Source organism: Pecten maximus, chromosome 8, assembly GCF_902652985.1.
Source record: "Pecten maximus chromosome 8, xPecMax1.1, whole genome shotgun sequence".
Classification (NCBI taxonomy): domain Eukaryota; kingdom Metazoa; phylum Mollusca; class Bivalvia; order Pectinida; family Pectinidae; genus Pecten; species Pecten maximus.
Genome location: NC_047022.1, coordinates 15,348,818 through 15,406,311, shown reverse-complemented (window position 1 = coordinate 15,406,311; position 57,494 = coordinate 15,348,818). Strand labels below are relative to the sequence as shown.

Genomic DNA, 57,494 nt, shown 5'->3' with positions numbered 1-57,494 from the left:
TTATTGTAGTCCCTGTCTATTTTTGTGTATAGTTTATTGTAGGTCCCTGTCTAACGTTGTGTAGTTTATTGTAGTCCCTGTCTAACGTTGTGTAGTTTATTGTAGTCCCTGTCTAACGTTGTGTAGTTTATTGTAGTCCCTGTCTAACGTTGTGTATTGTTTATTGTAGTCCCTGTCTAACGTTGTGTAGTTTATTGTAGTCCCTGTCTAACGTTGTGTGTAGTTTATTGTAGTCCCTGTCTAACGTTGTATAGTTTATTGTAGTCCCTGTCTAACGTTGTGTGTAGTTTATTGTAGTCCCTGTCTAACGTTGTGTGTAGTTTATTGTAGTCCCTGTCTAATGTTGTATAGTTTATTGTAGTCCCTGTCTAACGTTGTGTGTATTTTATTGTAGTCCCTGTCTAACGTTGTGTGTAGTTTATTGTAGTCCCTGTCTAACGTTGTGTAGTTTATTGTAGTCCCTGTCTAACGTTGTGTAGTTTATTGTAGTCCCTGTCTAACGTTGTGTGTAGTTTATTGTAGTCCCTGTCTAACGTTGTGTGTAGTTTATTGTAGTCCCTGTCTAACGTTGTGTAGTTTATTGTAGTCCCTGTCTAACGTTGTGTGTAGTTTATTGTAGCCCCTGTCTAAAGTTGTGTGTAGTTTATTGTAGTCCCTGTCTAACGTTGTGTGTAGTTTATTGTAGTCCCTGTCTAACGTTGTATAGTTTATTGTAGTCCCTGTCTAACGTTTTGTGTAGTTTATTGTAGTCCCTGTCTAACGTTGTGTGTAGTTTATTGTAGTCCCTGTCTAACGTTGTATAGTTTATTGTAGTCCCTGTCTAACGTTGTGTGTAGTTTATTGTAGTCCCTGTCTAACGTTGTATAGTTTATTGTAGTCCCTGTCTAACGTTGTATAGTTTATTGTAGTCCCTGTCTAACGTTGTGTAGTTTATTGTAGTCCCTGTCTAACGTTGTATAGTTTATTGTAGTCCCTGTCTAACGTTGTGTATAGTTTATTGTAGTCCCTGTCTAACGTTGTGTATAGTTTATTGTAGTCCCTGTCTAACGTTATGTAGTTTATTGTAGTCCCTGTCTAACGTTGTAGAGTTTAGTGTAGTCCCTGTCTAACGTTGTAGAGTTTATTGTAGTCCCTGTCTAACATTGTATAGTTTATTGTAGTCCCTGTCTAACGTTGTGTGTAGTTTATTGTAGTCCCTGTCTAACGTTGTATAGTTTATTGTAGTCACTGTCTAACGTTGTGTAGTTTATTTAAGTCCCTGTCTAACGTTGTATAGTTTATTGTAGTCCCTGTCTAACGTTGTGTATAGTTTATTGTAGTCCCTGTCTAACGTTGTGTAGTTTATTGTAGTCCCTGTCTAACGTTGTGTGTAGTTTATTGTAGTCCCTGTCTAACGTTGTGTAGTTTATTGTAGTCCCTGTCTAACGTTGTATAGTTTATTGTAGTCCCTGTCTAACGTTGTGTAGTTTATTGTAGTCCCTGTCTAACGTTGTGTGTAGTATTTTTGGAGTCCCTGTCTTATGTTGTGCAGCTCACTTCTGTGTATTTTACTTCAGCATGTCCCTATACTCCCAGCGGATTGACGTTGCTGTAATTGAGTTTAGCCACAGTAAGTACCGACACTCAAGTACTATCCCTTGTGTTTGCGGACCGGTTAGTAATCAACCTTTTCATCGTCAATTCTCAAAAGGTTTCTTGGTATCTGCCGTTATGTTATGGATGTGGTGTTGTTTAGACCAAAGCGCTACTAAATATGGAAAGTTGTGACTATACGCCTTGCCAGGGTTGAAGAGCATTGAAGAGTCTCGCGATCGGTATCCCCAGTATGAGAATGTAAAGTCTCGGTATCTCAGTATTACAATATAGTTCGGACATGGTTTGTAGAGTCTCGGTATCTCAGTATTACAATATAGTTCGGACATGGTTTGTAGAGTCTCGGTATCTAAGTATTACAATATAGTTCGGACATGGTTTGTAAAGTCTCGGTATCTCACGTATTACAATATAGTTCGGACATGGTTTGTAGAGTCTCGGTATCTCCAGTATTACAATATAGTTCGGATATGGTTTGTAGAGTCTCGCTATCTCAAGTATTACAATATAGTTCGGACTTGGTTTGTAAAGTCTCGGTATCTCAGTATTACAATATAGTTCGGACATGGTTTGTAAAGTCTCGGTATCTCAGTATTACAATATAGTTCAGACATGGTTTGTAGAGTCTCGGTATCTCAGTATTACAATATAGTTCGGACATGGTTTGTAGAGTCTCGGTATCTCAGTATTACAATATAGTTCGGACATGGTTTGTAGAGTCTCGGTATCTCAGTATTACAATATATTTCGGACATGGTTTGTAGAGTCTCGGTATCTCAGTATTACAATATAGTTCGGGCATGGTTTGTAGAGTCTCGGAAATGGTTTGTAGAGTCTCGGTATCTCAGTATTACAATATAGTTCGGACATGGTTTTTAGAGTCTCGATATCTCCAATATTACAATATAGTTCGGACATGGTTTGTTGAGTCTCGATAGAATATGAGGTCTGGTGTGGTGTACAGCTTTGAACAGCGTTTAATCAAACACAAGAGCGACCGAGATATCATGATAATAAATATCAATATGATTTCATTAAAAAGGGCACAGAAAACATCTAGAGACCAGGTTTAAGTAAATGACCACATAACTGATACTATAATGTTAGTATTTGTACTGATGGAAATTTGTAAAGTCACCCGTTTATCGATTAAATACATTTGCTTCAACATGAAGTTAGTTCAACCCCGATAAGGTGCTTGGTGGGTTACATGTGTATAGAGATAAGCGTACTGTTTCTATCATCTTGGCATAGAAGCTATGTCCCTAAAGTGTTATAACACCCCGGTATTGTAGTGGATACCATCGATATATTTCCCTCGAGTGTTATAACACCCTGGTATTGTACGGGATACCATCGATATATTTCCCTCGAGTGTTATAACACCCCGGTATTGTAGGGGATACCATCGATATATTTCCCTCGAGTGTTATAACACCCTGGTATTGTAGGAGATACCATCGATATCTTTCCCTCGAGTGTTATAACACCCCGATATTGTAGGGGACATCATCGATATATTTCCCTCGAGTGTTATAACACCCCGGTATTGTAGGGGATACCATCGATATATTTCCCTCGAGTGTTATAACACCCCGGTATTGTAGGGGATACCATCGATATATTTCCCTCGAGTGTTATAACACCCCGATATTGTAGGGGACATCATCGATATATTTCCCTCGAGTGTTACAACACCCCGGTTTTGTCTGGGATACCATCGATATATTTCCCTCGAGTGTTATAACACTCCGGTATTGTAGGGGACACCATCGATATATTTCCCTCGAGTGTTATAACACCCCGGTATTGTAGGGGACATCATCGATATATTTCCCTCGAGTGTTATAACACCCCGGTATTGTAGGGGACATCATCGATATATTTCCCTCCAGTGTTATAACCACCCGGTATTGTAGGGGACATCATCGATATATTTCCCTCGAGTGTTATAACACCCGGGTATTGAGGGGATACCATCGATATATTTCCTTCGAGTGTTATAACACCCCGGTATTGTAGGGAACACCATCGATATATTTCCCTCGAGTGTTATAACACCCCGGTATTGTAGGGGACAACATCGATATATTTCCCTCGAGTATTATAACACCCCGGTATTGTAGGGGATACCATCGATATATTTCCCTCGAGTGTTATAACACCCCGGTATTGTAGGGGATACCATCGATATATTTCCCTCGAGTGTTATAACACCCCGGTATTGTAGGCGACATCCTCGATATATTTCCCTCGAGTGTTATAACACCCCGGTATTGTAGGGGATACCATCGATATATTTCCCTCGAGTGTTATAACACCCCGGTTTTGTCTGGGATACCATCGATATATTTCCCTCGAGTGTTATAACACCCCGGTATTGTAGGGGATACCATCGATATATTTCCCTCGAGTGTTATAACACCCCGGTATTGTAGGGGACATCATCGATATATTTCCCTCGAGTGTTATAACACCCCGGTATTGTAGGGGACACCATCGATATATTTCCCTCGAGTGTTATAACACCCCGGTATTGTAGGGGATACCATCGATATATTTCCCTCGAGTGTTATAACACCCCGGGATTGTAGGGGATACGATCGATATATTTCCCTCGAGTGTTATAACACCCCGGTATTGTAGGGGACATCATCGATATATTTCCCTCGAGTGTTATAACACCCCGGTATTGTAGGGGATACCATCGATATATTTCCCTCGAGTGTTATAACACCCCGGTATTGTAGGGGATACCATCGATATATTTCCCTCGAGTGTTATAACACCCCGGTATTGTAGGGGACATCATCGATATATTTCCCTCGAGTGTTATAACACCCCGGTATTGTAGGGGATACCATCGATATATTTCCCTCGAGTGTTATAACACCCCGATATTGTAGGGGATACCATCGATATATTTCCCTCGAGTGTTATAACACCCCGGTATTGTAGGGGATACCATCGATATATTTCCCTCGAGTGTTATAACACCCCGGTATTGTAGGGGATACCATCGATATATTTCCCTCGAGTGTAATAACACCCCGGTATTGTAGGGGATACCATCGATATATTTCCCTCGAGTGTTATAACACCCCGGTATTGTAGGGGATACCATCGATATATTTCCCTCGAGTGTTATAACACCTCGGTATTGTAGGCGACACCATCGATATATTTCCCTCGAGTGTTATAACACCCCGGTATTGTAGGGGATACCATCTATATACATGTATATGTCCCGCGGGTGTTATAGGGTATATCCTTGTCTGCAGCGCCACCATGAAAATCGGTCAATGTGTGTTTATTAGAAGACCGTAAACTATTCCTTGATTGTAGTGACGTCATTACTATCGTGACATAATGATAATTTGCTATGTAGGACAGTGGATGAAGCCAATCTAATTAAAGTTTGACTTGTAATTTTCCTCTACGATACTCTACGATATGAGGGCTGATCAGTTGTGAGCCTCATATTGTAGGATTTGAATTTTGCCGGACATATTGTATGATTTTTCAACATAATCCCCTTCAGTATCTATACATTTTTGCCAACGGTGTTTAAGGGCCTCAACGCCACTTTTATAGAACTCCTTTTCTTGGCTGTTCAGAAAGTCACCCACTGCATGTTAGGGTTAGGGTTAGAGTTAGGGTGCTTGGAATAGCTGTTTTCAGTTTGGAAATAGATGAAAGTCTGATGGAGGGAGATCTTACTAGAGGGTTGCGGCACAACACCATTGGGATAGGTCCCAACCTCCTTGTCTACATTTCAGAGGCTAAGCCATTGATCTGTTGGATCTCAACACAGATACATGTACCAGACGGTCAATATAGCTGTACTCCAATTGTCATTCTCCTTGCCTTTATGTATCACGGTACAACAGGAAGTACCGAACGAGGAGCCGCATACGGCGCTAGAGCCACAAACGAGACAGCCTTGCTTTATTTGTGGCCCAAACGGTTTGGCGGTTCTATATATAGATCTATATATATATAACTTTTTTTTTTTTTCTTACATTTTTTTTTCACCAAGTTCTGAATTGATATATGAAGGTCCGCCAAGATATATGCATAATATATAACATTGAATACTTCATAACCGGTTTGTCCACATGATGGAACAGACTCGTGGATATTATTGTAAATCAAAATAGAGTTGCTGCGCTGTAAAACTGCTGTTTGTGTTGTTTATATGGGATGTTTATAATGATTATGGTACTATAGCTACCTTGTCATTGACGCTCTGAGCTGAAGTTGTAGTCGTTTCCTATGTCGCTCGATATAGGCTCTGTCCATCGACAATCAATTACACTGGACGCCGGACACTGGTCAATGTCACTAGAAACTGGCGTGGCGGGTCGGGAACCATAGATATGTAATTATATGGTAGGGGAGCACAGCAATGAGAACGGTGACTGATCACCCAAAGAAGATTGAGGGCTCCTAATGCGAGTTTCCTCGTGTCCAAGGAAGTGTAATATACACCCTCTGGGACAGTGTGGTTTAGGGACGTTTGCCTAGCTCTCAACTGGTGTCGCAAGTTTCAGGCTCTGTGTGTCCTCAGACCTACATACCTATACACCGCACAGTCCTGTAGCTATAGTGACATCCGTCCTATATATTTAATCTTGTAAACGTAACCAAATTTTTACCACGCGACATGCCTCCAAGGATCATGTTTGGTGAATATAGGTAAAAGAGTAAACTAGGGCACTGACTACCAGACAATCGGCAATCCACTCTTCAAAACACAGGGACTTATAAAAGATCTAAATATGTTTCCATGGTATCATATGGACAGTTCGTTGGGAAGTTTTGCCAAGTCCCTGTGAAATATATATGGACTCAGATTGGCAAGTCCCTGTGCTCCTAGATACATATTGTCTATATACCTATGGTAAGCGTTAGGAAAATAGCAAGGGAAATTATATTCCGGACAAAAATGTTGAGTTGACGCCCAGCCAGCCAGCTAGCCTGCCAGAACTCTCGCCATAACATAATCCCCCGTCGTAGGCTGAGGTATAGAATAGAAATGGCACGTTTCATACTTTACTGTCGGGAAAGAAAGCTCTCCAACAACGGATGTAGATATGACGTCATCGACATGTGCATGTACGATTACGGCAATTGAATTAGTCAACACTCTTTTAAAGGTGCACTTTTGCACTATCAGGCAATACGTTTGATACTTTGCGGACTTTTATCAATTTTAACCAGCGAAATGTTAAAAATAATAAATAATTCAAATATCTACATTTTGTATATGTGCTGACCTTCAAAACCGCGTATCTATTTTCTACTTAGAAGCAGTTGTCGCAATGGTAGAAAGTAAAATCACTATATACTTTTGGCACGTATTAACACGACTTTGCCATACAACACCAATGTGAGACATTAGCCTACTACCAGACAAAAACAAAATGTATGCAGAATATTGTGTGAATTAGCCAAAAAATAATAATGTATACTTCTTCTCGAACCTTCTGATTTGGGAGCGAGCCTCATTTTGAATCATTAATTAAGACTTCATTTTTCATCATTTTCAGATCAAATCGATCTACATAACGGCCATTCTAAAATGTGTAGCTTCTAGGTATTAGGTTTTAAAACGAGGCCTATAAATGTAGTTTTCTAGTAAGACTTGACAATTTGAACACGCGCAACTTAATCCATAGAAATCCCCAGCATAATGATATATGGTTCTGAAGGTTACGTCATTATAGAACATGCTACTTAATTATTCCCGGAATTTTTTTAATATAGTAATAATTTCCAAGTTCCATCAATGTAAAAAGTATAGATATGTTGTGATTTTAATACAATATATATTTTCATTCCTTATTCCATCATCTTAAAATTTCATATTATATTTTTTTACAGTAACAATTACTATTATAAAGATATTACTTTGGATATACACCCTTCCGTACAATAACAGATTACCAGCTAGCTATTCCGGAAAATGAATAAAATCACACACACTGTTAAAGAGATCAAAGAGGAATATGTTAGAGCGTGTACACGTGTATATTGGGGAGACATTTGAGAGAGTCTTCCTTCTGTTTATATATGTCCGGTCTGGAATTAATTAACTGACTTAAGGATACGCCCTAATATATCACAGAAATACAAAGGTTAAATAACTTATGATACACAACAGGGAACAGTTTATTACACTACAGACTGACGACAGTTTACTTACACTACACGCTGTACGACAGTTTACTTACACTACACGCTGTACGACAGTTTACTGACACTACACACTGTACGACAGTTTACTTACACTACACACTGTATGACAGTTTACTTACACTACACACTGTATGGCAGTTTACTTACACTACACACTGTACGACAGTTTACATACACTACACACTGTATGACAGTTTACTTACACTACACACTGTACGACAGTTTACATACACTACACACTGTACGACAGTTTACTTACACTAAACACTGTATGGCAGTTTACTTACACTACACACTGTATGGCAGTTTACTTACACTACACACTGTACGACAGTTTACTTACACTAAACACTGTATGACAGTTTACTTACACTACACACTGTACGACAGTTTACTCACACTACACACTGTACGGCAGTTTGCTTACACTACACAATGTATTACAGTTTACTTACACTACACACTGTATGACAGTTTACTCACACTACACACTGTGCGACAGTTTACTCACACTACACACTGTATTACAGTTTACTTACACTACACACTGTATTACAGTTTATTTACACTACACACTGTATGACAGTTTACTCACACTACACACTGTATGACAGTTTACTTACGCTACACACTGTACGGCAGTTTACTTACACTACACACTGTATGGCAGTTTACTTACACTACACACTGTATGACAGTTTACTTACACTACACACTGTATGACAGTTTAACCACACTATACACTGTATTACAGTTGACTTATGCTACTCTCTTGATAAGATCTTTCTGAAAGATTGTGTAGGATACTTCTGGAAGGTAGATGACTTTAGTTTTAAATCGATAATCAATGTCTCTGTGAACATAAGAAGCAAGAAGCCAAAGGATAGAAGTGCCAAGCCTGAGTAGAGCTTCTCATCCCCTCCGTGTCTATCTCTCGAGTACTGGTTTGGCATGAAACAACAAAATTTAAAATCAATGGTTCCGTATGCTTCCAAACAGTGCAGTGAGCCACGGGTAGCACAGGAAATCCCACCTTGTTTCTCCGAAGTCTTTATCTCGTCTTCAGAATTGATTTGCAAGGAACAATATCATATTTCATGAATGTATTTTTCATGATACTGCACATTGGGGAACAAGATATGGAATTCCAGGGATGGCGGGTCTTATCTGTTCCTCAAAGTATGTACGCCAGCGCTTGGTCGGGTTTTAAAAAAATATACAATCACTACAAAAGTGATGGGGTCCTTTGACTTAGAAACGTTTTGAAATCGATATTTTCGGATAGAGCGTCGCACTGTGGACAGAGAGGCACATCACGTTCCTGTCGAACGCTCGCCTCGCTCTACTACATGTAGGTGGCTCGATACTCGGTCTCCCTACTGTGTGGTGCTATAGATTTGGTGATCGTTCCCCTCTCTGGTGGCACCTCTGATCTCGCTCCCCTACATAGTGGCACTGATGATGATCTCATTTAGTCTTAGTAACACTGATGTTGATCTCTCTCACTACTTAGTTGCGCCGATGTTGATCTCTTTCAGTCTTAGTGACCCCGATGTTGATCTCTTTCAGTCTTAGTGACCCCGATGTTGATCTCTTTCAGTCTTAGTGACCCCGATGTTGATCTCTTTCACTACTTAGTGACACTGATGTTGATCTCTCTCACTACTTAGTGACCCCGATGTTGATCTCTCTCACTACTTAGTGACCCCGATGTTGATCTCTCTCAGTCTTAATGACCCCGATGTTGATCTCTCTCAGTCTTAGTGACCCCGATGTTGATCTCTTTCACTACTTAGTGGCACTGGGGATGATCTCTCTCACTACTTTGTGACCCCGATGTTGATCTCTCTCAGTCTTAGTGACCCCGATGTTGATCTCTCTCAGTTTTAGTGACCCCGATGATCATCTCTCTTCCTAGTTAAGTCCGCTAATGATCTCTTTCCCTACGTGTAATATCGCCGATGATAATTTCACCCATATTGAACAGTGGTAACAGTTTCCCGTAATAAGGGGCGCTGGTATGTCGAATGCTTTATTTGAAATGACCTAAGCAATACCAAGATTAAAAATCGTCAAGTCATAGATTCAGTTGCAACAACGGCTACGGTCCAGCGACAATTAATCAATCTGTTAATATTATCATTGGTCTTCACACATGTTTAAGTTACTAACATCGTTGAAAACTATCGAACTTGTTTAAACATTTTTATTTATCGAGTTAGATATACAAACACTTTTTGAGTGTGTACTGTAACGTCTTCATGTGTATGTACATGAGGGATCGATAGCAAGCATCAGGTTGCCATAGGACCTATATATATAAATGAAACGAGTCTCGCTGACAACGTATTCGTCCGTGTGGTTGATTTCTCCACAGCGTAAAAGGCATGCCGTCAAACGTTTCCCAGATTAGGATTTACTATCTGTTGAAGAAACGCTTTGGATCGAAATAAGGGAGAGAGTTACGTAGACTCATGAATACACCACGGCAGGAAATAGATATCACGGAAGGTCTGGACTCCAGCCCAGAGTATCATAGTGACAATTAATGTTCCCACTTGGAATCATTATCTGACATTTTAGAGTGGCTTTGCCATTAAGAAAATATGTCAAATAGCGTCATTATAGTAATACTGCAAATGCACGTAGAACTCGACTGAGAGTGTGCACCAGTTCACGTCCATGAATTACTTGCAGAGTTTTGGGGGTATGGTGTCGTGAACATAATTAGTAACAGGAGACCAAATAACATACGCCATTAGCCACTCAAAGATCTAGCTCAGTAGAAATATAACGAGATAACAGGCGGCTTGGGCTCCTAAATCATACGGTGAGGATTAGCTAACGTCAGCAACAGCTTCCGTCACTAGTTACTAAGTGACGTCACGTCACTAATCAGCAGATCACGGGCATCTGACTTACTCACGTCACTAGATTCGTGTACCCTCAGGTTACTATTGGATTATGCGAATGCAGTAACATAGTAGCGACAAAACGAAACACAAGTTCGGTTTTCTGATATAACTTTTAGATACGTGGTCTAAATTCAATTAAATTGCACACTGATTTATCTCCGTGCACTGTAAAAATGTTGTTTTTTTTTGCGGTTAAAATGCTGTCGACAGCCATGACCCCGCTCGATGCTGCATGCTAACAGCAGGTTTTTCAAGAAAGCATGCATCTAGGGTACTCTTGACCCTTTTGTGATGGTAAATCATTACAAATCGAAGATTGGAACATTACAGATCAGTTACATAACATATCATTCGATTGTACAGCGAAAGGCTGCGATTGAGTGAAGTCGAAAGGGGTAGGGCCATTGCTCTGTTAATGCAGTGACATTCACAACGGCATGTAGCCAAGCAATATGTTGTAAATGAGACAATATCCCGTTTAGTTGGGTCTAAGGGCCACAGGGAGATTGGGTGAAAATCCTAGGAGCGGACGCCGCGCATTATGTCCCGACGTCAAGTTAGAGGGGTATACGTGTCTCGCGCCTCCGTATTATAACCGATTACAGACGGTGACAGAGACGAAGTTGTCGGCTCTCGTGGTCGGACAGTGTCAAAGAAAGGTTAAGAATCGGTTGCGGAAGTTTCATTCAAGGCCACGACGTCCTTATGTTGATTCGCCACTTACGCAGAGGCGACGCTAACGTCGAATGCAGTGGCTGCTTGCACATGCATCTTGTCAGTTTCGTTTGGCTCATTGGAGACGCGTGTTGTTCAGTGACGAGTCTCGCTTTACACTTTACAGGCCAGATGGACGACAACGTGCATATCGACGTCATTCTGACGCTTGTATAACGGGATTCAGATGGGTCTGTTATGTATTGCTAGGTTTTGTCGTGACTTTCTGGTTCAAAACAACGTTCCAGTTCTTGATTGGCCACCATACAGTCCAGATATGTCCTCAATCGAGCATTTGTGGGACAAGCTAGACAGGAGGGTTAGGAAGCGCGTCAACGTTCCATATAACGTCGCCCAACTAACGTAGGCCCTTATTCGGGAGTGGAATAATATCCCTCAAAGGGCAATAAACACCTTGATAGGGTCAGTGTTAAGGAGAGTAAGAGCAGCGACTGATGTCCATGCGCTACTGATCAGATCAGAAAATGGCCTAGGGTACACATGTTATAACACCGCTTGTGATAGGACAACAAAAATCATTTAAATGTATTCAATAAGGATGAAATAATCGAGAAACCCACACTATGAACACTTCATCAAAGAATCATGTAAAATAATAACTTTTGAAAATTAATTTGCGTTTCTTTTTTCCACTGCAAGTAATGTTATGAAAATTTTCCATTACTCAGAGAATAATACAAGTAAGATCCGAGGTGTATGGTTCGACGCTCTGCTCTGTGCTGTCGTGGTTGTGTCCTTGAACAAGACTCTTTGCCCTTATTGCTCTGGATGGCAAGGGAGGTCCTTCCGTATGTTGTTCATTGTTGCAGCCACCAACTACTACAAGGAGACCAAACTTCAAAATGTCCGTAGCTATTCATGGGTCGATAAACCCAGCAAGCAAACAAACAATGCATTAATATATTTGACGATGTTATATCTACACATAAGCTGCTTAAAGTTGCTTTAAGCTGCAAATAAATGTCGGAAGTCCATAAAAGACTTTGCTGTCTTCATTACGAGACTCCAATAAAACACATGATAGCACATTACTGACATCATAACTCATTAATATATGCCATTACCCATTGCGGATGTCATATTTCACACACAAACGGCAATGCCTATAACAGACATTCCTCTCCCCAAACAAACGTGATGGCCTATAACTGACGTCAGCCTCACAAACAAACGTCACACTCCACGGACAAACGTGACGGTCTATAACAGAGGTTATCCTAACTAACAAACGTCACATAACACTTACAAACGTCACACTCCACATAAAAACGCTACACTCCACTTACAAACGTCACACTCCACAAACAAACGTCACACTCCACTTACAAATGTCACACTCCACTAACAAACGTCACACTCCACATAAAAACGCTACACTCCACTAACAAACGTCACACTCCACTTACTAACGTCACACTCCACTTACTAACGTCACACTCCACTAACAAACGTCACACCCCACATAAAAACGCTACACTCCACTAACAAACGTCACACTCCACAAACAAACGTCACACTCCACAAACAAACGTCACACTCCACATAAAAACGGTACACTCCACTTACAAACGTCACACTCCACATAAAAACGCTACACTCCACTAACAAACGTCACACTCCACATAAAAACGCTACACTCCACTAACAAACGTCTCAGTCCACGGACAAACGTCACACTCCACTTACAAACGTCACACTCCACTAACAAACGTCACACTCCACGGACAAACGTCATACTCCACGGACAAACGTCACACTCCACAAACAAACGTCACACTCCACAAACAGACATCACATTCTAAAAACAGACGCCATGCTCAGCAAATAAACATCACACTACACAAACAAACGTCACACTCCACAAACAAACGTCACACTCCACAAAAAACGTCACGCTAAGCATACAAACATCACATTCCACAAACAATCATCACATTCCACAAACAAACGTCACACTCCACAAACAAACGTCACACTCTACAAACAGACACCACACTCCACAAACAGACGTCACGCTCAGCAAACAAACATCACATTCCACAAACAAACATCACATTCCACAAACAAACATCACATTCCCACAAACAAACGCCACGCCATTAGAAAACGTCACACCCTACAAAGAGACATCACATTCCACAGACAAACGTCACAATCCACAAAGAAACAATCATACTCCACAAACAAACGTCACACTCCAGAAATAAACGTCACATTTCACAAACAAACGTCACACTTCACAAACAAACGTCACACTCCACAAACAGACGTCACACTCCACAAACAAACGTCACACTCCACAAACAGACGTCACACTCCACAAACAGACGGCACACTTCACAAGCAAACGTCACACTTCACACTTCACAAACAGACGTCACACTTCACAAACAAATGTCACACTTAAGGATTGAATCTTGATTTGGTCGATTTCATGGGGTCATGAATAGAGTTGCTCTTGAGACAAATTCAACATGAACTGCGAAAATCCTTATATTTTCATGTTTTTTTTTTTTTTCGAATAAAAAGTCTGTCTAGATATTAATGTCTCGAAGCTTCTGCAAGTCCAAATGAAGAAAAGCCCGAGGAGTTCCGGATTGTGCATGTCTAGTCGGTCGAGTAAAATAGTCCGCAATATTAGGATTAAAAACAGCATTATTTTGTCAAAATAGAAGTATTTAGCATATCTGATCTTTCATAAAATACAAGAATACATTATCAATTTGATAATTTTAATAATTATTCCATGTTTATAACAACAATGTAGAAAAGGTGAAATAGTTCCGCTGAAGGATTTTAACCTTGTATTCATACGCACTGATCAGTGTTAATCTGGTCAAATTCATGAGCAAATGAAACAGATTAAGTTTGGTAGTTTCATTGAGTCCAACTTGAGTAGAAATTGAAATATTCCACAAACAAACGTCACACTCCACAAACAGACGTCACGCTCCACAAACAGACGTCACGCTCCACAAACAAACATCACGTTCATCAAACAGACATCACACTCCACAAACAATCATCACACTTCACAAACAAGCATCAAACTTCACAAACAGACGTCACACTCCACAAACAGACGTCACACTTCACAAACAGACGTCACACTCACAAAGAAACGTCCCGGAATATTACAGACGTCACACTCACAAACAAATATCACAGCCTAAAATAGACGTCATATTCGAAAACAAACGTCACAATCACAAGCAAACACCACACTCCACAAAAAGACGTCATATTCCACAAACAAACGTCAAGGCATATAGCAGATGTCACACTCGTCACATTCCACAACCAAACGTCACACTCCGGAAACAAAATGCCATACTTCACAAACAAACGTCACGAACTAAAACAGACGTCACGCTCCACAAATAAACGCCAAGGCCAAAAACAAACGTCATACACCAGAAACGGGTTTTAACAAAATCACATTCCACAAACAAACGTCACACTCCACAAAAAGACGTCACATTGCACAAACAAAGTCATGCTCAACAAACGGATGTTACACTCTACAAAAAAATTATCATATCTTATTCCACAGATGTCATACTTCACAAACACACACTTTACGTTACTGTAACTATATAGACATCACATTCTGCAAAAAAATCTCCCCGGCCTATAACGGACGTCACATTCTAAAAACGTTTTCTTGAAAACTTCCTTAGAAACATAGAATTCAATTAAATTGTACACGCGTGACGTAGCCGGGTGCATTGTAAATCTCCTGGGGACCCTGTGTAATTACCTAGCTTGTTGAATAAAGCGTTCACGGATGTTATTTATACACCGATCGTGTCAAATTACTCTGTTCTCAGCCACTACAACAAATTGAAATACATAATTAACTGACCAATTTAAAACTATTTAAACATTTATAGGAGTGTGTCGTCCCAATACATCAGAGAAACCGCTCCGCGTTGTTTAATTTGGCGGCAATCTTCTGACTCCACAAATAGCTGATACTTCTCTGACGTATGTTGCTCCAGTAAACTCTCTGACCCGGTAACCGCTACGTCATCTGTACACATGCGTACTTCGGGCTTTAAAGTTCGTTCTACTGTTTAACTGATGGGTTCATTTACAAATAAAGATTACTACACTATTTTCCAAATCCGACCAAACTACTTGTTACGGCTATTTTAGAGTAAAACACCAGGGCTTTTAAACATGTACTGTGGTCTAGTTAAAACACAGTATTGCTTGAAATACAGGTGCAGAATGTCATCAAGTCTAAATACAGCCAATGGCAGAAGCCATTGCATTTATAGGACTATGAACCAACGTCATGCTGATACATCTCTTCAGTAACTCGCATACTATAAACTATCAGATGTAGCAAGCATACAATCAAGAAGAGGTTAAACTATTACAAGTGTTGAACACATTATACAGATATTCGGTTGTACACAGAGACTGGTCAAACATTTCAAGTAGACCAGGAAATTTCGGAATAAGTTTGGTTTTGAGCTTATTTTGTTTAACGTCATATTAACAGCCAGGGTCATTTAAGGACGTACCAGGTTTTGGAGGTGGAGGAAAGCCGGAGTACCCGGAGAAAAACCACCGACTTACGGTCAGTACCTGGCAACTACGTATCCCACGTAGGTTTCGAACTCGCAACACAGAGGTGGAGGGCTAGTGTTAACGTGTCGGGACACCTTAACCACTCGGCCACCGCGGCCCCTTCTGAATAAAAGAAATCCTCATGGTGGTCTTGGTCCAAAGCAAGAAACATCAAACCGAAACAAAACTTAAGAAGACAGAACAATGCATTATGTGATTTTTTTATATATTTTGGGAAAACTGCAAATATGGTATAACTTAGCCGAAGCGTCAAAAGTTTAACTATAAATACAATATCCGTGTGTTGAAGGAAACATTTCTTGACTCAATATTGGATGTTGCTGAAACTGATTTGCGTTGATATAAATAAAAATCCAATACCTTCGCGTATGTTCTCGTGTAACCTACAACAATATTTAAATGTACACGTATGCACGTTGCACATGAAAATCCCGCTATATCAAGCTGAAAGTAAAATGAATTCGAAATTGATAATCTAATTGTATATAATCGAATTATAGCAGAGTGTGGTAGGATAAAGCACATTTAAAATCAATTCCAATTTAGAACTTCGCTGCCAAAAAAGATGCATCTCCACAAACACATACTGAGGTAATCAAACCAGTGGCTAACGAGACATGCATTGAAGTAGCATGTGCTGCAAAGAATCAAAGTATTGAGAGTACTGAAAATTTGAACTGGAAGAAAGTAGGTCAGCAAACATCCGATAAAATATTACAGTTACTATTTTCTCATATTATATAAATATCAATACAAAAGTCTAATTGATTGTTCATCAGTAGCCATTTTTTCGATATTGTTAACGTTTACTCGAATATATGGTCAAGAGGAAGTTGATGAGACCAAAATAGATCTGCTGCCCCCATTGAAACATCTAAGATCTTTGTCCTGTTTTTCTTTCCGTTTTTTTTTTCTTTCTTTCATGTCTATTATGTCGCTCTGTGTGTTGTTATCTTCCATGAGAGTTCCCTTCACACCTGCCCTGCAGGTAGGGCGTAAGAATTGTACCTGCTGCCCCCATTGCATGATCGTAAGAGGCGACTGAATTTGGGATCTTATCTTTTCTTTTCTTTCTTACAAACTTTCTTCTTCCTAATGTCTCCCTTGACAATGCCTCACTTTTGGCCTTTAGTTGAGCGTTCGCCCCTGTGAGGAAGGCTTTGGGTTCTGTCACCCGGCCGAGACATACCAGAGTCTTTTAAAATGGTAGTTGCTACTCCTGCTTAGCGCTCAGCATATAAGGAGTGGGACGACGGGTTCACCCGTTGTCAGTATAATGTGACCGGGTAGGGTGTGCTGATGGGTGTCTTCGGCAGTATGCTTCAGTTAGGTAGCACTATAAATCGACAAAAGTTCTGGCCTATCACAAGGAGACTTAACACGAACATACCGCAGCCTCCCAAAACACACATACGCACTCACCACACACATGCATGTCGCACGCACGAGAGGCCGTCCTTAAATGACCTTAGCTGTTAACAGGACGTTAAACAAAATAAACCAAACCAAATCCCTTCACACCAGTCGTCATACTGTTTACTAAGAACCTGAATGTTTTAATACTTGTGGGAGGGGGGTACCGTACCGACCCTGACATTTGCGTTTGCGTTGACGTTAAACCGCTAAAACAACCAAACACGCAAACAAATGAAATCGATCATCGATATTTGCACTGAGCAGCACACACCTTCATTTGCTAATCTTTTAACTGGGGATCACGTGCAGATAATCGAATGTCTACGATCACACAGCATATAAAAGGTTGTAATGTACTTGAATTTGACCCCTTTAACCTCCCACTGCTACCCGATCCCAAAGTGAAGTCATAACAAAAACACATGTATGTGTTAACATTAGCCACCAAATTACCAGACAATTTCAAACGCACAGCACGTTCGCTTTGAACACATCCAGACACTTCTATTTGAAATCGTTTACAATAGTAAAAGAACAATGTTTATTTTCAGAACGTTTCATAGTGTACAAGCATCGATATTAAATTTGTATTGGCTGGTTCTTAAAACTGGGTTATTAAAACTTGTTTATTTCCCTGCATCCCATTAATTTGGTTTATCTATTTAAAATAAATTATTACTCAGAGAAGCCATGGGATTGCAAAATATCATTGTTACATGCCCCTGTACCCAAAAGGATGTCAACAAAAAAAAAACACACTTCGCGACCTGATGAAGGTACAGATTGTATACGCGCTCTGTGTAATGCCTTCGTCATACCACGGACGGCTTTGAAAAAAATCGATGGTGTGTATCCTACAACCGTATGGGAATATTAAAATCTACCTCAAATCCAATACGTCATCTAGGACTAAATGTTCGTTTAGTGTTACCATGTATGTGTGCTGAGAGTGTGACGTAACCCTATCCAGTATGACGTAACCATTCCTGTCTGACGTAACCCATTCCTGCAATCACTTGGCGCAGACTGAACGAATTGACGTTGATACGACAAGTCGACATTGATCGTGAAAGTGAAACCTCCGATACGGGTTCAGACTTGGGGAAGATACCATAAGATCCCAAAAGGACTTACACATGGACAAATGTCTCATCAGTCGATGCCATTTGAAGCCTAGTATTTTACATACAACACATCGAGTCATTCGTGTGATCTTAAACTTGAATTATCTCAATCTGATTAAAATTAGACTTGTAATTTCCACTACTCTACGATACTCTACGATACACTGCAATACTGTATTGAAGTGTATCGTAGAGTATCGTAGAGGAGCGGAAATTACAAGTCTAATTTTAGTTAGATTGGAATCATCCCGTCCATTCTTCCATCACCATCTACTATCTTAAATATTCATATTTGTATCATATTATCGAGCCTTGTTGAATTACAATGTCTTGTAATGCTAATACATTAAGTTAACGTTACTATTTTTAGAAATGTGCTGTTTGCATGTTATTGAAGCATTTATTATTTAAATTTGTTCCTTGAATCAAGATCTCAAGAATGGTCAGACTTCAAGGGAATTAAACGTACATTTTCAGAATTTGAAATAAAAAAATTTGCTACAGCTTGGCTATGGAATCAATTGCATTAGTATGTAGCGGCGCTTTTACCTAAGTGACTTTGATCGGTAATTTTATTTTTCTTGCCATGGGAAGATTATATTAGTTTCGGACTTTGTCCTAGGTCGATATTTCTTCTCGATATTGTTATTATGTATTTAATAATAATGATTTTAATGAAGTATCTAAGTGTAATAAACGGAACCATAATTCACGGAGAAATATTCATTTATTATATCTTAAAGCACACCACAATCAAATCATAACAATAAATTATAATTTAAATTATTCAGGTTATAAGTAATGCATCTAATTTCATATTAATCTTATCTATGATGTACATTGTGTAAATAGTTATCAGATTGTAAACAAGTGTTTACACGTCAAAGGAAATTATCTTTATAAACATAATTTTCCCAGCAGATGATTTTAAAAGGCTCACGGCACATTTTCCTGCCATAGAGTTTAAGAAATAAATAGTTTTGTTTTAAAGTATTTTAAATTATTTGCCTTTATTTGATAGTTACGACAGATTATCAAGGTCACGCACTCCAAAAATGTTTTATCTTCAATATATTAGAAAACCACATGAAAACAAGACCTACACTGTCACGACGTCTAATTTTTAACGCAATTTATTTCATGTCTGCGAATTCCCGAGGAAGACGCTTCACAGATTTCCATGAAACTTTACATTCTATTCTTTCTTGTGTTGATCTGATATACCTGTCATAACATAGAAATGACAAACTCATTTATGGAACTCTTAATTTCTTCTGAAGTCACATTTCTAAATAGAGCACTTTCAAACTGTAGTTATTTTAGTTGTCTTGACTCTTCAATGACGAAGGAATTGAAACAAGCATAACGATGCAGATGAAAGATCGAAAAGGAGTAGATTAAAAAAAAGATAGGTCGTAGTGATTATGCAAATACTGCGACCGGATGTAGCGAATCGTTTTCATTCAGGGGCTATTTCAATGATTAGCTATGGCATTCATTGCTTAAATCATTCCGACCAACGACCCCGATTTGAGATGACATGGCGTTACCACATAACAAAGTTTCCATATGAAGTGAATAGAATACAAAAAATGTAATATTAAGAGTAAGAAAATATCGCCGGACATGTGACGTACGGACAGTTTCAAAACTTCAGAACGTCACACTGAGGCAGATTTAATTTTTCAGCTTCGATCTGGGTCAGGCTGACGCTCAGAATAGGGTTAATTGGGAGTGCGCTCTGAATGTTATCTCGGAGCGTGTGCAGAATTTGTGAGAGCGCTGTCCAGATATTAAATGTGATCTTTGGAAGTGCGTTCCGATCTTTTGAAACTGTTAGCATCCCGTACTGGCGCAATCACTAGAATCTTAATACCGCGGACACAGCACTTGTATCCCTATACCACGGACACAGCACTTGTATCCCTATACCACGGACACAGCACTTGTATCCCTATACCACGGACACAGCACTTGTATCCCTATACCACGGACACAGCACTTGTATCCCTATACCACGGACACAGCACTTGTATCCCCATACCACGGACACAGCACTTGTATCCCTATACCACGGACACAGCACTTGTATCCCTATACCACGGACACAGCACTTGTATCCCTATACCACGGACACAGCACTTGTATCCCTATACCACGGACACAGCACTTGTATCCCCGAACTAGACAATTACTGTAGGGATTTGTGTCCTCATGTTATGAGACCAATAAACTTTGTTATGTTTGGAACATTTCCATTGTGATGCATTACTGCATTGTAGAATTAATAGCTATCCTATCTCCCTGACCTTGACTATAATCAGTTGTACGTGCAGTAATAATTGATGACAGATCAAACTGCCCAACTGTACCGGACTACCGCTCCGGCCAGGTCATCAGAGTATGTACCAAATCACTTGGGTCATATAAAGGAAATCGGTAAACATGAAAGCATGATTAAATGCGCAGGTCGGTGGTAAATGGCGCACGGCCTTTATCTAATATATGTGTAACTGACCACACCAGGACATATTATATATGTATATATCTTCACATGAATGTATATTTTTTTACTAATATAATCACATACGTCTATCGAGGTTCCCGAGGTTCTATTTCACGTGGTGTAATATGGACAACGCATTCGGAACTCCACGAATATAATGAATGTTCGGTTTAGTACTCTTTAACTATCTTTTAACTTTTGTTGTCATTTAGGACGTTTATGTCCGCTTCAAGTTGTACAGGAATTTAAGGATGCCCGAAATGTTCCAATCGAGCTACTGTGGTCAATTATACATAGTTACCTCCCTTAATGAGGACTGTGACCTATTATACTGAGTTACCGCCCCTGTGATTGCGACTGTGACCTATTATATAGAGTTACCACCCCTGTGATTGGGAATGTGTCCTATTATAATGAGTTACCACCCCTATGACTGGGAATGTGTCCTATTATAATGAGTTACCACCCCTGTTGGGGGACTGTGACCTATAATACTGAGTTACCGCCCCTGTAATTGGGAATGTGTCCTATTATAATGAGTTACCACCCCTGTGATTGGGAATGTGTCCTATTATAATGAGTTACCACCCCTGTGATTGGGAATGTGTCCTATTATAATGAGTTACCACCCCTGTGATTGGGAATGTGTCCTATTATAATGAGTTACCACCCCTGTGATTGGGAATGTGTCCTATTATAATGAGTTACCTCGCCTGTAATGAGGACTGTGCCCTATTATACCGATTTACCGCCACTGAAATGGAAACTGTGACCTATAATACTGCGTTGCGTAATTGGCAACTATAACTGTTCATACAAGCAACAACAAACACCACACTTGCTTTAGTAGCTCGACATTTGTTTTGAACTCCGAACTGTTTCAAACAATGTAGCATTATTTATCATGTTTCAATAACAGACACTTACAAAACAATCTTCACGATTCCGCTTCCGGTTGGGCGGAAGTGACGACAGAGAAAACATATGCGGCCTCCAGCTTTGAAAGTTAACGTCACCCCTATGACGCGAATAATTATGAAATTAAGACTTATATTACAAAATATAACATATTTTCATGTGTTTTATCTCCCTCGTTTTTTTTCTAATAATTTTTATTTCTTAACCGCTATGCGCTGTTATATCACCGATATGGAAATCAGTTCAGGTAGCAACAGTTGGGGACTAGTACATGCACACCTTTGTAAACATTGCCATCAGCTCGTACATCATCGATCCTCGTCTTGATCGCTGACTTTGGAGATTGTGTTCGGGCTGAGTAGAGACAGCATTACTCACAGTTTGGATATGGGCCATGTGTGTACTTTAGGGGTGTAATGTCGTAGTTTGGTGTCTATTGTACGGCGGTGGTATTGGATAAAATAGCTCTCCTGGTGTTTATTAGAAACAAATAATAAGTATAAATAATAAATAGTACATGATAAACCATATATGCAGTGTACATTTTTGGGGAAATGTTCAAACATCTGGAAATCGACCAGTGCGAAATTTAATAAGTGGGATACGTAATGTTTATTCATCAAGCACACTGCTGTAAAAATGTAATTGATTCACTCAATGTTACGTGTAAGTTTTTTTTTATCACATTAAATGCGATATCAAAAGTATCTAATGAATTAGCTTAATTTATTTATTTATTTAAACTATGAAATCTGTTAGCATTTACTTTGGTGATTTGATTTGGTTTCTATTATATGTATTATACATACTATCTTTGCTGTGGAATAATAGGGATAAGGATTATCATCTATCTGATATCTGTAAACAAAGAGGTAACGGAATTAAGCTATTTTGATTGGACAATTTTTATAAACAAGTTTTCACGCATGCGCATAAAAAACATCACTAGACAAAGCTTTTGTTTTGCGAAATTTCTGGATAAAAAGAAAGATTTTTCAGAAAGTTTCAAAATCCACCCTCTTGTCACACCCCTTTAATATGACATTTTGCCCACTAGGGCGAAATAATCATGTGACATACTGCTGTCAGGAAGCATACTGTTAAACAGGACTCGTCATACGTACCGCTGATGTTTTTAGTTTATATCCACTCTATGTTATGTAACAGTTTAATGTTGTCTATTATCACATTAAATTCTACCTATGACGGCATTTTAATGTCTACATGTTTTTTTTAATTTTTGAGTAGGATGAACATAAATACAATTTGTAAAGTCAAAGGGTAAAGATGACCGTCTTGAGGACGTTGTTGTGGTCATCTTTACCATTAGACGACTCAACTTTACGGCCGGACTCTTGTATTCCTAGAGGAATCCGTCGCCTCGGTTACCCACAACCACACCGGACATTTTACTCGGACGTTGAATCTCTCACCTTCCGTATTCTATACATATTATAACTTCTGTGGGCGAGTATTCACCACCATATGTATTCCTATACTATAAAATGGTTATCATTAATACGTGACTCAAATGTCGAATTCAAATTTATCATTTTGAAATTTGATCTGGCCCTTGCGGGATTCACGCGCTGAATCAGTGGTCAGAGATCACGTGGTACAGTCTTTGCCAATAAAATAGTGCTCCAAGATTAATACCGGGACATTTAAAATGAATAGATACGTTTGGGAAAAAGGTTGTCTATTGCTAGGCATCTTATTTGTCGGTTTCATACAAGTATGAACGCATACCGACATGAGACAAAGACAGTACACGTGAAAGTATCGGTACTTTCAGTTCGAAAGATCTTTCAGGAAAACGACTAACCTCATTTCAATGTTTGTTTCTTACTATGACAGCATGGTTTTTGAGGAGGAAGGTAAAACATAAAAATGACACTGATACAATACGCATTCATCTTTTTGCTTAGCTTTCCGCGGTGGTGCAAATATGACTAAATTGTAGTCATAATTTCAAAAGTTTATTGTATTTTACAACAATGATAAATAGATAGATGAATTGATTAAAAAGTAACGAACTTAGTCTGCTGATACTATCCTAATGATGTGAGAAGTCTAACGACCTATCCGAATTTAGACACGGCATTGATAACAGGTCTGCAGACATTGACTTCCCGGGGTTCTGAAGTCATACCGATATTAAATGGATTTTAGTGGAGACCCGTCAAGCCTCGCGGTCATCCAGCTCCATTATTGATCCCGCCTAGACACACGGGACCGAAATGGCCGCCGAACTTTAGTTAAGGTCAAAGGTCAGATGAGAACCGAAGAATAAGGATCTGTAAATTATTGAATAATGACAAGGGATGTTGTTACACGTAATGATAGTCCTAACAGATTTCACAAGAGACGGATCAGCCATAATATAACAAACACAATTCGTTAATACCAGGAAAAGATGGTCGCAGTTCTACCTAATGCATTTGGTGATAATAAATTCAATTCATTTAAGTATTATTACAAAAAAAAACCAGGATATATCATTTAAAAGGATTAAAAAGTAACACTGTGAAAAAGCGGAAACACCTGATTGTCAGCCGTGGAATAATCAAGTCAAACCATGGTTATATAAGAACGGAGAAAAACGTACTGGTATAAGTGTACACACAGTGGTTGGTATAACTGTATACACACAGTGGTTGGTATAACTGTATACACTCAGTGACTGGTATAACTGTACACTCAGTGACTGGTATAACTGTACACTCAGTGACTGGTATAACTGTACACTCAGTGATTGGTATAACTGTAAACACTCAGTGACTGGTATAACTGTACACTCAGTGACTGGTATAACTGTATACACTCAGTGACTGGTATAACTGTACACTCAGTGACTGGTATAACTGTATACACTCAGTGACTGGTATAACTGTACACTCAGTGACTAGTATAACTGTGTACACTCAGTGACTGGTATAACTGTACACTCAGTGACTGGTATAACTGCATACACTCAGTGACTGGTATAACTGTATACACTCAGTGACTGGTATAACTGTGTACACTCAGTGACTGGTATAACTGTATACACTCAGTGACTGGTATAACTGTACACTCAGTGACTGGTATAACTGTACACTCAGTGACTGGTATAACTGTATACACTCAGTGACTGGTATAACTGTATACACTCAGTGACTGGTATAACTGTACACTCAGTGACTGGTATAACTGTACACTCAGTGACTGGTATAACTGTATACACTCAGTGACTTGTATAACTGTACACTCAGTGACTGGTATAACTGTACACTCAGTGACTGGTATAACTGTACACTCAGTGACTGGTATAACTGTGTACACTCAGTGACTGGTATAACTGTACACTCAGTGACTGGTATAACTGTACACTCAGTGACTGGTATAACTGTGTACACTCAGTGACTGGTATAACTGTATACACTCAGTGACTGGTATAACTGTATACACTCAGTGACTGGTATAACTGTACACTCAGTGACTGGTATAACTGTACACTCAGTGACTGGTATAACTGTACACTCAGTGACTGGTATAACTGTACACTCAGTGACTGGTATAACTGTATACACTCAGTGACTGGTATAACTGTACACTCAGTGACTGGTATAACTGTACACTCAGTGACTGGTATAACTGTATACACTCAGTGACTGGTATAACTGTATACACTCAGTGACTGGTATAACTGTACACTCAGTGACTGGTATAACTGTATACACTCAGTGACTGGTATAACTGTACACTCAGTGACTGGTATAACTGTACACTCAGTGACTGGTATAACTGTATACACTCAGTGACTGGTATAACTGTACACTCAGTGACTGGTATAACTGTATACACTCAGTGACTGGTATAACTGTACACTCAGTGACTGGTATAACTGTACACTCAGTGACTGGTATAACTGTATACACTCAGTGACTGGTATAAACTGTACACTCAGTGACTGGTATAACTGTTACACTCAGTGACTGGTATAACTGTACACTCAGTGACTGGTATAACTGTATACACTCAGTGACTGGTATAAACTGTACACTCAGTGACTGGTATAACTGTACACTCAGTGACTGGTATAACTGTACACTCAGTGACTGGTATAACTGTATACACTCAGTGACTGGTATAACTGTACACTCAGTGACTGGTATAACTGTGTACACTCAGTGACTGGTATAACTGTATACACTCAGTGACTGGTATAACTGTACACTCAGTGACTGGTATAACTGTGTACACTCAGTGACTGGTATAACTGTACACTCAGTGACTGGTATAACTGTACACTCAGTGACTGGTATAACTGTACACTCAGTGACTGGTATAACTGTATACACTCAGTGACTGGTATAACTGTACACTCAGTGACTGGTATAACTGTGTACACTCAGTGACTGGTATAACTGTATACACTCAGTGACTGGTATAACTGTACACTCAGTGACTGGTATAACTGTATACACTCAGTGACTGGTATAACTGTATACACTCAGTGACTGGTATAACTGTATACACTCAGTGACTGGTATAACTGTACACTCAGTGACTGGTATAACTGTGTACACTCAGTGACTGGTATAACTGTACACTCAGTGACTGGTATAACTGTATACACTCAGTGACTGGTATAACTGTATACACTCAGTGACTGGTATAACTGTACACTCAGTGACTGGTATAACTGTATACACTTAGTGACTGGTATAACTGTACACTCAGTGACTGGTATAACTGTGTACACTCAGTGGCTGGTATAACTGTGTACACTCAGTGGCTGGTATAACTGTATACACTCAGTGACTGGTATAACTGTATACACTCAGTGACTGGTATAACTGTATACACTCAGTGACTGGTATAACTGTACACTCAGTGACTGGTATAACTGTATACACTCAGTGACTGGTATAACTGTATACACTCAGTGACTGGTATAACTGTACACTCAATGACTGGTATAACTGTATACACTCAGTGACTTATATAACTGTATACACTCAGTGACTGGTATAACTGTGCACACTCAGTGACTGGTATAACGGTACACTCAGTGACTGGTATAACTGTGTACACTCAGTGACTGGTATAACGGTACACTCAGTGACTGGTATAACTGTATACACTCAGTGACTGGTATAACTATCAGTCAGTGAATTGTGTAGTTGCGTATACTCGATTTCTGGTATAAGTGTTTGTATGTAAATTAAGAAACTTGCCAGAGTTACAATGAAATAATTATTTTCCAAACTATTTGAGAATTAAAGGTTTCTCGTCTTCGCAATCTACTCTTGTGTTGCGTCCCCAGTAACGGAGTACATGCACGTCTCGTGCACGCGACTGTACTCACCAACGAGCTCCGCATAAGGCCGACCGCATTGCAGCTGTAGGGAAGGGACGGGGTATTGTCCCAATAGCAGTAATAACAGCCTAACCTTTAATACCTAAAATCAATCGCACAAAAGGCCAATCGGCTGTGCTCGGAGGCGACACGGAGCGTAACATCGACTATATCGCTGCTGTTTTCACAGGTTCAACACACATTTTGGAGTGATTTAATTATTTACTTACGGGAGACACACTTGTACATCTTAGAGTAATATATATTTTATATACTTGTAGGTAAGCCTTGGCTACAACATGTGCACAACAGTCCAGACATAAATGACAATTTAAGATACCAGAGAGATATACAGTGAGCCTTTCCCGCCACGTGCGCGAGAGGAGGTAGTGTTGAGCTGTACGTATTATGGTGCGCAAAGCACTGGGAAAGTCAGCAGGACGACGGGGGAGACACAACACCGCGCCTCGCTTATGTTTCGTCACCATCATCACCACTACATAGGTCTGACGTTAGCCAGATCAAACGTGCCCAACGACAGTCTAATCCATGCCATACATACAAAAATGGCGGATACCGAAAAGGAAGAGGATGACAGTGAACCTGTTATCTTAAATGTTGGGGGAACTATTTTTGAAACAACTTATGAAACTTTACGTCACGAACCGGATACTTTATTAGCTTCATTAAGACCTTCCTCCCCGGAATATAGACCGACGAGGGGACACTTTTTCTTTGACAGGAACCCCGACATATTCAACTGTGTTTTGGATTTGTATCGGACAGGGGAGTTGCATCTACCCCACGGCTTTTGTGGCGCTACTCTGAGAACGGAGCTAAAGTTCTGGCGGATACCCGAGGATAGAATCGGAATCTGTTGTCTACAGACGTATTTTAAATATGACACGGACCGTGAGGTACTTGATACCCTTCACGAGGCTTTCGAGGCCAAAGTACTGGACTACAACCCAAAGGAGGCCGATAGCAGCAGGTGGGTTAAACTCAAAAGGACCTGCTGGCTTTTCCTCGACCAACCAAATTCGTCACCAGTCGCAAAGGTAAAACATTCACTATGCCACTTTTATAATGGTATTATTGATGCTTAATGTTTTCTTATTTAAATACTTATTTTTATTATTTCATACAACACACAAAATAAACACAGAGAATTTTTTTATGTCATGTAGTGCTTTAGTTTTGCTGTATTTTACATTATTGTTTGGTGTATGCCCGGTTATGTCCCTTTAATCAAGGCATGTAAAAAAAACCAATAATGGATCGGTGATAGGCTGTAAAATACAATAACAAATCCGTGTCGTTTGCACCACAGCGATGGTTACTCTATGTTCAATACGGAGCATACCCCCGTAGCTGTGGACAAAGCTACCCCCCCCCCCCCCCCCCCCCCGTCACTGTGGACAAAACAACATGCCCCCGTCATTGTGGACAAAGCAACATACCCCCGTCATTGTGGACAAAGCAACATACTCCCGTAACTGTGGACAAAGCTACCCCCCCCCCCCCCCCCCCCGTCACTGTGGACAAAGCAACATGCCCCCGTCATTGTGGACAAAGCAACATGCCCCCGTCATTGTGGACAAAGCAACATACCCCCGTCATTGTGGACAAAGCAACATACTCCCGTAACTGTGGACAAAGCTACATACCCCCGTAACTGTGGACAAAGCAACATATTTCTGTCATTGTGGACAAAGCAACATAGTTCTGTCATTGTGGACAAGGCAGCATATATCTGCCATTGTGGACAAAGCAGCATATTTTTTTTAATTGTAGACAAAGCAACATATTTCTGTCATTGTATACAAAGCAACATATTTCTGTCATTGTGGACAAAGTAGCTAATTTCTTTCACTGTGGACAAAGCAAAATATTTCTGTCATTGTGGACAAAGCAGCATGTTTCTGTCATTGTGGACAAAGCAACATATCTCTTTAATTGTTAAACAAAGCATCATATTTCTGTAATTGTGGACAAAGCAGCATATATTTGTTATTGTAGACAACGCAACATATTTCTGTCACTGTGTACAAAGCAACATTCTTCTGTCATTGTTGACAAAGCAACATATTTCTGTCATTGTTGACAAAGCATCATATTTCTATCATTGTTGACAAAGCAACATATCTCGGTCATTGTTGACAAAGCAACATATCTCGGTCATTGTGAACAGAGCAACATATATCTGTCACTGTGGACAAAGCAACATATATCTGTCATTGTGAACAGAGCAACACATCTCGGTCACTGTGGACAAAGCAGCGTATTTCTGTCACTGTAGACAAAGCAACATATTTCTGTCACTGTGGACAAAGCAACATATATCTGTCACTGTGGACAAAGCAGCGTATTTCTGTCACTGTAGACAAAGCAGCGTATTTCTGTCACTGTAGACAAAGCAACATATATCTGTCACTGTGGACAAAGCAACATATATCTGTCATTGTGTACAAAGCAACATATATCTGTCACTGTGGACAAAGCATCATATATCTGTCACTGTGGACAAAGCATCATATATCTGTCACTGTGGACAAAGCTACATATATCTGTCACTGTGGACAAAGCTACATATATCTGTCATTGTGTACAAAGCAACATATTTCTGTCACTGTGGACAAAGCAACTTTACAATGACATGTCCTGTTACACTACAGATAATCTACTTAAAGTTGCTTCTCATTTAAAAAAACAAATCATTTGCAAAACCTGAAATGATAATTGTTCAACTGTATTTGCCGATGCGTCAATGCAAAAACGTATTTTTACCCTTTCATTTCCTTATTTATTTCGCAATCCTTCAAAAAAGGATTTATATTAGTCCTTTCATAGTAAATTGCTTTTCTCAAGCCTTCATAAAACGTTTCAATCCTTCAAAAACATTGCCAATACTTTGAAAGGAATGCCATTTTCCCCAGTACCGAACATTAACAAATGGTATCAACCAATCCCTCAATAATAAATAATCATTGACAACGCTTTAGAAACGTGTATCTTAGTTGTATGTGACACTCCTTCAATAAGAACTTGTATTTAAGAACTTTTCAATGAAAAAATGTTTTACAGTCATTCAGTGAAAAATGGTATTTGTGAATTAATGCTTCGTGAAGTTATTTGTCCATCAAATGATATCACAAAAATGACTCCTCTTGTTGAAGGTAGGATTGTAACCAGGAAATGTAATCACAACTTATCCTTAGGAATACGGGTTGTTATCTCTGTCAACCATTGACATGTTTCAATGGGGTTTGAGGTGTGTTATTATTGTTTGTTGATAACGACGTCGTCGTCGTCCTCCTCCTCGTCGTCCTCCTCCTCCTCCTCCTCGTCGTCCTCCTCCTCCTCCTCCTCCTCCTCCTCCTCCTCCTCCTCCTCCTCCTCCTCCTCGTCGTCGTCGTCGTCCTCCTCCTCCTCCTTTTCCTGCTCGTCGTCGTCGTCGTCGCTACCTATTGTCCTTTACTTCCTCTACACGACTTCCTAACTTTAACAGTTACTACAAATGGACGCGGTAATGGAAGCCCTTGGTAACGGAATTCCCCGTATGATATGTCACATGATGAAGTATCGATGGATATTTTATATCAGTTTTGAAGTGTGCGTTAACAATTTTACGGAGTAGATAATCTTTATAGATGTCTGGATAGTAATTGGCTTATCGTGTGGAGTAGATGGAAGGGAGGGTTGCTTGTGAGGAGACCGGTTGCCGTATGAAGCCTCTCCTGGAACTTGCCCCAGGCTCCTAAACTTCTCGTTGTTACAGAGAGGCGCGTGCTGATGAAGCAATCGCGTGCTGATATCAAACTGTTTTTATCTATGTATCTCGTGATAAATCCATCATGGTTTAAAGTCGTACACACGGATTGTCTTTATGGGATCACGAATGGTTTGGTGAAATTGTCAAAATGCATTTCTAGATATTGTAAAGATAGAAAGCACGCATTTGAATTTTGTTACAAAACATCCAGAAAAATCTCCTATCTCCATAGATGTAGTAGGGATGTTGACTCCCTTACAAAGCAAACCCATAAAATCCTCTCTAATGGAACGTCACTTAAATGAATTATATGTTCATTGTTAATTGTTGCGATCGGTAAGATTCGTTTCGTTTGTATTCGTTCCCTCCTTTAAAAAAAAATCCGATAGATGCATCTGTCCCTGTGGCTGTTAAACTCGCGGACTTTGATGGCTGGACGAGTAACGGATTGTATCGATTTTTATTTGAGAATGTGGTTTATAGCTTAGTAAAATACATATTTCACAAATAATATCGATCTGGTAGAGACTAATAAAAAAGAATCAACTTTTAACTTTTATTTAAAGAAAATTATCAGTAGTTGAATTTGATTTTGGAATTTTTCAGCGGGGTCTGTGAAAGGCAGAAACACACTATAGGCACGCCATCTCTGTCATATTCAGGGCAATATATGTATTTAATGGTGATATAGATTTCAGAGCGATGTTAGTAACTCATCAACGTTTACAATATTATCCTGTGGGATGTTATTGCTTCGCATACTAGTGTATCAATCTCAACAAATGAGTCAGGAGTCTTTAAGTCCAGAGGAGAAAACCCAACATGGCAAAAGGACGTGTCTATTTGGAATGTGTCTTCATTTGATTTCCCGGGGTACTTATTTAAATTATTGCTCCTCCTAATCAACAAAGTGAGGCCCGAAATTGTCTATGTAGTGTGTGTACTGTAGGTTAGATTTTCGTGTGGTATAATACCTCTAAATGTGACTGGTTTGTACTGTAGGGTAGATGTTGGTGTGGTATAATACCCCCTCAATGTGACTGGTTTGTACTGTAGGGTAGATGTTGGTGTGGTATAATACCCCATCAATGTGACTGGTTTGTACTGTAGGGTAGATGTTGGTGTGGTATAATACCCCCTCAATGTGACTGGTTTGTACTGTAGGGTAGATGTTGGTGTGGTATAATACCCCCTCAATGTGACTGGTTTGTACTGTAGGGTAGATGTTGGTGTGGTATAATACCCCCTCAATGTGACTGGTTTGTACTGTAGGGTAGATGTTGGTGTGGTATAATACCCCTCAATGTGACTGGTTTGTACTGTAGGGTAGATGTTGGTGTGGTATAATACCCCCTCAATGTGACTGGTTTGTACTGTAGGGTAGATGTTGGTGTGGTATAATACCCCCTCAATGTGACTGGTTTGTACTGTAGGGTAGATGTTGGTGTGGTATAATACCCCCTCAATGTGACTGGTTTGTACTGTAGGGTAGATGTTGGTGTGGTATAATACCCCCTCAATGTGACTAGTTTGTACTGTAGGGTAGATGTACCCCCTCAATGTGACTGGTTTGTACTGTAGGGTAGATGTTGGTGTGGTATAATACCCCCTCAATGTGACTGGTTTGTACTGTAGGGTAGATGTTGGTGTGGTATAATACCCCCTCAATGTGACTGGTTTGTACTGTAGGGTAGATGTTGGTGTGGTATAATACCCCTCAATGTGACTGGTTTGTACTGTAGGGTAGATGTTGGTGTGGTATAATACCCCTCAATGTGACTGGTTTGTACTGTAGGGTAGATGTTGGTGTGGTATAATACCCCTCAATGTGACTGGTTTGTACTGTAGGGTAGATGTTGTGTGGTATAATACCCCCTCAATGTGACTGGTTTGTACTGTAGGGTAGATGTTGGTGTGGTATAATACCCCCTCAATGTGACTGGTTTGTACTGTAGGGTAGATGTTGGTGTGGTATAATACCCCCTCAATGTGACTGGTTTGTACTGTAGGGTAGATGTTGGTGTGGTATAATACCCCCTCAATGTGACTAGTTTGTACTGTAGGGTAGATGTTGGTGTGGTATAATACCCCCTCAATGTGACTGGTTTGTACTGTAGGGTAGATGTTGGTGTGGTATAATACCCCCTCAATGTGACTGGTTTGTACTGTAGGGTAGATGTTGGTGTGGTATAATACCCCCTCAATGTGACTGGTTTGTACTGTAGGGTAGATGTTGGTGTGGTATAATACCCCCTCAATGTGACTGGTTTGTACTGTAGGGTAGATGTTGGTGTGGTATAATACCCCTCAATGTGACTGGTTTGTACTGTAGGGTAGATGTTGGTGTGGTATAATACCCCCTCAATGTGACTGGTTTGTACTGTAGGGTAGATGTTGGTGTGGTATAATACCCCCTCAATGTGACTGGTTTGTACTGTAGGGTAGATGTTGGTGTGGTATAATACCCCCTCAATGTGACTGGTTTGTACTGTAGGGTAGATGTTGGTGTGGTATAATACCCCCTCAATGTGACTGGTTAGTACTGTAGGGTAGATGTTGGTGTGGTATAATACCCTCTCAATGTGACTGGTGTGTACTGTAGGGTAGATGTTGGTGTGGTATAATACCCCCTCAATGTGACTGGTTTGTACTGTAGGGTAGATGTTGGTGTGGTATAATACCCCCTCAATGTGACTGGTTTGTACTGTAGGGTAGATGTTGGTGTGGTATAATACCCTCTCAATGTGACTGGTTTGTACTGTAGGGTAGATGTTGGTGTGGTATAATACCCCCTCAATGTGACTGGTTTGTACTGTAGGGTAGATGTTGGTGTGGTATAATACCCCCTCAATGTGACTGGTTTGTACTGTAGGGTAGATGTTGGTGTGGTATAATACCCCTCAATGTGACTGGTTTGTACTGTAGGGTAGATGTTGGTGTGGTATAATACCCCCTCAATGTGACTGGTTTGTACTGTAGGGTAGATGTTGGTGTGGTATAATACCCCCTCAATGTGACTGGTTTGTACTGTAGGGTAGATGTTGGTGTGGTATAATACCCCCTCAATGTGACTGGTTTGTACTGTAGGGTAGATGTTGGTGTGGTATAATACCCCCTCAATGTGACTGGTTTGTACTGTAGGGTAGATGTTGGTGTGGTATAATACCCCTCAATGTGACTGGTTTGTACCTTTAGGGTAGATGTTGGTGTGGTATAATACCCCCTCAATGTGACTGGTTTGTACTGTAGGGTAGATGTTGGTGTGGTATAATACCCCCTCAATGTGACTGGTTTGTACTGTAGGGTAGATGTTGGTGTGGTATAATACCCCCTCAATGTGACTGGTTTGTACTGTAGGGTAGATGTTGGTGTGGTATAATACCCCCTCAATGTGACTGGTTTGTACCTGTAGGGTAGATGTTGGTGTGGTATAATACCCCCTCAATGTGACTGGTTTGTACTGTAGGGTAGATGTTGGTGTGGTATAATACCCCTCAATGTGACTGGTTTGTACCTGTAGGGTAGATGTTGGTGTGGTATAATACCCCCTCAATGTGACTGGTTTGTACTGTAGGGTAGATGTTGGTGTGGTATAATACCCCCTCAATGTGACTGGTTTGTACTGTAGGGTAGATGTTGGTGTGGTATAATACCCCCTCAATGTGACTGGTTTGTACTGTAGGGTAGATGTTGGTGTGGTATAATACCCCCTCAATGTGACTGGTTTGTACTGTAGGGTAGATGTTGGTGTGGTATAATACCCCTCAATGTGACTGGTTTGTACCTGTAGGGTAGATGATTGGTGTGGTATAATACCCCCTCAATGTGACTGGTTTGTACTGTAGGGTAGATGTTGGTGTGGTATAATACCCCCTCAATGTGACTGGTTTGTACTGTAGGGTAGATGTTGGTGTGGTATAATACCCCCTCAATGTGACTGGTTTGTACTGTAGGGTAGATGTTGGTGTGGTATAATACCCCCTCAATGTGACTGGTTTGTACTGTAGGGTAGATGTTGGTGTGGTATAATACCCCCTCAATGTGACTGGTTTGTACTGTAGGGTAGATGTTGGTGTGGTATAATACCCCCTCAATGTGACTGGTTTGTACTGTAGGGTAGATGTTGGTGTGGTATAATACCCCCTCAATGTGACTGGTTTGTACTGTAGGGTAGATGTTGGTGTGGTATAATACCCCCTCAATGTGACTGGTTTGTACTGTAGGGTAGATGTTGGTGTGGTATAATACCCCTCAATGTGACTGGTTTGTACTGTAGGGTAGATGTACCCCCTCAATGTGACTGGTTTGTACTGTAGGGTAGATGTTGGTGTGGTATAATACCCCTCAATGTGACTGGTTTGTACTGTAGGGTAGATGTTGGTGTGGTATAATACCCCCTCAATGTGACTGGTTTGTACTGTAGGGTAGATGTTGGTGTGGTATAATACCCCCTCAATGTGACTGGTTTGTACTGTAGGGTAGATGTTGGTGTGGTATAATACCCCCTCAATGTGACTGGTTTGTACTGTAGGGTAGATGTTGGTGTGGTATAATACCCCCTCAATGTGACTGGTTTGTACTGTAGGGTAGATGTTGGTGTGGTATAATACCCCTCAATGTGACTGGTTTGTACTGTAGGGTAGATGTTGGTGTGGTATAATACCCCCTCAATGTGACTGGTTTGTACTGTAGGGTAGATGTTGGTGTGGTATAATACCCCATCAATGTGACTGGTTTGTACTGTAGGGTAGATGATTGGTGTGGTATAATACCCCCTCAATGTGACTGGTTTGTACTGTAGGGTAGATGTTGGTGTGGTATAATACCCCTCAATGTGACTGGTTTGTACTGTAGGGTAGATGATTGGTGTGGTATAATACCCCCTCAATGTGACTGGTTTGTACTGTAGGGTAGATGTTGGTGTGGTATAATACCCCCTCAATGTGACTGGTTTGTACTGTAGGGTAGATGTTGGTGTGGTATAATACCCCTCAATGTGACTGGTTTGTACTGTAGGGTAGATGTTGGTGTGGTATAATACCCCCTCAATGTGACTGGTTTGTACTGTAGGGTAGATGTTGGTGTGGTATAATACCCCCTCAATGTGACTGGTTTGTACTGTAGGGTAGATGTTGGTGTGGTATAATACCCCCTCAATGTGACTGGTTTGTACTGTAGGGTAGATGTTGGTGTGGTATAATACCCCTCAATGTGACTGGTTTGTACTGTAGGGTAGATGTTGGTGTGGTATAATACCCCTCAATGTGACTGGTTTGTACTGTAGGGTAGATGTTGGTGTGGTATAATACCCCCTCAATGTGACTGGTTTGTACTGTAGGGTAGATGTTGGTGTGGTATAATACCCCCTCAATGTGACTGGTTTGTACTGTAGGGTAGATGTTGGTGTGGTATAATACCCCTCAATGTGACTGGTTTGTACTGTAGGGTAGATGTTGGTGTGGTATAATACCCCTCAATGTGACTGGTTTGTACTGTAGGGTAGATGTTGGTGTGGTATAATACCCCTCAATGTGACTGGTTTGTACTGTAGGGTAGATGTTGGTGTGGTATAATACCCCCTCAATGTGACTGGTTGTACTGTAGGGTAGATGTTGGTGTGGTATAATACCCCTCAATGTGACTGGTTTGTACTGTAGGGTAGATGTTGGTGTGGTATAATACCCCCTCAATGTGACTGGTTTGTACTGTAGGGTAGATGTTGGTGTGGTATAATACCCCTCAATGTGACTGGTTTGTACTGTAGGGTAGATGTTGGTGTGGTATAATACCCCCTCAATGTGACTGGTTTGTACTGTAGGGTAGATGTTGGTGTGGTATAATACCCCCTCAATGTGACTGGTTTGTACTGTAGGGTAGATGTTGGTGTGGTATAATACCCCCTCAATGTGACTGGTTTGTACTGTAGGGTAGATGTTGGTGTGGTATAATACCCCCTCAATGTGACTGGTTTGTACTGTAGGGTAGATGTTGGTGTGGTATAATACCCCCTCAATGTGACTGGTTTGTACTGTAGGGTAGATGTTGGTGTGGTATAATACCCCCTCAATGTGACTGGTTTGTACTGTAGGGTAGATGTTGGTGTGGTATAATACCCCCTCAATGTGACTGGTTTGTACTGTAGGGTAGATGTTGGTGTGGTATAATACCCCCTCAATGTGACTGGTTTGTACTGTAGGGTAGATGTTGGTGTGGTATAATACCCCCTCAATGTGACTGGTTTGTACTGTAGGGTAGATGTTGGTGTGGTATAATACCCCCTCAATGTGACTGGTTTGTACTGTAGGGTAGATGTTGGTGTGGTATAATACCCCCTCAATGTGACTGGTTTGTACTGTAGGGTAGATGTTGGTGTGGTATAATACCCCCTCAATGTGACTGGTTTGTACTGTAGGGTAGATGTTGGTGTGGTATAATACCCCCTCAATGTGACTGGTTTGTACTGTAGGGTAGATGTTGGTGTGGTATAATACCCCCTCAATGTGACTGGTTTGTACTGTAGGGTAGATGTTGGTGTGGTATAATACCCCCTCAATGTGACTGGTTTGTACTGTAGGGTAGATGTTGGTGTGGTATAATACCCCCTCAATGTGACTGGTTTGTACTGTAGGGTAGATGTTGGTGTGGTATAATACCCCTCAATGTGACTGGTTTGTACTGTAGGGTAGATGTTGGTGTGGTATAATACCCCCTCAATGTGACTGGTTTGTACTGTAGGGTAGATGTTGGTGTGGTATAATACCCCCTCAATGTGACTGGTTTGTACCGTAGGGTAGATGTTGGTGTGGTATAATACCCCTCAATGTGACTGGTTTGTACTGTAGGGTAGATGTTGGTGTAGTATAATACCCCGTCAATGTGACTGGTTTGTACTGTAGGGTAGATGTTGGTGTGGTATAATACCCCCTCAATGTGACTGGTTTGTACTGTAGGGTAGATGTTGGTGTGGTATAATACCCCTCAATGTGACTGGTTTGTACTGTAGGGTAGATGTTGGTGTGGTATAATACCCCCTCAATGTGACTGGTTTGTACTGTAGGGTAGATGTTGGTGTGGTATAATACCCCCTCAATGTGACTGGTTTGTACTGTAGGGTAGATGTTGGTGTGGTATAATACCCCTCAATGTGACTGGTTTGTACTGTAGGGTAGATGTTGGTGTGGTATAATACCCCGTCAATGTGACTGGTTTGTACTGTAGGGTAGATGTTGGTGTGGTATAATACCCCCTCAATGTGACTGGTTTGTACCGTAGGGTAGATGTTGGTGTGGTATAATACCCCCTCAATGTGACTGGTTTGTACTGTAGGGTAGATGTTGGTGTGGTATAATACCCCCTCAATGTGACTGGTTTGTACTGTAGGGTAGATGTTGGTGTGGTATAATACCCCCTCAATGTGACTGGTTTGTACTGTAGGGTAGATGTTGGTGTGGTATAATACCCCCTCAATGTGACTGGTTTGTACTGTAGGGTAGATGTTGGTGTGGTATAATACCCCCTCAATGTGACTGGTTTGTACTGTAGGGTAGATGTTGGTGTGGTATAATACCCCCTCAATGTGACTGGTTTGTACTGTAGGGTAGATGTTGGTGTGGTATAATACCCCCTCAATGTGACTGGTTTGTACTGTAGGGTAGATGTTGGTGTGGTATAATACCCCTCAATGTGACTGGTTTGTACTGTAGGGTAGATGTTGGTGTGGTATAATACCCCCTCAATGTGAATTGTTTCACAATCGATGATATAAACGCGGTACAGAATGCAAAAGAGAGACGATGAATGCATCTCACGTTTTTACAATAAAATCAAGAGAATTGAAACTCGTTGAAGTTTCGTTGAAAGCAGAAAAATACGCTTTGGATATCGATTGGTTCATCCTATGTGAAATATTCTAATTTGATTTGACGACTCACTAGTGAGGTATAGACACCAATGCGTCGAGTTAATTTGTCGCTGACAATCTTCACAGAAATATACTAGGAGCGTTTAGTAACTAGGGCATACAGTTAGGCTGTACGGTAACCGCAGCTCTCCCCAACATCTCTGCTTTATGACTGGAACATGTGCGACAACTTACGAAAAATATGCAAACACTTATCAATGTCCCTCTGTAGATACAAAATGTATGTCCGAAATATTGCTAGGACATAGCACAACAACATCGAACAGATGGCAGGCAGTAGACCAGCCCAAACACTCCGATGTGTGATATTTTTAGACAAACAGGATATGTATATATGTTTCTTAGGTATAGCTAGGGACGCCTCCAAAGAAAAGGTTAAACAACCAGCCGTAAGATTGTGTAAGGTATTGTCCAGATTTATAACACTGATTTTTCCCTTCAATTCAATAATGCTTTCCTATTGACAAGGGAGTTCTTTAACATAAGGAATATTGATGAAACGTTGCCTGAGATCAGACCTTTCCTGGGGATGAATTATAGAGATCACTTTTATTGATAATTTTTGACATTCTAGCGGCCGGAGCCGGACGGGAGGAAACTGCTATTGTGGTGAATATCCATTGTAGTATCATAAAATCCGTATCAGTTTACATATTTGTCTTTATAGTTTTCTTGTTTTCTATGACGTAATTCAGTAGACGTTTCAATACCTTATTCAAATATAAAAATGTAGTCAATTGTCAAGATAAAAACCTACATCCGTACGTAGTGTGGAGTTCAGGCCAGTCTGTCGTGGTAAATACCTACATCCGTACGTAGTGTGGAGTTCAGGCCAGTCTGTCGTGGTAAATACCTACATCCGTACGTAGTATAGAGTTCAGGCCAGTCTGTCGTGGTAAATACCTACATCCGTACGTAGTGAGGAGTTCAGACCAGTTTGTCGTGGTAAATACCTACATCCGTACGTAGTGTGGAGTTCAGACCAGTCTGTCGTGGTAAATACCTACATCCGTACGTAGTAAAGAGTTCAGACCAGTCTGTCGTGGTAAATACCTACATCCGTACGTAGTGTGGAGTTCAGGCCAGTCTGTCGTGGTAAATACCTACATCCGTACGTAGTATAGAGTTCAGGCCAGTCTGTCGTGGTAAATACCTACATCACTACGTAGTATAGAGTTCAGGCCAGTCTGTCGTGGTAAATACCTACATCCGTACGTAGTATAGAGTTCAGGCCAGATTGTCGTGGTAAATACCTACATCTGTACGTATAGAGTTCAGGCCAGTCTGTCGTGGTAAATACCTACATCCGTACGTAGTGTGGAGTTCAGGCCAGTCTATCATGGTAAATACCTACATCCGTACGTAGTATAGAGTTCAGGACAGTCTGTCGTGGTAAATACCTACATCCGTACGTAGTATAGAGTTCAGGCCAGTCTGTCGTGGTAAATACCTACATCCGTACGTAGTATAGAGTTCAGGCCAGTCTGTCGTGGTAAATACCTACATCCGTACGTAGTGTGGAGTTCAGGCCAGTCTGTCGTGGTAAATACCTACATCCGTACGTAGTGTGGAGTTCAGACCAGTCTGTCGTGGTAAATACCTACATCCGTACGTAGTAAAGAGTTCAGACCAGATTGTCGTGGTAAATACCTACATCTGTACGTATAGAGTTCAGGCCAGTCTGTCGTGGTAAATACCTACATCCGTACGTAGTGTGGAGTTCAGGCCAGTCTATCATGGTAAATACCTACATCCGTACGTAGTAAAGAGTTCAGACCAGTCTGTCGTGGTAAATACCTACATCCGTACGTCGTGTGGAGTTCAGGCCAGTCTGTCGTGGTAAATACCTACACCCGTACGTAGTGTAGAGTTCAGGACAGTCTGTCGTGGTAAATACCTACATCCGTACGTAGTGTGGAGTTCAGGCCAGTCCGTCGTGGTAAATACCTACATCCGTACGTAGTAAAGAGTTCAGGCCAGTCTGTCATGGTAAATAACTACATACGTACGTAGTAAAGAGTTCAGGCAAGTCTGTCGTGGTAAATACCTACATCCGTACGTAGTGTAGAGTTCAGACCAGTCTGTCGTGGTAAATACCTACATCCGTAGGTAGTATAGAGTTCAGGCCAGTCTGTCGTGGTAAATACCTACATCCGTACGTAGTGTGGAGTTCAGGCCAGTCTGTCGTGGTAAATACCTACATCCGTACGTAGTGTGGAATTCAGACCAGTCTGTCGTGGTAAATACCTACATCCGTACGTAGTATAGAGTTCAGGCCAGTCTGTCGTGGTAAATACCTACATCCGTACGTAGTGTGGAGTTCAGGCCAGTCTGTCATGGTAAATACCTACATCCGTACGTAGTGTGGAGTTCAGGCCAGTCTCTCGTGGTAAATACCTACATCCGTACGTAGTGTGGAGTTCAGGCCAGTCTGTCGTGGTAAATACCTACATCCGTACGTAGTATAGAGTTCATGCCAGTCTGTCATGCATTAACAATAGACTCTGAACAAATTAATGATTCATATCATTACAAGTTAACGACTTCATTATGGCTTGTTCTCGGTTAGTGCTAACGAAACAATTACATGTAGCTGTTACAACTGTAGATACCAACATGTAGATGACTTTCTGTGCTAGTAGATAGTATGTCAAAGTGTAGCATTCGTCCTGAAATGGTTCCATCTCTTTCGAATAGCATGTTTTCAATTAAGGAAAAAACAGCGACGGATTCCATAAGGAAAGCAGTACTTAATCGCCAAGCAAATTTGATTTGCAAATTGATCACGATTGTCCTATCATATTACACGCTATTTTAGCAAATTATTAGATTATACCATATCAAATATATTTTCCACGTTCGTGACTCTGATTATATCTATGGTTGCTGTGTTGACGTGATTAACTGGCGAACTTTGACTAATCCGGGAGGACTACCAATAGAACCCGAGTAATACTATAGTGCTGTACATAAGCACCCCTGTCGCTGGTCCCACTGGGAGGTGTACGTACGTGACAATCACTTAATACTGACCACATGGGTCAATCACGTGATAAGATAATCGGAGTTTTTTTTATCACTTCTTGGGATCTTAGTGACGTCAGATGTACATCATCACAGCCTGTAGTAGATAAAATATCTATGTTATAGTACTATACTGTTGTGAAATCGAGTGGTGTAACATGGCAGGATTGAGTTATCGTATCTGTATGACGATGTTGTCAGACAGAACAGCAACGACAGGAATAAACGTCTGTATTGCTCTGAGGTCTAACCGATAACTGAGGGCTAAAACATAGGTAATATAAAGGTACGAGGCCTTCCGGGGATAACTACCCGGAATCCTCGGAACCGTACGTAAAATACAATGTTGTTTCACAACAATACTTCAAATTTCTAAGATTTCTTGAAAACATCTATTAAATCACGGTACTCGGTACGGTAATGAGATATCGAAAAACAGTCGTCAATATCTCCTTATTAAAGTCATAGTGCCTACGGTATTCGCGTGAAAATTTATAAATATATGTCAAGTTTTCAGGGAAAAGACGCCCCTTTAGAGAGAAATATAGTCAATTATTAAAACTCTTCTTCGGCATGAATGCCAGGATTCTGTCCCAATTTGGTCTGAAGTATCCTTCGGTGAACGGAAATCATTTTTGTATTAACACCATGAACCTCTTGTTTTTAAGATACATTTAAGGATTTCGCAGTTCATAAAATTTGTCTCAAGACCTATTGAGGTTTATACCCCCATACACCTCAAAATAACTTTATTCAATCCTTATATCTATATTTTTGTGATATTTTTGTATAATATTTTGTCCTTGACAAATAATGCCTTGTGCAAGTCTACCACGGAACTTACCGAAATTTAACTCTTCGTCTACATATGGTTATTACTTTCAGGATTTCTTTCGTGAACAAACTTAATAACGAATTAAAACAAATATTATTTTTAATGGAATTTATTTCATACAAATATGATCACTTTTGAAAAGGAATTAAAAAATATAGTCCAAGCTCGACAAATGTATTCCTACGCCGGACTTGATATAGTTCATTGAAAAATGTTGTTAACTGTGGTAGGTTCATTTAGTCTGAATTAAGTGGAAATATAAATATTATAAAGTTATATCAATTAAAACAGACGATACTTTCATGAGGAATATCGTATACCTTATGTGTCTAAGTATGACGTTTTGGGTTTTGGGTCTGATCTGCGGAATATTTGTGTCCAGTGAACTCGGAAGATCGTGGTATCCAAGATGGCTACCATCAACAATTTTGGATTTTAACATGTTAAGTGTTCAATGCCATTTCTTTAGAACTACTGAAGTGGGACACGTAAAATATGAGTATGGATTATGTGTACCACATCTTGAAGTTAATAATTAAAATATTCTCGTACTTCAGACTTAGGGAAGGAAACATTTTCAGTATGGGGCTTTGATGGCCAGTGTCTTCAGCTTCATTGGATATCCAAAATGGCTACCGACCGCCATTCAGATTTCCACATTTGGTATTTGATGCCGTTATTTCTCAGTAACTACGGATTTAGTAATCGTTTTGAAGCTTTATGATCATATTTGATCATCTGGAGTCTGATCGAATATCTAATATGACAACCAGTGACCATTTAAATTTCAACGTGTTTACTGGTCATAAAGGTCATGATTCATTTTGACCAAATTCGGTCATAAGCACCCTTTTTTCAGAAGGGGATCATGGGAAATAAAGGTATGTCATTAAATCCCTACATACTATGCATAAATCAAAGAATTTTGACCAAATTTGGTCAAAAGCACCCTTGAGATAAGACCCAAAATTTTGGCATAAATAGCGTATTGTTCAAAATTTGTTATGAAGTATTGTTGGGATGAACAGCTAAAAAAATGGTAAAACTTTTGTAATATAACTTAAACGAGAGTATTTTGCCATGATTACTGAAATACCTAGATGAGAGGTGTAGGCCCTCTGAGCTCTTGTTCAATGGACAATTTCAAACACAACAAAATTAATTTCAATAGTGAAATTGAAATTAATGTAGTACAATAGATAATTAATAATGAAAATTTAAAAAAAAAAAGAGAGCTACATAGAACCAGATACAATCATCTATTGTCGATGGGATTTATATAGCGTTTTATATCATTGATTTATTTGAAGAATTCCGGTAACACCAACTGTAAGCTGTCAGCTGTAAGATGCGTTAGGGTGGGAATCGGTATGATGTAAGATAAAAAAAAATTGTCAAATGTTGCAATAGGCTTCACAGAAATTATTTTGGTCGCTTTCTAGTCACCAAGCCAAGAACATCAAAAAGATACAAAAATCTTTAGGGGTTGCCAATATAGTCGTCCCGTACCACAGGGGCTTGACACGGTGTTATGACACAGAATGACATAACGGGGGTTCCAATTATAGACATCCCCTTCCACAGGGGAATTGGCACGTTCCTATGACCCAGAATGACCTATGACCCCCCCCCCCCCCCCCCCCCCCCCCCCCCCCGCTCCCCACCCCACCCACCCCAAGATCATCGTCTTATAATGATCACTGATATGGAGATCTACCCCAGGGTCAGACCCCCATATCATCGTCTTATAATGATCACTGATATGGTAGTCCAACCCCCAGGGTCAGACCCCCATATCACGGTCTTATAATGATCGGCGATATGGTAGTCCAACCCCAGGGTCCGACCCCCAGATCACGGTCCGACCCCAGATCACATTCTTATAATGATCAGTGATGTGGTAGTCCAACCCCAGGGTCCGACCCCTAGATCACGGTCCGACCCCAGATCACATTCTTATAATGATCACTGATATGGTATTCCAACCCGAGGGACCGACCCCAGATCATTGTCTTATAATGATCAGTGGTATGGAGATTGAACCCCAGTGTCCCACCCCCAGATCACGGTCTTATAATGATCACTGATATGGTAGTCCAACCCCCAGGGTCAGACTCCCAGATCACATTCTTATAATGATCAGTGATATGGTAGTCCAACCCCCAGGGTCAGACTCCCAGATCACGGTCCGACCCCAGATCACATTCTTATAATGATCACTGATATGGTATTCCAACCCGAGGGACCGACCCCTGATCATTGTCTTATAATGATCACTGATATGGTATTCCAACCCGAGGGACCGACCCCAGATCATTGTCTTATAATGATCAGTGGTATGGAGATTGAACCCCAGTGTCCCACCCCCACATCACGGTCTTATAATGATCACTGATATGGTGATCGGACCCTGGGGTTAAATATTTCATTCTGTTTGATATTAACGTGTCAAGTCCCTGTGTCTCTTACGATGAGTTTGATATTCTTTTCTCATTATGCTGGGATTGCTTTATGAACAACTGTCGTTGTACATGCAGTATTATGACACATCAATGTACACCCGAATACCAGAATTGTAATACATGGTAGAACTGTATATTATGTACAGAGCTTCAGCCTCGTAACACTGTCCCAATACACAGAGAGTTGGAAAAATGTCATCATAACTCGACTTAATAACAGCGCGCTAATGATCTCTCAGCTCGTGCAGCGCACGTGCTACTTGTAAACATGGACGTGCACGCGTAACCGATCTACTAAGTGGTTGTATTATACGTTCTGTATATATGGCACCACTGACGTTGTCCATTGCTACTGTTGAAATAAACAACTAGTGATGTTTACTTGTAATTAATATCCAATCGATTATGGGTGAGAACACACTCACGGGGCAAGTTCCAACTATAATCATCACAATTAAGTTATATATTCTGTAATACTTATATATTATATGAATTATATTGTAGATAGTTCTCAGAGGAGAGTACTTTGTGTAAACGGGATATACACTTACACCGGAACTAAGTTGCTGTTTTTTTGGGTGTTTTTTGTTTTTTTTTTTGTGTGCACTTTTTCGGAATTATGCGCCCTTTGGAAAAGCAAATATATTTTCCATTTTTTTTTTTTTTCTGTAGAATATATCTTACTTCCATTTTACTTGTTATATTCATTATGCATCATACTCGATATATTGAATATTTTTTCACTTACAAATTATATACAATGTACACATAACAGTAAACATGTTTATATATGCAAAGTTGAACTGTCGTCGTTGTTTGTATATTGAATGTCTTGTATCTTAACCTTTGAACGATTTTTGTTGTTTCTTTCTATTCTAAGAAGAAAATGATATATATAGAAATTATAGTTAACAATATGGCACAGTATCGCTTTGTAACGTACAGGAACGACAATTATTTAGGTCTTTTCGGCTAATTCCGTCAATGCGTTTGATTCCGAGCTTTGACGGAATAGGCCGAGATTATCGTTACAGGAATTACCAATCCACACACGCTTATCTCCCCTTCTCACTCAGACGCTCCGATCCATCGGTCATTTCCTTGATATCAACAGTCATTGATAAAACTTCAATTCATGTTATAGTAAAGACATTCAGCAGCTGTCTGAATATTTTAACTGTAAAAATGACACGCGCTATCAACGTAACGAAGGTCCCCCTGGTCGTAAAGGTTTCCTTTCTTTGGCTGTGTATCGGGGCCACTCCCATTGCCTGCGTACACGGTAGCGATAAGTAGGGTCGAGGGAAATCATCCGCCAACACTGCCAGAATGGGCCAATAAATACACTGACCTAATACCGCTACAGCACGTTTGCATGTTTTAAATAATAAAAATGTCCGTATAGATTTAACGAGAACACCGCCAGTATGGTTGCTGATCGTGACGACTAACAGAACAGGACCGTTTGATAGACTTGCTTTGTTGATAGTGTGTGCTTCAATCAGAGACTTGTATATCCGACGTCTCTGGTTCAATGTCTATAAAACACCTCAATAAAGTATAGTCGTTAGCAAACACTCTGATGACAAAGATCAATCTGTTATAATCACGTGACATATTTTATAAAAATATAATTTTAGAAATGTTCTATATATAGTACTGACGATTTTCATTATCAACGCACGTGGTACGTAACCCCCACCGGGGATTGTACGTTTTATAGATACTTGCGTCATCATATTGGATTTAAACGCATTTGTGTTTGTAGTTAGACCTGATTGATCTTTGGTAATTTGTGCCTAGAGCGTAATAGGTTTTTCAGAAGGGTTGCCTGTCCGCTTAAATGTTTGTTGTGTTTCCGATAATCTTCTCTCTTAAAACGATGAAATTCCGTTCGCCGTCTCATAGCAATTTCAATCCAGAGTTGTCGTTCTTGAAGACTAGATGGGTAGAGGGTGTTACGATAAAATTGCGATCATGTCATAACATTCGATAAACAAAACCGATATCTTGGATTATATGATTGGTTACTTTTTTCGGCATACCTTTGGTCCCGGATATGACGCGACAGGTGGCGTTACTGGTCAAGATAAAGTATGTGATTCGTCAATGTAGCGGTAAAAACGAAACAAAATTAAGATTGAATGCAAGCTGAATACGTAGACGTATCTTTTCAAATGACACATTAATAAAATTATATTCCTGATTTAAATGCAGTTTTATTATCACCAAAAATGATTCAAACTGATATAATTTTGTTACCCGTGCTGAAACGCATTAGATCGTAAATTTATTTCACCAGCAGTTTTACATTATACTCACCAGCATTAAAACTATGCCGTTCATCTTTTTTAATGATATTTCTTGTTTACATCTAATTAACACCAACACACGAACAATTGCACCCTAAAACACAGGGACTTGACACGAATTCACAACCATAAATGGCCCATATTATAATTATGTATTATACAGTGCAACTTCCGAAAACCGAACCTTCTAAAAACCGAACACCTCTGAATACCGAACGAATTGTTATTGCACGGAATTGGTCCTTCTTTATTATAGTATTAAAAAACTTCCAAATACCGATCCTTCTGAATTCCGAACACCGGACTGATTTTGTGTCCGGTTCCTGTTAAAATATACCAAAAATTACTTCTGAAAACCGGCCTTACCTGAGCGATTATGACACGAGGTCAGGCCAGTCAACCGTGAAACAACAACTGTGACGGGTATTGTGTGAAGCCTTATTGTCTCGGGACCTACGTAGGTGATTTGTACAGGTATCCAATATATACCCCAAAGGGGCATTATGACGGAAGGCCTAGTGTATAATCAACACGACAATTATGAAACGATGCCACACTTCATTGAAGCGCGTCGGTTCGTTTATCTTCTCAATGCAATAGAGCTGGAAGCCTGAGTTTCGCATTTAATTTGCATGAGGCCAAAAAGGGGTTGTTTTCGTAAAGAAGCCCGTGATGTTTTCTTAGACAACAGCGATGTCGGAAATACGACCAGTATCATCTGATCAATTGATATTGATATTGAAACAAAACATCTTCACACCCTTTAATATTATTTGATGTGTAAAATATTCCATATCGGACTATTGGCTCCATCCACATGACGGAAGCTTCACCGGATGTAACAAAATGTAGGCCGATCGTAAAGTGTAGTTGTACATGTGAAAATACTGTTTAAAACTATTGTTATAGTCATTTGCCTTTCTTATATATTCTGCAATATATACATTGATTAACTTTCATAATATGCATATTATTCAGACAATCCAAATTGTCTAAGTATGTACGTGCCGTTTTGTAATCGGGTGCATTCTAATAAAACATCGTCCAACCAATTATATCCGGAATTTGACCGGTCATTTTTCGATCAACTTCTCCAAACCGAACCCTCTATAAACCGAACAAATAGTCATGTCCCATGCATGTTCGGTTTATAGAGGTTCCACTGTAGTATCATTATATTATACTAGAAATGCCTGTGTCCTAAAACGATTGCTAATGAGACCGAAAGTTACATACAAAATACAGAGGCAGTGTACGATAGAATTTCCTCGCGATGCAATTAATTATTTTATTCAATTTAATCTTAAAAGATACAAAAATAACAGCTGTAACTTTGGGAGAATGCTAACATTTGGGTACTAGCCTGTTAACTATGTAAGTTTTGGTATTATATAAAAGTATACAACAACCTTTTATTGTTTTCAATCGATCATAACTACTTATTGTCGGAGATGTATATATATTGAGCTAGTCCTGAAGTTTTGCTGACAGAATGACAACCCATTAACAGGTGTCTCTAATAGCGAGGGATACTGAGGTTCCAAACAGAAACGCGTAGAGTTATTCCGAAACCTTCTGAACTAATTTTGTGGCGTTGTTTTGTTGCTGAACAATGAAATATTTATAGAAGTACCGGAAGTGAAAGCGTTTTCCTTGGGTATTATTATCCAGGGAGCTATCCGGGGAGCTACCAGGGAGAAGGTTGGTTTGCCGTATGACAAAATATATTACTTTTCAACATACAAGGTGGCACCAATCCAAATGAGGCACGCTTGCTCCGAGAAATTACTGCCGATTAGACGTAGCGATCAATGATCTTTGTTTGTGTGGTATTATAGCATTTCTTTGAGAAGGTATTTCTCGTGAATTTGTGTTTACTGATCACTAGAGACGTTGAAAGGTCACCAGGGATACAGTTAGAGGAACAGAGGATTTCCTCGTAAATACCCAGTATTAATAAGCACAAGCTGTACGATATGTATACATGCCATTCTGACAAAAGAAACACCTCGTCAGTTTTGGCTGTCTGGAACCCAGGCATACATTATTAACATGGCCGTGCGTGCACGACCGGTACATTGTCGGCATAGTCATACTACTACACGTGCGTTTTATCATTTTGAATGTTGTGTATGATCAGAGACTGTTAGGCTTGGATGAATATTTCAGCTATTCGTGTATTTGTGATACGTACAAAGAGAATACCTGGTCATGCGAGGGTTAAGAAATATGTGTCACTTTTTTCTTTTTCATTTTATTGGTTGTTTGATGATTAATCTAATTGTAATATAGTTTATGTTTAAACCATTGGCCATATTTTCTATGGGTCATGTAACTGCATTCAAACCAAAATCAAAATTTACATAATTTGTGTATAAGCTATGTTCACATTTCGCCTACTCTAACTCACAAAATTATCCAACTAGCCAAGCCGAAACTGGGTTAGCAACATCTAGTTCCGAACGTTATAATGGGAAAGTATTTGTTCCATCTAAATCTTTACAGACAAAATCGTCATAATAATTTTAACGTTTATTTTGCAATATTTCAATACTTTATGGTGTATTTCTTGTAGATTTTATCTATTTTACAACAATTACGAATCACTCTTGTTGGCCCGGACGGAAGCGTCCAAGGGGTCTTACTGTGGGAGGAAACCGAAGTACCCTGAAAAAACCCCGGAAAGTTTCGGGCAGGTGACCCCATATCTTTTCTTGAGAATGGACTCACCTTGGTGAAAGGCGATTAAGTTATAACTGCGCCACCCGGCCACCCTGATTATTTCGTTCCTATTTCATAAGAACATATTTATTAATGTTTGATTTGTGTGTGCTACATTATTTTTTTCTCCTTTTTTCCTCTGGGGTTACATGAAAGAATCACACGCTCATCAACAAACATACATCGCTCCGTACGAGCTACCAGGATTAACATATGGCATCATATTAATTTCATTTATACAACATCACACACACATATATATGTGAGTAGAACATCCCACAAAATACAATATTACACTTAATACTAACGAATGTTAATGTTTTAAGTAATTTCACATATTCTAATGTCTAATTATCGTACCGTTAAAGGGACATTCCTTCGTTCGCACATCAGAAACATGCACAAGTTCTATTGACGAGTCTATGTCCGAACGATGATAATATGAGTGTTTGTGCCTACATGTAATGAAATTAACGACGAAATGTACAGGAAAAGAGCGTATCGTATACAAATACCGTATGTCTTTGCGGTAATTAGTAATACTTCGGGTCGAATTAAGAATTTTCAGAACTTGATACTCCAAGAACTTTGTTTTATCTTAAGAGTAAAACTGCCTTATTAATGTAAAGATAATAACTTTTACTACTTGGAAAAAAATACATATTTTCCAGTAAGTTTAATTTTGACGACATAAACTTTATTCAAACGAAGGAATGCCCATTTAATGAAGACATTTTTCACAAAATTACTTGTGATGCATACTGATATTTAAAACAACAGTACATTTAATTTAATTGTCATATTTCTGTGCAGGTGTTCAGCTATTTTTACCTGGGGATCGTCATATTGTCCGGAATACTCTTCTGCTGCGGCACACATCCGGATTTCTTGCGAACGACCTTCGTACCAACCAACGAAACGGATTACGGCTTCCTAAACCCCGAGAATCCTAAGGAACTCCTCCTCCTCACAACTCGTCCGGTATTCGCACTAGAGGTCGGCGGATGGTTTGTTCTCATTTTCTTTTCAATCGAATTTTTGATCCATTTTTTTCTTTGTCCTGTAAAAAGCGAGTTTTTCAAAAGCGGATTAAATGTTTTGGACGGTATTTTATTCATTTGTATGTGGATGGTGTTCACCTTCGAATTTCACAGTGATGTAGTTTACTCGAATCGCCATCTTGGGATGTTTTACCTCGTTCTCAAGTCGATGATGATCCTACGACTGTTCCGGTTGCTGCGCCTGGTGAAGCAGTATAGTGCTCTGCGCATCCTCACGGTTTCTCTCGTGGCCAGCCTCAAGGAACTCGGACTCCTTCTTATCACCTTTCTCATGGCTTCAGTATTCTTCGCAAGTTTCATTTATTTCGCCGAGTTTGAAGAACCTTCTACCTTCCCTCACATTTTCATAGGAATCTGGTGGTCTGTAGTTACCATGACAACGGTAGGATATGGAGACATTTTCCCAAAATCCACACCTGGCCATCTAGTAGGTTCCGCATGCGCAATATGTGGTGTGTTAATTCTATCGATGCCTATTGCAATCGTTGCAACGAAGTTTAGCAATTTCAACGACAGAAACGCAGAACGAGAAAGGAGCAAAAGCTTGAAAGCTGCGGACCCCTACACGCCACGTGAATCTCCGAACACCAGCAAACTCTTCCTAACTAAAGTGTCATCTGTCCTCGAGGTGAAGCAGTCCCCGACGTAGGGGGCGCTACTCTCTACATATAACAGTGATTAATGGCCTCAAAGAATGCTTCCGAAAAGTGAATTCATTTGCAATCAGATATATGAATAACGAAAAATTTGCTCACATATAAAATGGCCGTACAAATTTGTTTTGTCAAATTTGAAAAGAAAATTAATAGTATGTTTGATCATAATATGATTTAAGTCAGACAGGCCGGATGTACCCGGATGTGATAGTTGATACGGCGATTTTTTAATGCTTACAAATATTTCTATATCATTACCAAGTGTTGTCAAACTGTTCATAGTGTTAAATATGTATGATCCAACAAATCAAAAGTATTTAAGGTAAAGGGTATCACATTAGTTATAATCACGATGTACAGAAGATCGAGTTTTATTCTCCCTTGAGTTTACAGAAGATGAAATAACAAAGAGGGGCGGGGGGTCTTATGACTGGATGGTAGCTATTGGCTACTAGGTGACAAAGGTACCAAGTTTGAGCCCAGAAGATGTCTACCCTTGCACACACAATAGATAATGCATGTAAGGAAAGACAACTCTGTGTGAACCATGTACTCCCTAGTTTTCCTCCATCTTTTTATGGACATCCCTATTTTGAAATCCTTTCGATCAGCTATTGTTCTGTAAGATATGTTTTTGATGTCTGATCTATATGGAATATAAAGGGTTTAAGTATATACGTCATGACGTGGTCCAATGTAATTGATTTACTGATACCCTTTACCTTAAAATAGATGTGTTTACGAAGTAAACATTCTGTACGCATTAGTTAAAACAACGAAAAACAATTAATTGAAAAATACGACTGAATGAAATTATTAAGAAGGGTGAATGTATCATCTATTCATGAAATTATTGTCTAATCCGGAAGAAAGTTCTGTCTAGTCCGGGAAGAATTCTGTATTCCGGAAAGTACCTCTAGTCCGAAAGTCCGGTCTTTTTTCAGTAAGTACTAAATTCATAAACAAAGACAGAAAATGGATCATCTGGGGGCGATTTTTTTTCAGATTTTGCATGTGGATTTTTTTCTTTTTTTTTTCTATCAAACACATTTTTTCATTAGATTTGGCGAGTGTGAGAAAACAATATTTAAAACAATATTTAATTGTCTTGTTGGTCCCGAGTATTCGATGGTTTCTCATCTCTAACTACGGGTACACTGAGGCGGTCAATGATTAACAACTCAGCATTCAGTTCTATGTACTGTGTCAATCTTTGTAAAATTGAAACTGGTCGATATCAAACACAGGGAAAAAAAGAAAATGTATGACGTGTAAAATAATGTATTAGTCAGTCACGTGCGGTACAGACACTATGTTGACATACAAAAATGACGAGGCTTGTAGAATGGTTAGAGTATCTACAGACATGTCAATAATCGCTCGAGTGTTCTTTCCCTAAGAAGCCTGACCAATGAGCTTGGTTCTTTGGCAGAACTGGGCCAAATGTCTGTGTAGGTAATAGGAAGTTACCAGGCATTACAATAACTTGACCAGTCATCTTGTTTTTTGTGTGTTAGAACTTGACCGATGATCGCGGTAGCGTCCAAACATTTCATGATCTTATTATGCATTGTGAATCGTCACACGTCCTTCTCTTCTGACATTAAATAATACACACGGACACACTTACTTAAAACCTTTATTACAGTCACGAGTGGAAAGCTCACGAATGACGTAATATCCTAACAGACCTCTTATCCAACTGAAAAATTAAAGAAAAATTGAATGGGTGCTGTGTGTTGGTGTTAGGATAGATCATTCGACTTGGCGCTATGCGTCGGTTATGGTATATCAGCTTGGCGCTATGCGTCGGTTATTGCATATCGGCTTGGCGCTGTGCGTCGGTTATGGTATATCGGCTTGGCGCTGTGCGTCCATTATGGTGTATTGACTTGGGGCTGTGCGTCGATTACGGTATATCGGCTTGGCGCTGTGCGTCGGTAAGGGTATGTCGGCTTGCCATATCGCTGTGCCAAGATAAGATACAAGTAAGTCAGGTTAGCGCGGTGTGTTGATAAGGAAAAGTCGGTTTTGCGTTGTGCGTCAGTTAGAGTATGTCGGCTCGGTCGGGACAACGGTTTGGCGCGGTGCGTCCGTAAGTGTATGTCGGGTTTTCGCGGTGCGTCGGTAAGTGTATGTCGGGTTTTCGCGGTGCGTCGATTAGGATATATCAGCTGAGAGCGAAGCTTGGGGAAGCAAAAGTTATCGTGGTGCGTCGTTAACGATACGCCGGTACATCACGATGTGTTATTTAGGATAAGTCGTCATGGCGCGGTGCGTCAATAAGGATATGTCGGCTTGACGCAGTGCGTCGCTTTGTAGCGCGATGCGCGTGAGTGTATCTACAAACTCATTGTGTGTAACGTTCGACCCCATGTGGTGATAGCATTAATGAGTAAGTCGTGTTTGTATATACCGGATAGGGTCTAGCAAAACAAAGATAAACAACGTGCCAGAATTACTGTGAAAACATAACTAGGATGTCAGACAATTCTAAGCAGTGCGTTTTTATATGTCAGAATGTAGCGATTGGCTGTTCGGCGTCTTTCACGTAGAGCCAAGTCATCGTTATTGGAGAAATATATAGCCCAATAGTTTTTGCTAGAAATAATAGGCTTTGGGAAATGTCAACTGAACTGTGTAGTTCAAGCACTTCCCAAAACCTTGGTCTGGTCTATATTACCACGGACGGCCAAGTCTTGATCAGGTCTCACGAGAGCGTGACGTCACCGCGGTCGCGACAGCAGAACATGGGGGCGCCTTGAAGTTAATCTTTCTCTGTATCAGTTAAGCTTTGTAGAGACTCTGATAATTTTGTAGCGGTTACTTTTGGTATACGTGATCCGCTTCCTCAGTAAACTCTTTGGTCAATTTGTGATTTTTCCCCTTCTGGAGATAGAAGGACGAGCGGCAGACAGTTACAAGAGGGAATCAATATATTGACTATCATAGCAGCGATAATACGCGCCCTACCGACCCAGTCAGCGTTCAGTATCGGTATTAAATGAAGCTTTGTTTCATTTTCATCCAAAATATATACCAATAGCAAATGAATATATGAAGGGGTAAGAAACGACCTAAAATTGAACAAAAACGTGCATACACAATTATATTGCACAGTGGTATTCCGTGAGTCGGTAGTGATGACGTAACATTGCACACACATCGACATTCCATCAGACACACTTACCCAAAACGTCCCGCCAGGGGGAGCGATGCGTTCTATCTAATTTCTTTTTAACGATTACCTGGTGAATTATCGCGTGTTTGACGTAATATCGAGACGGCTGACCACTGTCCATGCCAAAACGAATGTCCACTGGGTATTTTCTTTCTATTGGTTTTCACAAAAACACGTCTGTCCGAGACTTACTCAACACGAACTCCTCATAGAGCACAACCAAGACTTGGTATCGCAGGCAAAGTCTGCTCTCCCGCGTTTACAATATATAACATGGGGAGGGGATTCTAGTGAAATATTGGTAAAAAACTACTGATATATTGTCTTTAGTCTTGTCATTTCAGATTTGGGACATTCGTTTACTGTTTATAGGCCCAGCTGTGTATCGCTCCGTAAGGTTTCAGAATCTGTACTACTTACAATATCGTCATGTGTCCGGGAAAAAAACCTGTGACGCTCACTCGCTATATATCCCGGCTTAATTGATCGTAACCTTGCCTATTCGGCTACTTGACCTTGACATACTTAGTATCCGGTTACAATACGTTGTCCGTAACCTTGAACTTAACTGCTGTATTGGCCGTGATTTTACCACACACTCAGATAGACTACGACTTCGACCTACATATTCTAGTAGTCGGCTAAACTGTCCATGGCCTTGACCTTTCCAGCTACAGTCACCGTGACCTTGAATAAAGTGATCGTAAACTTATCACGTGGCGTTTTATTTACAGTCCGACGCCGTTACTGTGTGAAGGACGTGTGACATTCCTTGTTGACAACGTATTGTCAACTTTACAAACGTGCTCAATAATACGCGGACAACTCTAACAGTATTACGTTATAGGACATTATATATATATATGCAAGTTTTGCAAGCGTGAAAGCGATAGTTTTTTACTCAGGAATTGTGGGATGTCTTGTTCATATGAATGTTTTAAACGATGGAAAGGAAGTTTCCACTATTGAAATCAAAACTGAAACGATATGTAAATGTTACCTATTGATCTTAATACTCAAATAACTAAAACAGATATTTAAGTTTATGTTTTACTCTAACGAGACTATATTTTCCCCGTGGATAATGATCACTGGAACCGATCTGAAGTGACATCAGTTTTGATTTCATTGGTTGAGACTCGTCATGTCATGTCGTCACTTCCTGTTTTTTGTATATAATTTCATACCTATATAATAATTATGCACCACCAAATGCACTTGTACATATATATTATATGATTAATATTTACTATAAACATGAATGCAAAATTTAAACGTCTAAAACGTTTAAAGCTCAAAATTATGCAAATGAATGTCTGATGTCACGATTTTGTCCATTGATTGTCATATACATATATGCCAATTAGCCACGTTCCGATTATCATCAAATTCCCACATTCCACAACTTATATAGAGTGGTTACCCATTGTTTTGTATACCATGATCCTTACCTACAATTATATACTTACCTTACCTGTGATAAACAGAAAACAAAATACGGGGAGTGGGAGGGAGGGAGGGAGAGGAGTGAAGTGGTAGTTGGAGTGGGAGTGGAGTGGGAATGGAGTGGAGTTGGAGTGGAGTGGGAGTTGGGTGGAGTTGGAGTGGAGTGGGAGTTGGGTGGAGTTGGAGTGGCGTGGGAGCGAGTGGAGTGGGAGTTGAGTTGGAGTTGGAGGGGAGTGGAGTTGGAGGGAGGGAGGTTTTACTGTACATGGTCCGTGTGTATGTGTTCTATAGTTTTACTGTACATGGTCCATGTGTCTGTTCTATAGTTTTACTGTACATGGTCCGCGTGTGTCTGTTCTATAGTTTTACTGTACATGGTCCGTGTGTGTGTTCTATAGTTTTACTGTACATGGTCCGTGTGTGTGTTCTATAGTTTTACTGTACATGGTCCGTGTGTGTGTGTTCTATAGTTTTACTGTACATGGTCCGTGTGTGTGTGTTCTATGGTTTTACTGTACATGGTCCATGTGTGTGTTCTATAGTTTTACTGTACATGGTCCATGTGTCGGTTCTATAGTTTTACTGTACATGGTCCGTGTGTGTGTGTTCTATAGTTTTACTGTACATGGTCCGTGTGTGTGTGTTCTATAGTTTTACTGTACATGGTCCATGTGTGTGTTCTATAGTTTTACTGTACATGGTCCGTGTGTGTGTTCTATAGTTTTACTGTACATGGTCCGTGTGTGTGTCTG

At 40.1% G+C, this 57,494-nt stretch overlaps 1 protein-coding gene across 2 annotated transcripts; it reads left to right on the top strand.

Annotated features, from left to right (window-relative positions):
• The first annotated feature begins 27,418 nt into the window (after positions 1-27,418).
• On the top strand, positions 27,419-56,813 carry LOC117332569 (potassium voltage-gated channel protein egl-36-like). 2 transcript variants are annotated; one of them, XM_033891535.1, is made up of 3 exons: positions 27,419-27,541; positions 27,633-28,409; positions 51,212-56,813. In XM_033891535.1, exons 2-3 carry the CDS (start codon positions 27,825-27,827, stop codon positions 52,106-52,108), a joined length of 1,482 nt encoding a protein of 493 aa, XP_033747426.1. In that variant the 5' UTR covers positions 27,419-27,541; positions 27,633-27,824; the 3' UTR covers positions 52,109-56,813. The 2 variants fall into 2 exon arrangements, with proteins under 2 accessions (XP_033747426.1, XP_033747425.1); XM_033891534.1 differs by having other exon boundaries at positions 27,419-28,409.
• The last annotated feature ends 681 nt before the right edge of the window (positions 56,814-57,494 follow it).

Excerpts from the sequence above, each read along its gene's own strand:
- LOC117332569 (XM_033891535.1), top strand. The coding sequence starts at position 27,825 with ATGTTTCGTCACCATCATCACCACTACATAGGTCTGACGTTAGCCAGA. Across the intron at positions 28,410-51,211 it reads ATTCGTCACCAGTCGCAAAG|GTGTTCAGCTATTTTTACCT; the intron begins GTAAAACATTCA and ends ATTTCTGTGCAG.